General features: G+C 43.9%; 2 protein-coding genes across 4 annotated transcripts; one reads left to right on the top strand and one right to left on the bottom strand.

Annotated features, from left to right (window-relative positions):
* Positions 1–23837: 23837 nt before the first annotated feature.
* Positions 23838–35159, bottom strand: LOC140207530 (uncharacterized). 3 transcript variants are annotated; one of them, XM_072276068.1, is made up of 3 exons: positions 35109–35132; positions 34840–34971; positions 23838–26030 (listed from the first exon to the last, which is right to left on the bottom strand). In XM_072276068.1, the coding sequence occupies exon 3, from the start codon at positions 25621–25623 to the stop codon at positions 24487–24489; it is 1137 nt and encodes a 378-aa protein (XP_072132169.1). In that variant the 5' UTR covers positions 25624–26030; positions 34840–34971; positions 35109–35132; the 3' UTR covers positions 23838–24486. The 3 variants fall into 3 exon arrangements, with proteins under 3 accessions (XP_072132169.1, XP_072132170.1, XP_072132171.1); XM_072276069.1 differs by lacking the exon at positions 34840–34971 and having other exon boundaries at positions 35109–35159; XM_072276070.1 differs by lacking the exons at positions 34840–34971; positions 35109–35132 and adding an exon at positions 33184–33243.
* A 5808-nt stretch (positions 35160–40967) lies between these two features.
* LOC140207893 (uncharacterized) lies at positions 40968–50453 on the top strand. Its single transcript, XM_072276437.1, has 4 exons — positions 40968–41434; positions 41540–41803; positions 44807–44969; positions 49302–50453. The coding sequence occupies exon 4, from the start codon at positions 49710–49712 to the stop codon at positions 50451–50453; it is 744 nt and encodes a 247-aa protein (XP_072132538.1). The 5' UTR covers positions 40968–41434; positions 41540–41803; positions 44807–44969; positions 49302–49709.
* Positions 50454–72089: the final 21636 nt, after the last annotated feature.

Below are 72089 nucleotides of genomic sequence, written 5' to 3'. Positions count from 1 at the left end.
TAAAGCAACATTTAGCAAGCAAACCACATGGACAATGTTCAAAATCTCTGGTAAGAAATTCCTTCATCACCAGTAACAGGCCTGCTAACATAGGTTGTGTGAGAGTGCAGGTGAACTTGATCGAACCCAGAGGATATCAAAGTTCTTATCGACAGAGAATTGCGAGCTGTTAAAATGAATAACTCTCTATATAAAATTCACTGTGCACGTGTTGTCACTGGGTAAAAAAAATGCACAGTTCGAGATTTATGTGCACACTGGTCATTACAAATTGGAGAGGACATTGGTGGGAAGGTGGGGCGACCTTCAGTGTCCCTGATGCCCTCACCAACAAGATGTGCATCCAGCTGCAGCTTGTAACCCTGCACTTTAAGGAGTTGGAACTTGAAATGGATGAATTCCAGATCATCTGGCAGTCAGAGGGGGTTATAGATATGACATGAAAAGAGGTGAGTTACACCCAAGGTGCAGGACACAGGAAACTGGGTGAGAGTCAGGAAGGGGAATGAGTTTAAATAGCCATCGCAGAGTACTCTTGTTGCTATCCCGCACAACAGCAGGTGGACCACTTTAGAAACTGTTGGGGGGATTACCTGGCAGAGGAAAGTCAGAGGCATGATAGGGGATTCGTTAGTTAGGGGAACAGAACAAGAGGGGACTAATATCCCAGTGGTAAGGCTTGCTAGTGCTCGCGTGGGGGGAGGGGGTGATGTGGTTAAAATAAGTTGTAGGAGGAATGGGAGCCAGAATGACAGAACAGATAGTGGAGAGGGTGAATTGAATTGAATTGACTTTATTCCATACATCCTTCATATACATGAGGTGCAGAAATCTTAACGTTACGTCTCCCTCTAAATGTGCAATGTGTAATTTATAATAACTTATAATAAATAGTTTGTACATAGGACAGTCAATTGTATCAGCATGAATTAATCAGTCTGATGGCCTGGTAGAAGATGATGTCCCGGAGCCTGTTGGTCCTTTTGCTGTGGTACCGTTTCCTGGATGGTAGCAGCAGGAACAGTTTTTGGTTGTGGTGAATTGTGTCCCCAATACCCTTTGGGGCCTTTTTACATACTTGTCTCTGTAAATGTCCTGAATAGTGGAAAGTTCACATCTACAGATGTGCTGGGCTGTCTGCACCACTCTCTGCAGGTTCCTCCGATTAAGGGAAATACAGTTCCCATACCAGGCAGTGATGCAGCCGGTCAGGATGTTCTCAATTGTGTCCCTGCAGGAAGTTCAGGATTTGGGGCCCCATCCCAAACTTCTTCAACCGTCTGAGGGGAAAGAGGTGCTTTTTTCACAACACAGCCGGTACGTACAGACAATGTGAGATCCTCGGTGATGTTTATGCCAAGGAACTTAAAGCTGTTCACCCTCTCAACCCCAGATCCCTTGATGTCAATAGGGGTTAGCCTGTCTCCATTTCTCCTGTTGTCCACAATCAGCTCCTTTGTTCTTGTGACAATGAAGGAGAGTTTGTTTTCTTGACACCAGTCAGATGTTGTTCAGACCTCAGATAGAGTCAGCAATCAAACGGTTGAGCATGGTGCGATGAATGTGTTGAGATTCTAAATTGGAGAAAGGTCAATTTTGATGGTATCAAAGGATCTGACAAGTGTGGTTTGGGACAGGCTGTTTTTTGGCAAAAGAATACTTGGTATTTGGGAGGACTTCAGAAGTGAAAGTTTGAGGGTGTAGAGTTTGTATGGGCCTGCCAAATTAAAAATTGAAAGGTAACTGGCGCAGGGAACCTTGGTTTTCAAGAGATATTGATGCCCTGGATATTTTGTTCCTCTAAATGCCTCAGACTGTTAGTCAATGCTGAAAAACATTTAAGCTGTCTAATGCAACTACCTGCACCGGGACCATCGCCCTCCATACCCCTACCATCTAGGCTCCCATCCAAACGTATCTTAAATGGTGAAACTGAGCTTATATTCACCACTTGTGCTGGCATCTCATTCCACACTCTCTTGACCATTTCAGTAAAGAGCTTTTCCAAACGTTCCCCTTAAATTTTCACCTTCCCCACTTACCAATGAACTTGGTTGTCATCTCACCCAACCTCAGTGGAAAGAGCTGCTTGCATTAACCCTATCTATACCCTCATAATTTTGTATACTGCTAACAAATTTTCAATGTATAATTTCCTTGTTTATGTTTAGAGCCTTTTTTAGGTGTATAAGATGATGAGGGGCATTGTTCGTGTGGATAGCCAGAGGTTTTATTCCCAGGGCTGAAATTGCTAATACGAGGGGCATTGTTTTAAGGTGCTTGGAAATAGATACTGAGGGGATGTCAGGGTAAGTTTTTTTTTACACAGAGAGTGGTGGGTGCGTGGACTGCACTGCCGGCTAATTTGCATTTGATTGTTTCAGTTACTGTGGGGCCAGGCACCCATGCAGCCAGCAGGAACATGGAATAATACCAATGGAGAGAGTCAAGCTGAGCCAGGACACAGGTTGGAGATGGCAGAAATGCCCCATTCTTATACAGACAGGAAGAGCATCAGAGAATTTGATGGTCGTTCCAGATACCAGTTCTGTGCCCACTCAGAAGATGATTTCTCTCTCCAACTTAGGTTGAACTTCACTGTAACAGTGTGATGTCAGATCACACCTTGACAACTCAAGTGATCTCATCTGAAATGTTGTCCAACACCCATTGATGGATTTTGTAAATCTTTTTACAGGTTAAAAGTGACAAGGAATTTGTCTACGGTAATCCAGAACACAACACACAAGTTTTGCTGTCTCTGTCCAGACATTTAAGAAGTGGACCAAGGGATTCACTCGATCATCTGACCTACTGACTTGCCCATAATTTTACACAGGGGAGAGGCTATTCATCTGTTCAGACATTGGGAATGGATTCACTCGGTCATCTCAACTGAAGGTACATCAGCAGTTCACACAGGGCAAGGCCATTAATCTGTTCTGTGGGTGAGAAGGGATTCAGTCGGTCTTCCCACCTGTGGACACACCAGTCAGTTCATACTGGGCAGAGGTTGGTTATCTGCTGAATTTGTGGTGAAAGATTCACTCGGTCATCTGGCCTCATGGCTCACCAGCGAGATCACACTGCAGAGAGGCCGTTCACCTGCTCATACTGTGGGAAGGGATTCACTCAGTCATTTAATCTGCAGGTACATCAGAGAGTTCACACTGGAGAGAAGCCATTCACCTGCTCGGACTGTGGGAAGGGATTCTCTTGCTCATCCCAACTGAAGGTGCATCAGTCAGTTCACACTGGGGAGAGGCCGTTCACCTGCTCAGACTGTGGGAAGGGATTCACTTTGTCATCTCGATTACTGAGACACCAGTCAGTTCACACCGGAGAGTGGCCATTCACCTGCTCAGTCTGTGGGAAGGAATTCACTGAATCATCTCAACATAAGGTACATCAGAGAGCTCACACAGGGGAGAGGCCATTTACCTGCTCAGTCTGTGGGAAGGAATTCATTAGGTCATCTATTCTGAAGGTACATCAGCGAGTTCACACTGGAGAGAGGCCATTCACCTGCTCAGACTGTGGAAAGGAATTCACTTTGTCATCAGAACTGAAGGCACATCAGTGAGTTCACACAGGGGAGAGGCCATTCACTTGCTCAGACTGTGGGAAGGGATTCACACGGTTCGCTATCTTACAAGCACACCAGTCAGTTCACACTGGGGAGAGGCCGTTCACCTGCTCAGACTGTGGGAAGGGATTCACTCCGTCATCTAAACTGAAGGTACATCAGCGAGTTCACACTGCAGAAAAGCCTTTCACCTGCTCAGTCTGTGGGAAGGGATTCACTCAGTCATCTCAACTACAGAGACACCAGAGAGTTCACACTAGGTAGAGGCCAATCTCCTGTTTAGACTCTGGGAAGAGATGCTCTCAGCCAAACCAACCAAATGTGCATCATTGTTCACACTGAGGGGAGGCTGTACACCTGCTGTGAATGTGGGAAAGGATTCATTCAGTTATCTAACCTTCAGCTGGCAGCTTAATATAGGGGGAAATAGCCGCCCAGCCCGGCCAAGCTTAAGAAATCTTGTTTGGGTGGATGCTGCATGATGTGTCCCCTGTTACAAATCAGTACTCTGAAATAACAAATGGTACACAATATGTGATTAAACGATTCAGCTTTATAATTCTTTCTTTGACTACAGGGTTAGTGAAGTAAACAAAAAAATCAAGGGCCCACTCTCTCCATTCGTGTCTTCTCATCTCTCCCTGGCAAAATACCATGAAAATCTCTCTTCCAGACTCACAAGAAAGAACAACATTTCTGTCATTGGATAGTGCCGCATTCCAAAACCCTGTTATCTCTAGTCGTAACCTAAACATTGCTGCTACAGAAAAAACATTACCTCAGAAGTGAAACATTACAGAGAGGCCATTACATTAGCAGTGAAACCTTGCAGCGTATTACACTTATGACACACTACTGGGTTCACACCGGGGAGAAAGTTTCAATAAGCTGCATGCTGGATATTTGTCCATCACAGTTGCTGAAAACAATTTTGAGAGTGACTGTCGGTGCTGAACTCTGCAATTATTGCTGCTGCTCACCACACCCAGTTCTGCACCCTGGTCACTGGGCATGGGAGGAGTTTCTTCTGCTGCATATTCACCTTTAATAGGACTGGAGTTTAATATTCTGGATCTGAGACAAATAAATCAGTTCTATTTTGAACTCTGTCTCCAGTATTTAGTGAATTTATAACACACCTAGTGTACAGTAGAGAGTCAACTCAGGCCAGCTGGACCCTACCAGTAATTCTGTTCCATGACAGTCCTTTGAAATCCTCCCCTGTTGTTCATCTCTTGCTCCCCCTGTGCTGATGGGTTCCAAACAGTCACCACTCTGTGGGTGAAGAGGTTTCCTTTGAATTCTCTGCAAATTGACGAAGTCGAGCTGACTGCAGTTCTGTCTGAGATGTTCTTCGCCTCTGAAATCTCTGGGCTGAGGAAGAATGACATTGGGAGTTAACCTCCTTATTCAGGGCTCATTTCCACATTATGGGTCATTTTCCCTGCTTCTAAAGGATTGCTTGCAAACACAACTCCTGACCTCCAAAGACTGAAATCAGAATGGGAAACCATCAGTTGGATGTTTAATGAAGCAGGGGCCGAAACCAGAGGCGGGTCTGCACAGGGCAGAGTTTGGGGCTTTGGATCAATGTCAGGGTAAGAATGTATGATGAGGAGAAGGGAATCAGCAGCCAGGCGTGGCAACGAATGACAGAGTAGCAACATTTAGAAGCTAATTGGCAAAGAAAATAATTTGTATGATGACACAAACAATGCCTGTTGTGAGGTGCTGCAGTGGTCGAGGAACATGTATGTGTTGGGATGATTTTATCTATTGAGGGGGTTGTTCCAGTAATAATATATCTGGACGGTTATTTTAGATTATCCTATCTGTAATAATGTATTGATTATCATGTAAATTGTGAGATACTGTCCCTATCTGGATCAGGCCTGAATTTATTGTGCCTTAATGAAGTTACGGTTGTCATTCATAAGTTTGTGTGTTAAAGCAAGATTTTGGTGAAATATATTTGCCACTTGATTGTACCTGCATAAGTAATCAGATTGAGTTAAACTGCTGCAGGATCCTGGAATGCGTTGGATAGTGTCTGGTTTCTCTCGGCATTTTCTGTATTTATTGCCTTGTTTGTTTGTATTTCATGTATTTTCGATTTTTTTTCATATTGTTGACCACCTTGTCCTATATTTCTGCAAGGAACCCCTCTGTTTCTGGGAAGAGGTCTCCAACTCTCAGTCAGGTGCTCGATGCTTCCTTGTCAACATCTTGTCTGCTCAGGTCATTGGGATGTCTCCCATGGAGGGTCGTACTCATTCCACTGGTTAATGTTTTCTTCCATAGTGATGATTCATTTCTGAGTTAGCCTCTCATTTAAGTTTTCTGGTCTGTATTTCTTACCACGATGGCATATACACACATGGAGCAATGAATACTGTTCATTTTTGATGAAAATATATACTTTGAAGTTTTATCTGGACTTGTGTGATTTTTTTTTTCATGTGTGTTATTCCCCTTCCTCCTCCTGTCCGAGGTAGTGTTAATCTAACTGAGTCTGAGTGTAAATAGTCTTTTCTAAAGCTGTCATTTCAGTTCTGGATCTTTGTTAATTTTACTGATTGAAATGGGACAAAGATATTTTTATATATAAAAAAGTCAATGTCGGTATTGATGAAAGTGTTTATTGCCTTTGTTGTATTTGTTAACTATTGAGCTCTGTTTGGCAGGTTTTTTTAAGCCTTGAACTAAATTTTGACAAAGGTTCTCCCTATTTCGCACTACTTTCTATTTTCTTTGCTTGTTGATATTCCAGATACGTGGGTGTCAAGAGTCCCGATGAAGGGTCTTGGCTGGAAATGTTGATTCCCATCCATAGATGCTGCCTGACGTGCTGAGATCCTTCAGCACTTTGTGTGTAGTTCTCTAGATTTCTAGCATCTGCAGGTCCACTTGTTTCCCAGATACTTACATGCTTCTTGAAAGAACAAGCTGGTGGTGGGATGTGTGGCTGTGTTGGTAAAATAGTAAATAGAATCAGTAGAAAGAGTTGGCATAAGGTTGGAATGTGTGGAATCTGTGGATAGAATTAAGGAACAGCACATGTAAAAAAAAAAAAAAAAAAATCCCTGATGGGAATTGTACAGAGACCTCCAAACAGTAGTAAGTATGTGGTCCACAAGTTACAATGGAAGTTAGAAAATGTGTGCCAAAAGGGCAATGTTACAATAGTCATGGGGGATTGTCATGCAGGTGATTAGGAAAATTAGGATGGTGTTGGTCTCAAGAGGAGGAATTCCTCGAATGCCTACAAGATGCTTTTTTAGAGCAGTTCATGGTTGAGACCACTTGGGGATCAGCTATTCAGGACTGCGTGTTGTAATGAACCGGAATTAATTAGGTCACTTAAGTTCAAAGAAACCTTAGGGGCAAGTGATCTTAATACGATCAAATTCACCCTGACATTAGAGAAGGAGAAGCTAAAGTCAGATGTGAAATAAAGAGAATTAGAGAGGCATGAAAGAAAAATTGGTCAAAATTGATTTGAAAAGAACATGGGCAAGGATGAAAACAGAACAGCAATGGCAGTAATTTCTGGCAGCAATTCGGAAGGCACAGGATATATACAGTGGCGTGCAAAAGTTTGGGCACCCCTGGTCAAAATTTCTGTTACTGTGAATAGTTAAGCGAGTAAAAGATGACCTGATTTCCAAAAGGCATGACGTTAAATATGACACATTTCTTTAATATCTTATGCAAGATTACTTTTTTATTTCCATCTTTTACAGTTTGAAAATAACAAAAAAGGAAAAGGGCCCGAAGCAAATGTTTGGGCACCCTGCATGGTCAGTACTTAGTAACACACCCTTTAGCAAATATCACAGCTTGTAAACGCTTTCTGTAGCCAGCTAAGAGTCTTTCAATTCTTGTTTGTGTAAATTTCTGGGTTCAGCCATTGGCAGCAAAGCAGTGACTGTGGAAATTACAAATCAGAATATTATTAGAGTCACAGAGCCCAGCTGCACTGAAACAGGCCCTTTGGCCCTTCTAGTCAATGCCGACACTGAACTTATCTCTAATGTGGGGCTGAGAGGGCGGACGGGGCAGAGATGGAGGCAATAAGGGGAGGGGGTGGTCGAGTGCGGAGAGGAAAACAGAGCAGAGAGTTTATACTTAATATCTTTCAGAAAAGGTACTTGTTTGAATTTACTTGCTGCAAACCTACTATCCATACCCTGTAGTTCTCAACCAAATTATTGATTTAGATGACAAGTAGCAATGTTCAAAGTTCAAAACGAATTTTATTATCAGAGTACATATGTCACCACATACAACCCTGAGGTCATTTATCCAACAGGAACACTTAGCAAATCTATAGAATAGTAACAGGATCAGTGAAAGATCAAGTAGAGCATAGAATTCAACAAACTGTGTAAATGCAAATAAAATTAAATATCAATGAATAATGATAGCAATGGGTGTAACCCTGGGGAACATCACTAGGCACGGGCCTTGAGTCCAATAAACAGCCTCCCACCATCACTCTCTGCTTCCTACCATCAAGACAACTGTGCATCCAGTTAGCCAGCTCTCCCTGGATCCCATGTGATCTAACTTTCCACAGCAACTTATAGCCATTATTGGGACTTGGTTGCACCCAACAGTCTGAGGGATTTAGAGGAACAAATTTGTAGGGAGATTGCAGACCATGCCAAGAATCAAAGGTTGATTCAGCAACTAATTTTAACATTCCATATATTGACTGGGACTCCCATATTGTAAAAGGAGTAGATGGGGTAGAGTTTGTCAAATGTGCCCTTAATCAGTACGTAGAATTCCCGATGTAGAAGTGTGCAATAAGCTGTTAGGAAATGATCCAGGGCTGGTGACAGATATTAGTGATCATAATGCCATGAAATTCGACGTAAAAATGGAAAAGAGAGCTCTGGACCACGGGTTGAGATTCTAAATTGGAGAAAGGTCAATTTTGATGGTATCAGAAAGGATCTGACAAGTGTGGTTTGGGACAGGCTGTTTTCTGGCAAAGGAGTACTTAGTAAGTGGGAGGCCTTCAGAAGTGAAATTTTGAGTGTGTGGAGTTTGTATGTGCCTGCGAAAATAAAAGTTGAAAGGTAACTGGTGCAGGGAACCTTGGTTTTCAAGCGATCTTGAGACCCAAGGTATTTTGTTCCTCTAAATGCCTCAGACTGTTGGGTGCTACCAAGACTCATTAATGACTACAATATCATAATTTCACCCCCTGAGCTCATCTGACGTTTTTTTTAGTCGTCTGCTATTGGTTTCTGAAAGCTTCTCAAGGGTTTTTGCTCTATTTTTTGCCCTCTCTTTAGTTTTTATGTTGGCTTTGGCTTCTCATTTCAGCCACAGTTGTGTCCTCTTGCCTTTCTAATGCTTTCACTTCTTTGGGATGTATCGATCACTCAGTTCCCGAATTGCTCCCAGAAACTCCAGCCACTGCTGCTCCATTGTCACTCCTACCTTTTCCCTTCCAAACAAGTTTGGCCAGCTTCTCTGTCACAGAAACATGGAGAAGTTCAGTATGGAAACAGGCTATTTGGCCCATCTAGTCAATGCCAAAAAAACATTTAAGTTGTCTAATGCAATTACCTGCACTGGGACCATCACCCTCCGTCCCCCTACCAACCAGTCTTCCATCCAAACTTCTCTTAATTGTGAAATCTGGCTCATGTTCACCACTTGTGCTGACATCTCATTCCACACTCTCACGACTATTTCAGTAAAGAGCTTTTCCAAATGTTTCTGTTTAATTTTCACCTTCCCCACTTACCCATGACATCTGGTTGTCATCCCACCCAACCCCAGTGGAAAAAGCTGTTTGCATTTACCCTATCTATACCCTCATAATTTTGTATACTTCTAACAAATCCTCAAAGCAATGTATAATTTCCTTGTTTATGTTCAGAGCCTTTTTTCAATGTATAAGATGATGAGGGACATCGATCGTTTGGATAGCCAGAGGTTTCTATCCCAGGGCTGAAATGGCTAACATGAGGGGGCATAACTTTAAGGTGCTTGGAAATAGATGTCAGGGGTAAGTTTTTTTACACAGAGAGTGGTGGGTGCGTGGAATGCACTGCTGGCTATTTTGCATTTGAGTGTTTCAGTTACTGTGGGGCCAGAAACCCATGCAGCTCATTGGGAACAGGGAATAATACCAATGGAGAGAGCCAAACTGAGCCAGGTCACAGATTGAAGATGGCAGAAATGCCCCATTCTTATGGAGACAGGAAGAGCATCAGAGAGTTTGATTGTCATTCCAGATACCAGCACTGTGCCCAGTTAGAAGATGATTTCTCTCTCCAACTTGGGTTGACCCTCACTGTAACAGTTTGATGTCAGATCACACCTTGACAACTCAAGTGATCTCATCTGAAATGTTGCCCTTCACCCACTCATGTATTTTGTAAATCTTTTTTACAGGTTAAACACAACAAGGAATTTGTCTACAGCAATCTCGAGCACAACACGCCAGTTTTGCTGTCTCTGTCCAGATATTTAAGAAGTGGAGCAAAGGATTCACTCGATCATCTGACTGACTGGCATGCTCGTCATTTTACACATTGCTCAGACAGAGGGAATGGATTCAGTTGGTCATTTCAACTGAAGGTACGTCAGCGAGTTCACACTGGAGAGACGCCATTCACCTGCTCAGACTGCGGGAAGGGATTCACTCAGTCATCCACCCTAATGGCACACAAGTCAGTTCACCCTGGGGAGAGGCCATTCACCTGCTCAGACTGTGGGAAAGGATTCACTCAGTCATCTAAACTGAAGTTACATCAGCGAGTTCACACTGGGGAGAGGCCATTCACCTGCTCAGACTGTGGGAAGGCATTCACTCAGTCATCTAAACTGAAGGTACATCAGAGAGTTCACACTGGGGAGAGGCCATTCACCTGTTCAGAGTGCGGGAAGGGATTCACTGAGTCATCTCAGCTACTGAGACACCAGTCAGACCACACTGGGAAATGGCCGTTCACCTGCTCAGTCTGTGGGAAGGGATTCACTTTCTCGTCTCATCTGAAGGTACATCAGCGAGTTCACACTGGGGAGAGGCCGTTCACCTGCTCAGAGTGTGGGAAAGGATTCTATCAGTCATCCCACCTTCAAGAACACCGGTTACTTCACACTGGGGGCCGGTCATTCATCTGCTCAGTATGTGGGAAGGGATTCCCTCGATTTTGTCAACTACTGAGCCACCAGCGAGTTCACACAAGGGAGAGGCCATTCACCTGCTCCGTGTGTGGGAAGGCATTCACTTGGTCATCCCAACTACAGAGACACCAGCGAGTTCACACTGGGTAGAGGCTGATCACCTGCTCAATCTTTGGGGAGGGATTCTGTCAGCCAAATCAATCAAATGTACATCATTGAGTTCACACTGGGGAGAGGCTGTTCACCTGCTGTGAATGTGGGAAGCGATTCACTCAGTAATCTAACTTTATGTAACTCTGGCTTCGGCTAGCAGCTTAATATAGGGGGTGATAGCCTCCCAGCCCAGACAAGTTAAGAAATCTCATTTGGATGAATGCTGCGTGATGTGTCCCCTGTTACAAATCAGTACCCCAAAATAACAAACAGTACACAATATGTGATTAAAGGAATGAGATTTAAAATTCTTACTTTGACTGTAGGGTTAGTAAAGAAAACAAAAAAAAAAAGAAAATGGGCCCACTCTCTCCATTCACGTCTTCTCATCTCTCCCCAGCAAAAGACCATGAAATCTTTCTTCCAGACTCACAAGGAAGAACATTTCTCTTATTGGATAGCCCCGCACAACAAAACCCTGTTATCTCTAGTTGTGAACTAAACATTGCTGCTACAGAGAAACCATTACCTCAGCAGTGAAACACTGCACAGAGGCCGTTACATGAGCAGTGAAACCTTACAGCGTATTACACTTGTGACACACTACCGGGTTCACACTGGGGAGAAAGTTTCAATAAGCTGCTTGCTGGATATTTGTCCATCACCATTGCTGAATGCAATTTCGAGAGTGACTGTCGGTGCTGAACTCTGCAATTATTGCTGCTGCTCACCACACCCAGTTCTGCACCCTGGTCACTGGGCATGGGAGGAGTTTCTTCTGCTGCATATTCACCTTTAATGGGGCTGGAGTTTAATATTCTGGATCTGAGATAAATAAATCAGTTTATGTTAAACTCTGTCTCCGGTACCTAGTGAATTTATAACACCATGTGTACAGTAGAGAATCGACTCAGGCCGGCTGGACCCTGCCAGTGATTCAGTTCCACGACAGTCCTTTGAAATCCTGCCCCGTTGTTCATCTCTCGCTCTCCCTGTGCTTATGGGTTCCAAACAGTCACCACTCTGTGGGTGAAGAGGTTTCCCTTGAATTTTCTGCAGACTGAAGAAGTCAAGCTGACTGCAATTCTGTCTGAGATGTTCTGCCCCCTGAAATCTCTGGGCTGAGGAAGAATGACATTGGTCATTAACCTCCGTAATGACGACTCATTTTCACATTATGGGTCATTTTCCCTGCTTGTATAGGGTTGTTAGAAAACACCACTGTCCTCTAAAGACTGAAAGCAGAATGGGAAACCATTAGTTCAACGAAGCAGGGTCAGAAACCAGAGGCAGGTCTGCACAGGGCAGAGTTTGGGGATCTGGACGATGGGCAGGTTAAGAATGTATGATGAGGAGAAGGGAATCAGCAGCGGGGAGTGGCAACGAATGACAGAATAACAACATTTGGAAGCTGATTGAGAGAGAAAATCTTTCGGTTGTCTGTCTGATGACACAAACAATGCCTGTGGTGAGGTGCTCCACTGGTCGAGGAACGTGTGTGTGGAGAATGGTTTTATCTATTGAGAGAGCTGTTTCTGCTTGTTTATCCTGTAATATTATATCCGGATGGTTATTATGGATTGTCCTATCTGAAATAATGTATTGATTATCATATAATTTGTAATATTTTGGCTCTGAACTGGATCAGGCTTGAAATCTGATGGCTTTATGAAGTGATGGAGGGCCTTCGTGAGTCTGTATTTTAAATCAAGATTTTGGTGAATGATACTTGCCACTTGATTGTACCTTTGTAAGTAATCAGATTGAGTTAAACTGCAGCAGGATCCTGGAATGTGTTGGATTGTGTCTGGTTTCTCTTGGCATTTTCCGCACTTACTGCCTTGTTTTTATATGATTATGAAGACACGTAGTCCTCTTTTATTGTCATTTAGTAATGCATGCCTTAAGAAATGATACATTATTTCCTCCGGTGTGATATCACAAAACACAGGACAAACCAAGACTGAAAAAACTGACAAAACCACATAATTATAACATACAGTTACAAACAGTGTAAGAATACCATAACTTGATGAAGAAGTCCGTGAGCATAGTAAAGTTCAAAGTTTCTCAAATGTCCCACATCTCACGCAGACGGGAGAAGGAAGAAAAACTCTCCCTGCCATGCCAACCACAATCTGACTTTGAGTCATGCGAAAACTTCGAGCTCTGATCAGCTCTCTGACACCGAGTACTGAGCGCCATCTCTGTCCGAACGATTCGACCTCCTTCTCGGTCGCCAAAAGCAGGCAAGGCCGGGGATTTTGAGGCCTACCCTCCGAAAGATTCCCGACCACACAGTAATGACAGCAGCAAATGGGCATTTCATAAATTTCTCCAGATGTTCCTCTGTGCTTTCACGTTCCTCTCCATCAAATCAGAGTTGTCCACGGCCCCTATTTAACAGATACAACATCATTTTTCACCGGAGGGCTGCGCACGCGCGGCATGCCGCCATCTTCTCCTCCCGCCGTGTTCGTGCGTATTTCATGTACTTTCAATTTTTTTTCCTTTTGTTAACCACCTTGTCCTGTATTTCTGCAAGGAACCCCTCCGTTTCTGGGAAGAGGTCTCCAACTCTCAGTCAGGTGCTCGATGCTTCCCTGTCAACATCTCATCTGCTCAGATCATTGGGATGTCTCCCATGGAGGGTCATACTCATTCCACTGGTTAATGTTTTCTTCCATAGTGATGATTCATTTTCCTGAGTTGGTCTCTCATTGAACTTTTCTGGTTTGTATTACTTATCACGATTGCATAGACACACCTGGAGTGCTAAATCCTGTTCATTTTTGATGAAAATATATACACAGAAGTTTTATCTGACCTTTGTGTGATATTTTTTTCATGTGTGTTATTTCTCTTCTTCCTCCTGTCCAAGGTAGTGTTAATCTAAGTGGGTTTGAGCGTAAATAGTCGTTTCTAAGGTTATCATTTCAGTTCTTATTTATCTTTAAATTTTACTGATTGAAATGGGACCAAGATATTTTTATTTTAAAAAATCAGTGGTGGTATTGATGAAAGTGTTTATTGTCTTTGTTGTATTTGTTAACTATTGAGCTGTTTGGCAGGTTTTTTTTAAGCCTTGAACGAAATTTTGTCAACGGTTCTCGTTATTTCGCACGACTTTCTATTTTCTTTGCTTGTGGATATTCCAGATACATGGGTATCAGGAGTCCTGATGAAGGGTCTTAGATTCCCACCCATAGATGCTGCCTGACATGCTGAGCTCCTCCAGCACTTTGTGTGTAGTTCCCTAGATTTCTAACATCTGCAGGTCCTCTTGTTTCCCAGATACTTGTATGTTTCTTGAAAGAACAAGCCAAGAACAAGCTGGTGGTGGGGTTGTGTGGATCTGTTGGTAAAATATTAAATAAAATCTTTAGAAAGAGATGGCATAGGGTTGGAAGGTGTAGAATCTGTGGGTGGAATTAAGGAACAGCAAATATCAAAAAAAAAAAAAATCCCTAATGGGACTTGTATAGAGACCTCCAAACAGTAGTAAGTATGTGGGCAACAATTTACAATGGGAGATAGAAAGTGCGTGCTAAAAGGGCAATGTTACAATAGTCATGGGGGATTGTCATGCAGGTGATTAGGAAAATTAGGATGGTGTTGGCCTCAAGAGGAGGAATTCCTAGAATGCCTACAAGATGCTTTTTTAGAGCAGCTCGTGGTTGAGACCACTTGGGGATCAGCTATTCTGGATTGGGTGTTGTAATGATCCAGAATTAATTAGGTCACTGAAGTTCAAAGAACCCTTAAGGGAAAGTGATATTTATATGATCAAATTCACCCTGACATTGGAGAAGGAGAAGCTAAAGTCAGATGTGGAATAAAGAGAATTAGAGAGGCATGAGAGGAAAATTGGTCAAAATTGATTTCAAAAGAACACAGGCAGGGATGAAAACAGAGCAGCAATGGCAGGAATTTCTGGAAGCAATTCAGAAGGCACAGGATATATACAGTGGCATGCAAATGTTTGGGCACCCCGGTTAAAATTTCTGTTACTGTGAATAACTAAGCAAGTAAAAGATGACCTGATTTCCAAAAGGCATATAGATAAAGATAACAGATTTCTTTAATATTTTAAGCAAGATTACATTTTTATTTCCATCTTTCACAGTTTTAAAATAGCAAAAAAGGAAAAGGGCCCAAAGTAAAAGTTTGGGCACCCTGCATGGTCAGTACTCAGTAACACCCCCTTTGGCAAGTATCAACACTTGTAAATGCTTTTTGTAGCCAGCTAAGAGTTCCAATTCTTGTTTGGTAAATTTCTGGGTTCAGTGTTTAGTAGCAAAGCACTGACTGTGGAAATTACAAATCAGAATATCATTACAGTCACAGAGCCCAGCAGCACTGAAACAGGCCCTTCGGCCCTTCTAGTCAATGCTGACCTGCTTTTGTTTTTACTGCCTATTTCCAACTACCTGCACCATAGCCTCCATTAAATGGCACCACATATAACTGTGAGATTCTTTTTTTCTACAGGAACACTTAGCAAATCTATAGAATAGCAACGGAATCAATGAAAGATCAAGTAGAGCATATAATTCAACAAACTGTGCAAATGCAAATATAATTAAATATCAATAGATAACAAGAGCAATGGTTGTAACCCTGGGGAACCCAACTGGGCCGGGCCTTGAGTCCAATAAACAGCCTCCCACCATCACTCTCTGCTTCCTACCATCAAGACAACTGTGCATCCAGTTAGCCAGCTCTCCCTGGATCCCATGTGATCTGACTTTCCACAGCAACTTACCATGTTGAACCTTGTCAAAGGCCTCACTGATGCCCATGTCGGCCACGATCCTGGGACAGAGGTGTCACAGATCAGAGGGCACAGATTTAAACAGGATGAAGAGGTTTAGAGGGATCTGAGGAGATTTTTCACTCGGAGGGGAACTGAAATCTGGAACACACTGCCCGAGGTGGTGTGGAGACAGGTCCCTTCACAACATTACAAAGTGGATGAGCATTGAAACTGCCGAGATACAGTCGGCTATGAACCGAGTGCTGATAAATGGGACCAGTGTGGACAGTGAGTGGATGGTCAGAACAGGTATGGCCGGCCAAAGGCCTGTTTCCGTGCTGTGTGATCCACCACTCCGGACATGCTTGATTGACGATGGTGGCACCGCAAGGCATTGATTTCACAACGCCTCACCCCTCTCCAACCTGAAATAAACCAGACTGAACCCCTTTGTCACCACTGTGAATATCTGTTTCTGTCAAGGTAACATACAAATTGGTCACTTCTGCTGAACAACTGGCAATTGATGAAGTCCCTGTGTCGTCTTCCATTAATGTTGCTTCATTACAGCAAAACTAACCCTCTCGCAGTGTCAGAATCTGTGATTAAATCCGGCCCCAAACACTGTGCTTTCATCCCTGCACATTGTAACTTGAACCATCTCACCGAGGGTCTGATGGAGACACAACCCCTGCCCTCTGCACATGTGATCACATCTCCCCTGCTTCTGACATTTCAAATACCCTCAGAATGGATTTCTGATTCAGTCTGAAGGTTATGGTACATTCAGCTCATCGTCAGACCTGACAAACCATGTCTTCCCACAGCTGGTTCCACCTGTTGGTGTGTCCTCTTTCCTCCACCTCCAGGGAAGCTGCATCTCCACACAAACTCCTCACTTGAGACGACTGTCTGTACCCGTGACACAGAAAATCACATCACTGTCACTCTCCTGATACCATCCGGGAAGCGGTACCGCAACATAAAAGCCAGGACCAACAGGCTCCGGGACAGCTTCTTCCACCAGGCCGTCAGACTGATGAACTCACGCTGACTTGAGTGTACATTGTCTGTTTTATTTATTGTAAACTATTATAAATTACTATGATTGCACATTGCATAATTAGATGGAGACGTAATGTAAAGATTTTTACACCTGATGAATGTAAGAAATAAATTCAATTCAATTCCTGATTCCGTGTCTGAGCTGCTCCCCTCCGGGTATCCTCCGTCAAGCTTCTTCCTCAGTCACCATCTGTGAGGTTATAAAAAACAATTAAAATGATCTATCAGACAGCTCCTGTACCCCTCCACCCCTGTTAAAACTCTCTGCTCAGCCCCTTCCCTATTCCCTTTCCCTTTCAGACTCCCGATGTGCCAGCAGATCCGAATTCACCATGTGGACATTTCTACCTCACAGGAGGCTGTACAAACCCGTGTCCTTCTCTAATGCACAGCTCAGTGACCCCAATCCCTGTCGGCACTCGCAGCCCATGACGGTGACAGCTGTCCTAGACTCTGTAACTCACAATCTTGTAACACATAATCTTGTTCACAGCAAGTTTAGACAGTCATTAATATGAAGAGAGAATTGTTGTTTCCTGAAAGGACAGGTGAGCGAAGCTGTCTGATCCAATTCACCAGATGGTCCGGTGTTTACAAGTTAATTTGTCCCGGGACCAACACCCACACCCACTCATAACCCCAAAGTAAATGTCCGCTTTCTGATTTATTTCCATTTCCAAAGTGATAACCCTTTCATTCAGAGAATCGAGGACTGAGAGGTGAACACATTGAAATGTACAACGTCATTACCGGTTGACCCAGGGATCCCAGTCTCTGAAAAAGGGGGTGGACTGTCCGGGACTGAGATGAGGAGAAGTGTCTCCACTCTGAGGGTGGTGAATGTCTGTAAATCCCCACCACAGAGGGCGGTGAAGACTCAGTGATCGTCCTCACATAAAACAGAGGCCTGCAGATGAGTGGAGACCGAAGGGATCGAGGAAATGAGGATCGGACAGAAACATGTGGCTGAGATGGGACAGCAGCCGCCATCTTGTTGATGGTTCGAGGGGCTGAATGGCCACCTCCTGCTGTTTCTCAGTGTTGCTGTCCAGTGAGGCCAGAGGAATGTGAATAGAAATGAGTGGTTATAAACATGGACTGATTTAAATGAAACCTGCACATTTCCTGTTTGGGTCTGAATTGTGTGTTGGATCAGGATGGGAATCGAGCCCGTGACTCTGTGACCTGGAGGTGGAGGGAAAGGGACAGAGAAGATATGGAGAGAAAAGGTAACTATGTATTTGTTGTAAATATGGAATAATGTGGGAAATGCAGCGGATGGGTCAGACAGCATGTGAGGAGCAAGGAGCAGAGTCACTGGTTCAGGTGGGAGACCATCCACCCATCACCTGATCCCGTTTCCTGTTCACGTTTTCCCACAGATCTGCAGCATCTGCCGGTCACTGCTCTACGTGTCTGTGTAGCTTCATCTTTCACCCGTTCAGACAAGGCAGTGAGATCCGGATCTGTCACGTCCTCTCATTGTGGGTGGACAATATGTTTTTATCTGCAAAATTTTCATGTTTCATTGCACTGTTTTTACCTTAAGTGCAGCCAATGTTTCTGGGTGTATGATCAATTTATGTGAGAATTTAGCCTTTTCTATTTATCTGAGCTTCTCATAAATGTGTACAGTTTAGTTAAGCTTCACTCCAGAATTTGCAATGCAACAACCCAGTCAGTCAAATAGCTCCACACATTTAAAATAGTTTATTACATTTTTTTATGTTGTACTACTTACATAATTTAACTATTTAATATATATATTCTTATTTTAAATCACAATTGTTAAAATCTATTATTATGAATTAGGTTCTACTGCTGCCGCAGAGACAACGAATTTCACGACATATGCTGGTGCTATTAAACCTGATTCTGATAATTGGTATGGGAGACCCACCACCGGTCACCTGATCCCAGTTACCACAGATCGTAATGTGAGATTGAAGCCTCTACCATTTGTTTGCATTCTTCAGAAATGACAACAATTAAATTTCCTTCTGTGGCTCCAAAGCAGCTCAGTCTGTCTGATATTTCCACACAATTAAAATGGGGAATTTGTTTGTTATCATCACGTACTGAGTTACAGTGTAAATCTTGCCTGACGTACCATCCACACAGATCGATACATTACGACAGTACATTCAGCTGATATACGACAAAACAATAACTGTAACAAAGCATTATGGCTGCAGAGAAAGTGCAGTGCAGATAGACATATGGTGCAGGGTCACATCCAGTTACATTGTGAGGTCGAGTCCATTTTATCGGACTGGAGACCATTCATTTGGCTTTTTACCGCAGACAGGAAGCCGTCCTTGAGCCTGGTGGTACGCGCTTTAAGGCATTTGTATCTCTTCCCCGATAGGGGAGCGGGTTTGCAGCAAGAATGTACGGGTTGTGAGGATCTTTGAGGACACGGCCTGCTTTTCCGACGCAGGGGAAGTGTAGGAAGAGTCCATGGAGGGGAGGCTTGTTTCTCTGATGTTCTCTGCTCTCCAAAGTTCTCTGCAGTTCCTTGCAGTCATGGGCAGAGCAGTAGCCATACGAAGGCGTGAAGTATCGACAAGAAGCTCAGAGACCTCGGCCTTCGCCCTGCCTTGTGTAGCTGGATCCTGGACTTCCTGTCAGATTGCCGGCAGGTGGTAAGAGTGGGCTCCCTCACCTCTGTCTCTCTGACCCTCAGGACTCATATCCCGCAGGGTTGTCTCCTTGGCCCCCTCCTTTACTCTTTTTATACCCATGACTTGTGTCACCACCCACAGCTCCAATCTGCTAATTAAATTTGCTGACGACACTACACTGATTGGCCTAATGTCAAATAATAACTTTCAATCGATCAAATGCCTCCTGACAAGGCTCGGTCCAAACAAACTTTTCACCCTTCTTCAGGAGATTAGTCAGAGGAAGAACGATATCTGCAAAGTTCTTACAGAACTTATGATAGTATCCAATCATTCCCAGAAATCTTCCAAGAGGCTTCTTACCACTTGGAATAGAAACTTCAGAAATCGCCTGAACAGGAGCCAACTTGCCTTGACCTACTACATAGCCAAGATAGGTCACAGTGGCATGGCCAAATTCACTATTAACTGTAAGGTTGGCCTGGGAAAGCCTGTCAAACAGCTTTTCTACTGCAGAGATATGCTCTTCACAAGTGTCACTCCCTGTGACTAAGTCACCAATATAGGCACCTGTGTGTTCTAACCCTCGAATTACAGAATCAATCATTCTCTGGAATGTTCCTGGAGCATTTTTCATTCCAAATGGCAAAACATTGTATTCATACCACCCAGAAGGTGTCACAAACGCAGAAATTTCTCTATCTCTGTTCGTCCATGGAATATACCAATACCCTTTCAACAGATCAATCTTTAAGAAATTTACCTCTTCCAACCTTATCCATGCAATCATCCACCCTAGGGATAGAATAGGCATCTGTTTATGTTACTGCATTTACCTTCCTATAATCAGTGGAAAATCTAACACTACCATCAGGTTTGGGCACAATAACGCAGGGTGAGCTCCAATCTGATGTTGAAGACCTAATAATACCATTTTCAGCATATATTCAATTTCTTGCTCAGCCAATTTACACTTTTCTACATTCATGCGATACGGCTGTTGTTTAATTGGTTTGGCTTGACCAATATCTGTGTCATGTACTGTAACCATGGTTTGCATGTCAAAATAAGGCTTTATCATATTTGTGTGTACCACCTGTGTTAGTTTACGTCGGTCAGGTGTTTTAATAACATAATTCACATCATTACTTGGAGAGACTATTTCATACGGTCCATTGAATTTCGCCTGAAGTGGATTCGTCAACATTGGAAATAAGGCAAGCACCTTATCCCCCACCTGGTATTTTCTTTTGCAAGCCTGCTTACCAAACCAACACTTCATTTTATTTTGAGAAATCTTTAAGTTTTGTCTCGCTGGACTACAGGTTTGGTGTAGTTTATTTTTGAACTTCAAAACATAGTCTAACAGGTTAACATGTACATCCCCATCAGTCCATTGTTCCTTTAACAAGGTCAAAGTTCCCCTCACTCTATGACCAAATATAAGTTCAAATGGACTAAAGCCCAGTCTTTCCTGTACCGAGACACTTACTGCGAACAAAAGCAAAAAAGACAGTTTGCCCTCATCCAAGTCTTTTCCATTTTCTACACAGTATGTCTTAATCTTTGTTTTGAGGGTAGAATGAAATCTTTCTAAAGCCCTTTGTAATTCTGGATGGTATGCAGACGATGTAATTTTTTTAGTTCCCAGTTCATAAACTACCTGCTGGAACAATCCAGATGTAAAATTACTTCGTTGATCAGACTGGATTTCTCTAAGCAAACCAAATAAAGTAAAACAAAAACTGATAGGAGCCCTCCCCACAGTTTTAGCTTTAATATTTCTGAGAGGTATTGCTTCTGGGAATCTGGATGCAGTGCACATAACAGTTAGCAAATACTGATGGCCAGCTTTAGTCTTTGGCAATGGGCCAACACAATCTACTACAGCTTTGGAAAAGGGTTCACTGAAAGCAGGTATAGGCCGGAGTGGGGCCACTGGGGTGAACTGATTGGGTTTACCCACAGCTTGACAAGTGTGACAGGTTCTGCAATAGGTCACAACATCTTTCCTCAAATTAGGCCAGTAAAATTCTTTCATAATCCTGTTTACAGTTTTATTCACTCCAAAATATACAAGATATTAACAGGAGTAGATAGAGTGGACAGCCAGCGCCTCTTCCGCAGGGCACCACTGCTCAATACAAGAGGACATGGCTTTAAGGTAAGGGGTGGGAAGTTCAAGGGGGATATTAGAGGAAGGTTTTTTACTCAGAGAGTGGTTGGTGCGAGGAATGCACTGCCTGAGTCAGTGGTGGAGGCAGATACACTAGTGATGTTTAAGAGACTACTAGACAGGTATATGGAGGAATTTAAGGTGGGGGGTTATATGGGAGGCAGGGTTTAAGAGTCGGCACAACATTGTGTGCCATAGGGCCTGAACTGTTCTAGGTTCTCAATGGCCACCTAAGGGCATACTGTGGGGGAAAGTTAAAATTTCAGTCCTATAAACTTTAGGGACTACAACTTGGTGAACAATTGCCCATTCCTCACTCGCAGGTATAGCAGGTGGCCTCCACTTCCTCATTAACACTCCATCCTTGAGATAATACCCTACTGGCACTTTCTTAATCTCATCATCTGAGAAAGCCCTTTCTTTTAAAGCTTCAATCTCAGGGTCTCAATTCTGTTCTGCTATAAACTCCTTCCTAGACAGGGATAAATATTTCTCATCAGACTTAGTACCCGAATCCTGTTGAAAGAATGAAGGCAGAAAAGACCCTTACAAGTCATCATAACCTGATCCCGATTTTGGCTGTCATAGGTACCAGAATCATGCTGCACAGAACCGTCTCCATTGGCAGACTTTTTAGCCATACTTTGAGTTACTGCGCAGGAAGGATAAATATTAAAATCCATCCGTGGGTCGTCAGTGGTTGGCTTAGTTGTCAACTGCACTGCAGGAACAACCTTACCATCTGCCCGGTCATTCCCTAACAGCAAAGTAACAACTTCCACCTGTAAACCGGAGCATAATCTGAACTTAACAGGTCCTGAAACCAACCCTGACTGTAAAGTTACCCTGTGCAATGGCACAGAAACCATGCCACTCCCAATGCCTTTAATAAGATTTACCTCACCAATGTTAGTCTCATCACCAAACTTTAGAACGCTGTCTAACGTAACTTACTGAGAAGCCCAGTATCTCGAAGAATTTTCACTGGTACTGGGGTTGACCCTTCCTTTACTAATATAAACCCATCTGACATAAAATGATCGAATCCCTTCTTAACTTGGTCAGACCTCTCAGTCCTTAACTAAGCCTCAACAGAATGTTCAGAACCCTGTGGGTTTATATGTGCTTCAACATACAGATCACAGGCATTTCGGACGGCCTCCTTTTCCTTTTTCTTCTTCAGGATGGAATAATTAGCCATCATATGACCAGCTTTCTTACAATAGTAACAAGAAAGATCAGAATATTTCTCCTTCAACTGCTTCCCTTCATCCTTACTCTTGTTACTAATCCCAGCTTTAACTTCTGGTTTACCCTGGTTATTCCTGCTACTCTTTTGGAAGCTCTTATTCCGGGTAAACTGAACCTTATGAGTTAAAGCAAACTCATCTGCTAATCTAGCAGACTCCTGCAAAGTGGCAGCATCCTTTTCATCTAAATATGTCTTCATGTCATCAGGGATGCACCTTTTGAATTCTTCAATTAAAACCAACTCTTTCAAGCTGTTAAAATCATCATTTACATTTTCATATGTGCGCCGGCGTTCAAAACACACAAACTTCTCATAAGCAAATTCCATACAACAATTTTCTTAAATTTCTAAACCTTTGCCTGTATGCTTCTGGGACCAACTCGTAAGCTTTCAGCACAGCCTGTTTCACAATGTCATAATCAGCTGCTTCATCAACTGTCAAGGCAGAATAGGCTCGCTGAGCCTTCTCCTTAATTACACTTTGTCAGAGAATTGGCCAACCCACTTTTGGTCACTTTAAACTCTGAGCAAACTTCTCAAAATGCTGGAAGTATTTATCAACCTCTGCCTCATCAAATGGAGGTACCAATTTAACTTCCTGACTGGACTCAAACTTATCACCAGAGTGTAACACTAGACCCCTTTGCAGCAATCTATCTTTTCCAGCTCAAACAGCCTCTGTCGTTTTGCTTCCTCCCTCTGTTTTTTAATTTCACCTTTCCAAGTTTTAACCTTTTAGCAATACTCAACAACTCAATCCTTCTGGCATCCTCTAATGCTTCAGAGGTTGGCGCTTGCAGAAATCTATCAACATCCATTGCCGCTGATTTTTCACACACAAATAAATCAAAAGGGATTTACCAATGAAATTGATAATTAATCAATCAATATGCCCCCAAATTTGTTCATATTCCAGGCGCAGGCCCCAATTTTCTTACGAACTGTAACGCTTTAGAAACGAACCAGCAGCAATAGACTACACCAGGCGTCTGGTTTTGATGTTAAAATCACTATCTTTATTAGTATCTACTTATAAGATAGTAACTTAAACAAGATAAACAAAATTGAACAGTGTTACGTGTGTGTGTGTGTATATATATATATATTTAAAGATAACTCCCAAACTATTGAGCTTAGAGGCTTGAGATGGTAAAGTATGAAAGTTCAGTTCATCCATGGAATAGTTGATGAGAGAGAGATATTTGTAATCCAAGGTAAATGTCGAGACAAGGCAATTATGTCAAATTCCACAGGTTCCACGGTGGTAAAACAAGAGAAAAGTCGCTGTAGATTTTATCCTTGTCGTTCTAAATCCACGTACGAATTATCACCGAAAGGGACTTGTCACAAGGGGTATCATCTTCAAGTGAATTACCAGACCATACCCAGACACATAAGACATAAGTGGTCTTCACAAATCCGATCCACTCCAATGGATCAAATGAGGTGATAACCACACATTCGATGTTCACTGAATCAATAATTAACCCACCCTTGTGGGCATGGGAAAGTTCTAAACAGTGACCCTTGGCCACTAGTTCCCTTCTTTCGATCCTTCCATTTTTTCTCCTTTGTCTCCATCTGACTCTGAGTGTCTGTGTCCTTGGTTAAATCTAAACAAGCTGTGAGCGATGTAAACAAGCTGAAAGTCAGACTGATTCGCCTTCTTAATCTCTCCCTCTCCCTTAAAATGACAGTCCACAGGAAATGAAACCTCGAGATTCATATCAATGCCCGCTCCCCAATGTGAACTGACTGGTGTGCCAGTAGTTGGGATGACTGAGTGAATCCTTTCCCACAGTCTGAGCAGGTGAACGGCCCCTCCCCAGTGTGAACTCGCTGATGACTCTGTAGGGTGGATGATCGAGTGAATCTCTTCCCACAAACTGAGCAGATGAACGGCTTCTCCCCAGTGTGAACTCGCAGGTGACGCTGTAGGGTGGATGAATGAGTGAATCCCTTCCCACATTCTGAGCAGGTAAATGGCTTCTCTCCAGTGTGAACTCGCTGATGACTCTGTAAGTCAGATGATCGACTGAATCTCTTCGCACATTCTGAACAGGTGAACGGCTTCTCTCCAGTGTGAACTCGTTGGTGACTCAGTAGGTCGGATGATCGAGTGAATCTCTTCCCACATTCTGAGCAGGTGAATGGCCTCTCCCCAGTGTGAAGTCGCTGGTGACTCAGTAGGGTGGATGACTGATTGAATCCCTTCCCACATTCTGAGCAAGTGAACGGCCTCTCTCCAGTGTGAACTCGCTGGTGGGTCAGTACGTGAAATGAATGAGAGAATCTCTTCCCACAGTCTGAGCAGGTAAAGGGCTTCTCCCCAGTGTGAACTCGGTGATGACTCTGTAGGTTGGATGACTGAGTGAATCCCTTTCCACATTCTGAGCAGGTGAACGGCTTCTCCCCAGTGTGAACTCGCTGATGACTCTGTAGGTCAGATGACCGAGTGAATCTCTTCCCACAGGCTGAACAGGTGAACGGCGTCTCCCGTGTGTGAACTGACTGGTGTGCCAGTAGGGTGGATAACTGAGTGAATCCCTTCCCACAGTCTGAACAGGTGAACGGCCTCTCTCCGGTGTGAACTCGCTGGTGCACCAGTAGGTCGGGTGACCAAGTGAAACCCTTTCCACAGTCTGAACAGTTGAATGGCCACTCCCCGGTGTGAACTGACTGGTGTCTCAGTAGCTGAGATGACAAAGTGAATCCCTTCCCACAGACTGAGCAGGTGAATGGCCTGTCCCCTGTGTGAACTCGCTGGTGACTCTGTAGGGTGGATGAACGAGTGAATCCCTTCCCACATTCTGAGCAGGTGAATGGCCTCTCTCCAGTGTGAACTCGCTGGTGAGCCATGAGGTCAGATGACCGAGAGAATCCTTCCCACAAATTCAGCAGATGACTAGCCTCTGCCCAGTGTGAACTGTCTGGTGTGTCCACAGGTGGGAAGACTGACTGAATCCCTTCTCACCCACAGAACAGGTGAATGGTCTTGACCAGTGTGAACTTACTGATGTACCTTCAGCTGAGATGACTGAGGGAATCCATTCCAACAGTCTGAGCAAGTGAATGGCCTCTCCCCATGTGTAAAATGATGGGCGTGCCAGTCAGTCAGATGATCGAGTAAATCCCTCCCCACAGTCTGAGGAGGAAGGATGATCGAGTGGTTCCCTTGCTCCACTTCTTAAATATCTGGACAGAGACAGCAAAACTGGTGTGTTGTGTTCAAGATTCCCATAGACAAATTCCTTGTAGTTTTTAACCTGTAAAAAGATTTACAAAATCCATCAATGGGTGAAGGACAACATTTCAGATGAGATCACTTTAGTCACTAAGGCGCGATCTGACATCACACTGTTACAGTGACAGTCAACCCAAGTTGGAAGGAGAAATCATCTTCTAACTGTGCAGAGTGCTGGTATATGGAATTAAATGGTATCTGGTACCTGGAATTAAACTGTCTGATGCTCTTCCTGTCTATATACGAATGGTGCATTTCTGCCGTCTCAAATCTGTGACTTGGATCAGTTTGACTCTCTCCACTGGTATTATTCCCTGTTCCCACTGAGCTACATAGGTCTCTGGCTCCACAGTAACTGAAACACTCTCACACAAATAGCCTTTGTTGACCTGCAGCTGGGATTTTCTTTTATGCACTGTTAATTTAAAGTGCCACAGTTTAAACACCGTATAAAAATTTGCTGCTGAGATGAATGGTTGGTCTGTTAAAAGGAATTAAAGTGAATATTAGTATTATTTAAGGTTCTTGTCACAGTCATAGAAAAGTACAACACAGAAACAGACCCTTTGGCCTATCTAGTTTGTGCTGAACTAAACTTTCTACTCCCATATCTCTACCATCCAGGTACCTACTCATACCTCTTAAGTGTCGAGATTGAGCTCACATTCACCATTTGCGCTAACTGCTCATTTCACACCTGAATGACCATCTGTGTGAAGAAGTTTCCCCTCATTTTCCCCTTAACGTTTCACCTTTCACTCTTAACCCATGGCCTCTGGTTGTATTCCCACCCAATCTCAGTGGTAAAAGCCAGCTTGCATTTACCCTATCTATACCCCTCATAATTTTGGTACTCCTCCATCAAATCTCCCCTCAATCTTCTACGTTCCAACAAATAAAGGCCTGATCTGTTCAATCTTTCCTTATAATCAAATTCTCCAGACGTGGCAACATCCTTGCAAATTTTCTCTGAACTCTTTCAACCTCTTTAACATCTTTCCTGTAGGTAGGTGACCAAAACTGCACACAACAGTGCAAATTAGGTTTCACCAATTTCTTATACAATGTCAACATAACATCTATCTCCTGTACTCAGTACTTTGGTTTATGAAGGCCAATGTGCCACAATCTTTCTTTCCGTCCCTACCTAACTGGGGCACCACTTTTAGTGAACTATGGACCTGCGTTCCCAGATCCCTTCCTTCTACATCACTCCTCAGAGCCCTACCAGTCACTGTGTAAGACCTTGTTCCTACCAACGTGCAACACTTCACACCTGTCTGCATTAAATTCCATTTTCTGTTTCTCAACGCATTTTTTCCAGTGTGTCCAGATTGCTCTGCAAGCCATGATAGTCTTCCTCACTGTCCACTACACCCCCAGCCTTGGTGTCAGCCACAAATTTGCTGATACATCTAACCATGTTATCATCCAGATATCTGACATAGATGACAAACAGCAACAGATCCAGCACTGATCCCTGTGGCACACCACTAGTCTCAGGCCTCCAGTCAGAGAGGCAACCATCTGCTACCACAGTCTGGCTTCTCCCAAAGACAGTGTCTCATCCAATTTACTATCTCATCTTGAATGCTGAGTGACTGAACCTTCTTGACCAACCCCCCATATGAGACTCTGTCAAGTGCCTTGCTAAAGTTCATGTAGACAACATCCACTGCCTTGCCTTCATCCACTTTCCTGATAACTTCCTCGAGAGACTCTATAAGATTGGTTAGACATGACCTACCGTGCACAAAGCAATGCTGTCTATCCTTAATCAGTCCACATCTATCCAAATAATTATATATCCAGTTCCTGCACATATGTTCCAATAACTTTTCCACTACTGATGTCAAGCTCACCAACGTATAATTTCCTAGTTTATATTTGGAGCCTTTCTTGAACAGCGGAATAACATTGGCTCCAAACCTCCAGTACCTCACCTGTGATTTAAATACCTGTGCTTGGGCCCCACCAATTTCTGCACTTGTCTTCCACAGGGTCATAGGGAACAACTTGTCAGGCCCTGGTGATTTTTCCATGGTAATCTGCCTTAAGACAGCAAACACCTCCACCTCTGTAATCTGTACAGGGTCCATGAAGTTGATGCTGCTTTGCCTCACTTCTATAGACCCTGTGACCATCTCCTGAGTAAATACAGATGGCAAAAAAATCTCCCCCATCTATTTTGTCTCCTCATATGGATTACCATTCTGATCTTTCAGAGGATTAATTTTCTCCCTTGCAATCTTTTCACTCTGAACATATCTGCAGAGTCCCTGAACATTCTCCTTCACCTTGTCTGCTGGGCAACCTCATGCCTTCTTTTATTTCTTTCGTAAGTGTTCACTTGAATATCCTGTACTTCATAAGTACCCCATTTGTTCCTATTTACTTGTAACTGGTATGTACCTCCTTTTTATTGATCTGGGAGATGAAAGCCAAAGGGGTGATAGAGCTGCATGGTGGAAGGTGGGTTTGTGTGTGTGTGTGTGTGTGTGTGTGTGTGTGTGTGTGTGTGTGTGTGTGTGTGTGTGTGTGTGTGTGTGTGTGGGATTAAACTAAAGTTGCTGAAACTTTTCATTCCTGACTTTATCTGAAGTCTGAACAACATCTGTCTCCACAACTCTGCACTATATGTTCTGTTATTCAGGCTCCTCATGTTAGCCATTTCAGCCCTGGGAAAAGCCTCTGACTATCCACATGATCAATGCCCCTCATCATCTTAGACCCCTAAAAAAGGCTTTAAACATAAACAAGGAAATTATACATGATTTGAGGATTTGTTAGAAGTATACAAAATTATGAGGGTATGGATAGGGTTAATGCAATCAGGCTTTTACCACTGAGTTTGGGTGGAACGACAACCAGAGGTCATGGGTAAGTGGGGAAGGTGAAAATTTAAGGGGAACATGTGGAAAACCTCTCAGTGAAATGGTTGAGAGTGTGGAATGAGATGCCAGCACAAGTGATGCATGTGAGCTCGATTCCACCATTTGATGAGAAGTTTGAATGGGTATCTGTCTCCTGAGTAAATACCGATGCAAGAATGCTATGTAAAATCTACCCTATCTATTTTGCCTCCTCGTATAGTCATAGTCATGCTTTATTGATCCTGGGGGAAATTGGTTTTTGTTACAGTTGCACCATAAATAATTACTAGTAATAGAACTATAAATAGTTAAATAGTAATATGTAAATTATGCCAGTAAATTATGAAATAAGTCCAGGACCAGCCTATTGGCTCAGAGTGTCTGACCCTCCAAGGGAGGAGTTGTAAAGTTTGATGGCCACAGGCAGGAATGACTTCCTATGACGCTCAGTGCTGCATCTCGGTGGAATGAGTCTCTGGCTGAATGTACTCCTGTGCCCACCCAGTACATTATGTAGAGGATGGGAGACATTGACCAAGATGGCATGCAACTTAGGCAGCATCCTGTTTTCAGACACCACCGTGAGAGAGTCCAGTTCCATCCCCACAACATCACTGGCCTTACGAATGAGTTGTTGATTCTGTTGGTGTCTGCTACCCTCAGCCTGCTGCCCCAGCACACAACAGCAAACATGATAGCACTGGCCACCACATGTCCACACTGACCCCCTGGATGGACACAGGGGTCACTAGTACCTTAGCTCTCCTCAGGTCTACCACCAGCTCCTTAGTCTTTTTCACATTATAGATACCATTCACAGTATAGATTACCATTCAGTGATCGTCCAGAGTGGGCACGTTTCTGCACTGACCTTCTCCATGTTTCTATGACAGAGAAGCTGGCCAAACTTGATTGGAAGGGGAAACTGGTAGAAACTGACAACAGAGCAGCAATGGCTGGAGTTTCTGGGAGCAATTCGGGAGGTGAGTGATAGATACATCCCAAAGAACTGGAAGCATCGTAAAGTCTGGAGGGCAGAACCATGGCTGAAATGAGAAGCCAAAGCCAATGTAAAAAACAAAGAGAGGGCAAACAAAAGAGCAAAAACTATTGGGAAGCTTTTAGAAACCAACAGAAGATGACTTCAAAAAAAGTCAGCTGAGCTCAGGGCGTGGAATTATAATATTGTAGTCACTAATGAGTCTTGGTAGCACCCAACAGCCTGAGGCATTTAGAGAAACAAAATATCCGGGGCCTCAATATCTCTGGAAACCAAGGTTCCCTGCACCAGTTACCAAACTTTTATTTTGACAGGCACATACAACCCTCGAAACTTCACTTCTGAAGAACTCCCACTTACCAAGTGCTCCTTTGCCAGAAACATCCTGTCCCAATTCACACTTGTCAGATCCTTTCTGATACCACCAAAATTGACCTTTCCCAAGTTAGAATCTCAACCTGTGGTCTAGACCTCTCTCTTTCCATATTTACTTGGAATCTCATGGTATTATGATCACTAGGTACAAAGTCTTCCCATACACTAATTTCTGTCACTAGCCCTGGATCATTTCCTAATAGCTTATTGCACACTTCTACTTTGAGAATTCTACTGGTTGAGAGCACATTTGACAAACTCTGCCCCATCTAGTCCTTTTACAGTATGGGACCCCCCAGTCAATATATGGAAAGTTAAAATCACTTACTGTATCAGTCTTTGTTTCTGGCATAGTCTGTGATCTCTCTGTAAATTTGTTCCTCTCAATCCCTCAGACTTTTGGTTTCAACCAAGTCCCAGTAATGGTAACAATATCAGAATTCAATGCACTGAGCTCATCTGGCTTTCCCATGATGTTTCTTGCATTTGATTTACACAGCTCAGTACATTCGAAGCACCATGCTCAACCTTTTGATTGTTGACTTTGTCTGAAGTTTGAACAACATCTGACTGGTGTCAAGAAAACAACCACTTCCTCGATGTCACAGAAACAAAGGCGCTGGTTGTGGATTACAGAAGGAATGGAGACAGGCTAACCCCTATTGACATCAATGGATCTGGAGTTGAGAGGGTAAACAGATTTAAGTTCCTCGGCACAAACATCGTCGAGGATCTCACGTGGTCTGTACATCCCGGCTGTGTGGTGAAAAAGGCACAAGCATGCCAGTTTCACCTCAGAAGGCTGAAGAAGTTTGGAACGTGCCCCCAAATGTAAAGAACTTTCTACAGGGGCAGAATAGAGAGCATCCTGACTGGCTGCATTACTGCCTGGTATGGGATCTGTACCTCCCTCAATCGCAGGACTCTGCAGAGACTGGTGCGGACAGCCCAGTGCATCTGTAGATGTGAACTTTCCACTATTCATGACACTTACACTGACAGATGTGTAAAAAAGGGCCTGATGGATCACTGGAGACCTGATTCACCCCCAACCACAAACTATTCCAGCTGCTACCATCCGGGAAATGGTACCACAGCATGAAAGCCAGAACCAACAGGGTCTGGGACAGCTCCTTCCACCAGGTCATCAGACTCATATATTTATGCTGATACAATTGTATTTCTATATTATATTGACCATTCTGATGTACATACTGTTTATTACAAATTACTACAAATTGCACATTTAGATGGAGACGGAACATAAAGATTTCTACTCCACATGTATATGAAGGATGTAAGTAATAAAGTCAATTCACTTCAATGACTCCACTATCTGTTCTGGCATTCAGGCTCCCATCCGCCCTGCAACTTCAGTTTAACATCCACTAGCACTAGCAAGCCTTACCACTAGGATATTAGTCCCCCTTCTAGTTCTGTTCCCCTAACTAATGAATCCCCTTTGACTTTCCTGTGCCAGCTAATTCCCTGCCAACAGTTTCTAACGTGGTCTACCTGTTGTCCTGGGGGATGGCCACAAGAGTACTCTGTGATGGCTATTTAACCTCATTCTCCTTCCTGACTCGCATCCAGTTTCCTGTGTCCTGCACCTTGGGTGTAACTCACCTCTCTTCGTGTCATCCCCTCTGATTTCTGAATGATCCGGAATTCATCCATTTCCAGCTCCAACTCCCTAACGTGCAGGGTCATAGGGAGTCAGGAATGTGAGGGTATCAGGGACACTGGAAGTCTCCCCACATTCCCACCAATGTCCCCTCTAATTTGTAATGACCAGTGTGTGCAAAAATCTTGTGCTGCACAATTCTTGCCCAGTGACAACATGTGAAAACTGAACTTTATATAGAGAGGTATTCATTTCAACAGCGAGCAAATCACTGGTGATAAGAACTTTGATCTCCTCTGGGTTCGATTGAGTTCATCTGGACTCTCACACAACCTATGTAGCAGGCCTATAGCAGGTAATGAAGGATTTTCTAACCAGTGCTTTTGCACACGGCCTATATGTGATTTTCGTGCTAAATGATGCTTTAAAAAGTCAGATTTCCAAATATCACTCCACTTCTTCCCATTTGCAAATTCTCCAGCAACTTTTGCATTGCCACAATACACACAGATAACACCAGTTTCTATACTGGACATAAACATTTCTCCTGAACCCTCCCCCAGGTGACTGATGGTGGTGAACTTAGTGATGGCAATACCAATGAGTATTATCTCGCAAGACAATCCAGGTATTACCTAACCGGAAACCTTGGTTGCAGTATGAGGTCGTCCCTTTTAAAGGCTACTGCTGTGGCTTTTAGGTCCGGGGATACCAGTTGCTACACGGAATCCAGGTGTGAACTCCGGAAAGCCATTAAGGGTGCCAAGAGGCAATATCAAGCCAAGTTGGAAGTCCAGGCTAACCAGAGGGATGCGGCAGGGTCTAAATGAGATCACTGAGAGCAAAGAAAAGGCTGGGAATATCAATAACTGTGACGCTTCTCTTCCTGATGAACTAAATGTATTCTACGCCAGATTCGAACAGAAAAGGAGCATCCCGCTTCCTCCGGATGAACTGGACCTGGTGGCATTGAGGAGGGCGTTAGACTGGCCTTCCTGAGATAAATCCAAGGAAGGCCTCCGGCCCAGGTGGCGTCCCAGGACGGGTTCTCTGGGCCTGTGCAAGCGAGCTAGCTGGAGTGTTTGCTGACATCTTCAACTGCTCCTTGCTTCAGTCTAAGATCCCCTCGTGTTTTAAGAAGGCATCGATAATCCCAGTGCCGAAGAAGAGCAAGGTGGCATGCCTGAATGACTATCGACCTGTGGCTCTGACATCAATTGCTATGAAGTGTTTTGAGAGATTGGTTATGGCACACATCAACCACAGCCTACCGGTCAACCTCTACACTTTGCAATTCGCCTACCGGAGCAACAGGTCTACGTCAGATGCCATCTCTCTGGCCCTACATTCCTCCTTAGGACACCTGAAGAATAAAGACGCATACGTAAGGCTCCTTTTCATTGACTACAGCTCTGCCTTTAATACCATCATTCCAAATAAACTGATTCCTACGCTCCGGAACCTGGGCCTTAGCGCTCAGATCTGCAGTCGGATCTTCAACTTCCTCACAGACAGGACCCAGGCTGTAAAAATAGGGGACAAGCTGTCCACTACAATCACTCTGAGCTCCAGTGCCCCACAAGGCTGTGTACTCAGCCCCCTGCTGTACTCACTGTACACCCATGACTGTGTAGCCAAGTTTCCATCAAACTCAATATATAAGTTTGCTGATGACACAACAATTGTAGGCCGTATCTCGGGTAATGATGAGTTTGAGTACAGAGAGGAAATTAAGAACCTGGTGGCATGGTGCAAAGACAATAACCTATCTCTCAATGTCAGCAAGACGAAGGAATTGGTTGTTGACTTCAGAAGGAGTAGCGGACCGCACGACCCAATTTACATCAGTGGAACAGGTCAAAAGCTTTAAGTTCCTCGGGGTCAATATCACAAATGACCTGACTTGGTCCAACCAAGTAGAGTTCACTGCCAAGAAGGCCCACCAGCACCTTTACTTCCTGAGAAAACTAAAGAAATGTTGCCTGTCCCCTAAAACCCTCACTATTTTTATAGATGCACTGTAGAAAGCGCTCTTCTTGGGTGCATCACAACCTGGTATGGAAGTTGTCCTGTCCAAGATCGAAAGAAGCTGCAGAAGATTGTGAACATGGCGCAGAACATCACACAAACCAATCTTCCGTCCTTGGACTCACTTTACACTGCACGCTGTCGGAGCAGCGCTGCCAGGATAATCAAGGACACGGCCCACCCAGCCAACATGCTTTTTGTCCCTCTTCCCTCCGGGAGAAGGCTTAGGAGCTTCAAGACTCGTACGGCCAGATTTGGGAACAGCTTCTTTCCAACTGTGATAAGACTGCTGAATGGATCCTGACCCGGATCTGGGCCATGCCCTCCAAATATCCGGACCTATTTCTCGGTTTTTTTGCACTACCTTACTTTCCATTTTTCTATTTTCTATTTATGATTTATAATTTAAGTTTTTAATATTTACTAATTTTTAATATCTTTAATATTTAATATTTGTACTCCAGGGAGCGGAAAGCGCAGAATCAAATATTGCTGTGATGATTGTACGTTCTAGTATCAATTGTTTGGCGACAATAAAGTATAAAGAGAAGGGCAGTAGTCTGTCTCACTGGAGTCTGGAACATTTGTGATGTGAAAGCTACTTCTTGTTCAGGGCAAAGGTGCTTGGTATCATTATGTACCCAGAGTGAATGGGTCAAAACATGTCCTCACGGGTAGAAAGGTCCAGAACAAGAGGAGGTAGAACAAGCAACACACACAAAATGCTGGAGGAACTCAGCAGGCCAGGCAGCATCTATGGAAAAGAGTACTAATGCTGAGTTCCTTCAGCATTTTGTGTGTGTTACTCGTTCTACCTCCTCTTGTTCTGGACCTTTCTCGCCGTGAGGATATGTTTCGACCCATTCACTCTGGGCATCTGCAGACTTTCTCTTGTTTGTGATCGGAGGCAGAACAAAGGTGATTTTCTCACCTGGTGATGTAAAAGATTTTGTTCCCTTTCTCCGAGTTCCCAATCCTTGCATTTAGATAGCTGGAGCTCAGCTCTGTCTGAGAGATCCTCATCAGCTGGAAGCTTCCCGGGGCCCGTGTTCGGAGCCTGGGGCTGAAAGAGAGGGAAGGGAGCAGGACTGTCCCGGGATTCCAGGTCACGATGTCCGGAGTTCACAGCAAATGTCCCCGAAGTCGGTGTTGAAAAACCCGCGCCCAGAGATTCATTCTTACCGGCAGCTTATATCTTACCTGAGCCGATTTCCTGAAGCCTATGGATACCCGAGACCATTTGCATACTGCGCGCATGCGTGATATTCGGGTCCATCGGCAACCCTGACGCCTGCGCATTCGATCGATGCTTCAGCGACAGCGAAAATTGCAACGCAGAGGTTTCTGGGTAATTACGGTGCCATTAAAGGTTTCTGCAAGCAAAGGTTTCACGTCCGTACCTCAGTTTTTTTTTAAAATGTGGATAACTGAGCAGCTCTTTTAACGCACAAAGCAGCTCCCATAAACAATACACTTAATATCAGCAAACTTTCCGCGTTTCTGATGCCAAAGTAGAACCTTCTTACAAATGCAGATATAAAACACGGGGGACCACCAAGCTGTCTGAAGCGCGGTCCTTTGAAAAGAGTGAAAATGACACAAAACGTTGAAAAGAGCAGGGAAGAAGGAGTTTAACCAACTTTAGCAAGAGCCCTGAAGAACGTCATAACCCCAGTGCGCTCAGTCTCTTATTCAGCCTGGAGAGAAGCATGCAGGAAATTGATGCAGGTATGTAGTATGAGAGACATTGGTCATGTGGATAGCCGGAGGCTTCTTCCCAGGGCTGAAACAGCTAACAGGAGGGGTCATGGGTTTAAGGTGCTTGGAAGTAGGTACAGAGGAGATTTCAGAGCTACGTTTTCTAAACAAAGAGTGGTGTGTGTGTGGAATGCATCGCCAGCAACGGTGGTAGAGGCGGACACAATAGGGTCTTTTAAGAGACTCTTAGATAGGTACATGGAGACTAGGAAAATAAAGGGCTATGCAGAAGGGAAATTCTAGGCAGATTCTAGAGTAAGTTACGTGGTCGGCACAACACTGTGGGCCGAAGGGCCTGTAACGTGATGTAGATTTCTATGATTCCGTGAAATTCAAGGGAAATCTATCCCACGGATTGGTGACTAGTTGCAACCTGTCATCACAGGGAGAGTGAGAGGGAAACGGCAGGGATAGATTTTGATATACTGATATGGAACAGAAACATGGGCAGGAACCAGATGGGCCGAGTGGACTCTACAGTATACATTGTGAGTGTGGTAGAGATAGTAAGTACCTGAGACACGGGATTTGATACAGAACTGCTTTATCTTTCACAGATCCACAATATTAAACATCAGTCCAGTTTAAGGCTAACATCAGCAGATCAGATTGCTCCAATGCTCAGTGACTAGGGTTCAGTACTGGGTGCGATGAGCAGCCGCAAGAACTGCAAATTTTGACGGTAGCAGTCCCCTCATGAACCTGCAGCTGCCTTCAGTCATCGTGATGGTTAATCATTTAGCATAGAACTGATTTGAATTTCCTCCCTCATGTGAAGTTGCTGATGTTACAGCAGCTGGGATGATTAAGTAAAACTCTTTACTCACTCTGGACTGAAATGTGGCCTCTATTTATTGTGAACTCACCGGAGCATCACAAGGTGGGTTAACTGAATGAGTCTCTTCGCACACACGGAGCAGGTGAACGGCCGCTTCCCAGTGCGAAGCTGTTGGTGTATCTGCGATGGCCGACTGAATCCCTTCCAAAATGAGAGCCAGTGAATGACATCACACTGCTATCAACGTCATGGCAATGTATCCAATCAGATCACGGGCATGGACACGTGATCGGGCTCTCCTTGTAGCGAGTGGGGCGCTGTCTTCTCCAGCATCTCCGCCTCCACATTCAAGGGTCGGCGGCATTCAAGCGCTGGTGAACTGACAGATACAGCGGAACTAACGTGCTGTTGTGTTTGTGATTCCCATGCACAAGTGCTTTGACTTTTCTACACTGTTAAAAGTTTGCAAAGCATATCAGTGGGTGAAGGACAGTATTTCAATTCAGAAAATTTTAGTCTCCATGGTGCCTTCTGATAAAAACACTGTCACAGCTCAAAACAATTTGGAGGAAAAAGACTTCATCTTCTAACTGGCTACAGTTCCGGCATCAGGCACAATATCAAACTCTCTGCTTCTCTCTCTGTATCAAAATCGATCATTCCTCCCCTTCATCAGTCTGTGACTTGGCTCAGTTTGTCTGTCTCCTTCGCATTCTGAGCATGCGCCACACACCCACTGAGATCACGTTTTATATACACGGCTGCGACTAGAGACTTTCTGATTATTATGTCCCTTCTGGCATTTGACGGTGGTAAACTCAGAGTCAGTAATGTTATTGAATCTCAGGAGCAGGTGATTAAGCTTTCCCGTTGGAGATCGATAAACTGCCGGTAGTGCGTGGCTGGATGAGTGGGTCGTTTTCAGACTGGAAGGGGGTAGCGTTTGGAGTTCCCCAGAGATCAGTCCCTGACCACAGGTGTTCACAGTTTAATGGCCTGGCGGAGGCAGAGAGATGTGAGATGTCCCAGTCTGCTGGTGACGCAGCAAGAGTGGAGTTGGGGGGAGGGGAGTCTATTCACATTCAACTTCGTAGCTTTAAAATCTGTACATAGTGCACTGTGGGGCTGCAGTGGCGGGTTGCATTGCTGGGATCAGTGCACGGTCACTGTGGGCTATGAGGATTTTGTGAATAAAGCGTCATTCTCCAATTGAGAATCTCAAGCCGGGGAACAAGCTTATCGTTTGTATATTTAAGTTGTATTTATGGCATTGTGATAACCAGATACTGTAGCCCTCCACGACTTCTCTATCCAGGCATTTCAATATTCGACTTCATTCAGGAAGCTTAATAGTCTGAGTGTGGATAAATCTCCCGGACCTGATGGAATGCACCCTCAGGTTCGGAAGGAAGTAACTGGAGAGATTGCAGAGCCTGCAGAGAGACTTAGATAGCTTAGGGGAATGGGCAAGGAAGTGGCAAATGAAATATAGTGTTGGAAGGTGTATGGTCATGCACTCTGGTGGACGAAATAAATAGGCAGACTATTATTTAGATGGGGAGAGAATTCAAAATGCAGAGATGCAAATGGACTTGGGAGTCCTTGTGCAGGATACCCTAAAGGTTAACTTCCAGGTTGAGTCGGTGGTGAAGAAGGCAAATGCAACGTTGGCATTCATTTCTAGAGGTATAGAATATAAGAGCAGGGATGCGATGGTGAGTCTCTATAAGGCACTCCTGGGATCACACAGACTATTGTGTGCAGTTTTCGGATCCTTATTTTACAAATGATATACTGACATTGGAGAGGGTTCAGAGAAGATTCACGAGAATGTTTCCAGGAATGAAAGGTCTACCGTATCAGGAAGGTCTGGCAGCTCTTGGGCGGTATTCCCTGGAGTTCAGGAGAATGAGGGGGGATCTCATAGAAACATTTTGATTGTTAAATGACCTGAACAGATTAGATATGGCAAAGTTGATTTCCCACGGTAGGGGATTCTAGGACAAGAGACTTCCATATTGAAGGACGGCCATTTAGAACAGAGATGCGGAGAAATTTCTTAAGAGTGTCGGTGGTAAATAGGAGGAATTTGTTGCCATGATCTGCTGTGGAGGCCAAGTCACTGGGTGTATTTAAGGCAGAGGTAGATAGGTTCTTGATTAGCCAGAGCATCAAAGGGTAAGGGGTGAAGGCAGGGTAATTGGGATGACTGGAAGAATTGGATCAACCCATGATTGAATGGCGGTGCAGACTCGATGACCCAAATGGCCTACTTCTGCTCCAATATTTTATTGTCTAATGGTCTATTCCACTGTTTCGGCCCGCCAAAGTGCAGCCAATATTTCTGGGTATATGACCCATTCATATGAGAGTTTAGCCTTCTCTATTTTTCTGAACTTCTCATAAATGTGTACGGTTTAGTTAAGCTTTGCTCCAGAATTTCCACACAATTAAAATAGTTTATTAGATTTTTTTGCACTACTTATATAATTGAACTATTTAATGTGTATATTATTGTAATTCACAATTGTTAAAATCTATTGTTATGAATTAGGTTCTACTGCTGCCGCAGAGACAACAAATTTCATGGCATTTGCTGGTGCTATTAAACCTGATTCTGATAATTGGTATGGGAGACCCACCACCGGTCACCTGATCCCAGTTACCGCAGATCGTAATGCGAGATTGAAGCCTTTTCTATTTATTTGCATTCCTCAGAAATGACAACAGTTCAGTGAAGTTTCCTTCTGAGGTTCCAAAGCAGAAGCTCAATTTGTCTAATATTTTCACACAATTAAAATGGGAGATCTGTTTATTATCATCACGTACTGAGCTATAGTGAAAATCTTGCCTGACGTACCATCCACACAGTTCTACACGTTACAACAGTACATTGAGTTGATATACGACAGAACAATAACTGTAACAAAGCATTATGGCTGCAGAGAAAGTGCAGTGCAGATAGACATATGGTGCAGGGTCACGTCGAGTTACATTGTGAGGTCGAGTCCATTTTATCGGACTGGAGACCATTCATTTGGCTTACAACCGCAGACAGGAAGCCGTCCTTAAGCCTGGTGGTACGCGCTTTAAGGCTTTTGTATCTCTTCCCCGATGGGGGAGCGGGTTTGCAGCAAGAATGTCCAGGTTGTGAGGATCTTTGAGTACATGTCCTGCTTTTCCAACGCAGGGGAAATATAGGAAGAATCCATGGAGGGGAGGCTTATTTCTCTGATGTTCTCTGCTCTCCAAAGTTCTCTGCAGATCTTTGCAGTCATGGGCAGAGCAGTAGCCATATGAAGGCGTGAAGTATCGACAAGAAGCTCAGAGACCTCGGCCTTCACACTGCCTTGTGTAGCTGGATCCTGGACTTCCTGTCAGATCGCCGGCAGGTGGTAAGAGTGGGCTCCCTCACCTCTGTCTCTCTGACCCTCAGCACTCATACCCAACAGGGTTGTCTCCTTGGCCCCTCCTTCACTCTCTGTATTCCCATGACTGTGTCGCCACCCACAGATCCAATTTGCTAATTAAATTCCCTGACGACACTGCACTGATTGCTCTCATCTCAAATAATAACGAGGCAGCCTGCGGAGAAGAAGTCATCACCCCGAGACAGTGGTGTCAAGAAAACAACCTCTCCCTCATGGTGACAAAAACAAAGGAGCAGGTTGTGGACTACAGGAGGGATGAAGACAGGGACCAAATTCAACATTTCCAAGTCTGTTATTGACACAAAATGCACACTTTAATATTGATCAGGACACAACATATTTATAGATTGTTACTGACAGAGAATCGTATAATTTGTGTTCCGTGTGTTATCTGAATGTATTTGCCTGTGATGCTGCCACAAGTCAGTGTTTCTCTGTACCTGTACCTTCCTGTACTTGCGCACTTGGCAATAACTTCAACAGGACCTGAGAAATCTCAGTGAGATTTGATTAGTGATGATCATCTTGGCAGCTCGGTCGGTCGAATGTAGAGAGACAGTGCACTGTGCAATGTAAAGAGACAGTATACTGTTAAATGCAAGACCCTGGACAGTGTCGATGAGCAGAGGGATATTGGATCCAAGTTCACAGCTCCCTGAAAGAGACTGCACAGATTGATCGGGTGGTTAAGACAGCTATAACGAGAGGTTACACAAACTTGTGTTGTTCTCTCCAGAGCGGCACAGGCTGGGGTGAGACTGGATGGACGTTTATAAGATTACGAGAGGAATAGATAGAGCGGAGAGACGATGTATTTTTTCCTGGGGGTTGAAATGTCTAATACACTTAAGGTGAGAGGAGATGTGAGCGGCAAGTGTTACGAGTTCACAGGTTTCATTTTGCTGTGGGTGTTACTTTAAGAGAGCCTGCAGGAGGCGGGAGTATGACGTCACTACACTGACTGCTGGAGCAGAGGGAGAGAGAGAGAGAGAGAGAGAGAGAGAGAGAGAGAGAGACAGAGACAGACAGTCAGTTGGAGGACCAGCGGACTGCAAGCTGCAGTTTGCTGAAGTAATGGGTAAAAGTTTGATACTCTTCCTGTGCCAAAAAGGACTGGGTGAAGGAGCGGCACGCAGTGCATATTGAATGTGTGACTGTCGCCGTTTTGATCCAGAAGTGGACTGTTGGAGTTTTCCTGTGGCGATCACTTTCGTTAACACTTGCATGGATTCGGGTGTTGTGTAGCAACCACTTGTTCTAAAGAATATTCCTGTGACTGTCATCTTGTACAATCTCTTCGTGGATTCTGGAATACGACTCGGTGACTGAAAATCTCCTGCGACTGTTACTTCGTTCTCCCAGCGTGGAACCAGTGAAATTCTTCGTGATTACTTCCTCGTTGTATTTTAATGTGGATTTACAAATTTCCCCAGTCCGTGGATAACTGAAACCGTGGATAACTGAAATTTACCATCTTGAAACTTTAAGTACTTGTTCCTAAACTTGACAGTGTGGGAGGCACAAACGCATAACACTGTTAACTTCTGTTTCAGTGAGAAGTTAGTTTAATTTTCTATATACTAATAAAGACAGTAGTTGACATTAAAACTGAGTTTGTGGTCTATTACTGATGGTACATAACACAAGTTTGTTTCTTTCCACAGAGTGGCGGGTAGCTGGAGTCTCTGCCCCCACAGGTGACGTGATCCCGTTCGCCCCTCCCGTTTAACCGCAGACAGGCAGCAGTTCCCGAGGCCCCGCCCTCCGGATGACGCAACAATCACTCCGCGCCTGCTCACAGTCTCCAGATGGACGGTGTTCGCCTTTCCGCTCAGTGCTGAAGTGAGTCGTCTGCGGGATCGGCAAAGGATTCTCACCGCCTGGATCGAGATCACTGTCTGCGGGCGGAAGATATCACTTTCCCATCGGTGAGTATTGAGACCGATTCCGAGCGGGGAGATCTGATGTTGGCCGTGAGGCCAGAACTCATTTATTTTCCAATTATCTGGGCTCGTCAGAAATGTGTCGACTTCACTTAATCTGCATTGAACGATCCAAACCAGGAGACCAGGCTGTCTATTTCCGCAGAATTGAAATGGAACTCCCGCCAACTGCTCACGTGAGGCTTTTTACTGCAGATCTGCCCCGCCTTCCGCTTTGTGACGCAAGATCACTTGGCGTCCTAATCCCCGGATGGATGGTGATGTTTCCTCCTTGTTGTGTTGGGGAGATCTGATGTTGGCCCCTGAGTCCCGTTGACTTCCCCCAAGTCGCCTCTCTTCCTGAGGCTCCTCACATTTGTCCTTTGAGCTTTATGGCTGTTGTGTCTTCTCCCGGACTGGGGAGGGTGAGGAAGGAGAACGACCCAGGTTATGGGGATCTTTGATTTCACTGTCTGCTTTACAGAAGGATTGGGAAGTCTAGGGGGGAGAATGGTTTCTGTAATGTGCTGATCTGTATCCCAAGGTCCCCGCAGTCCCTCACAGTCATCGGCAGAGTAGTTACCACGCAAAGACGTGAAGTGTCCGGATTGGAAATTTTCTATGGTGTATTGATAAAAAATTGGTGAGGATCAAAGGATATATGGCAAAGTTCTTGTTCTTTGTTCTAACTTTGTCATTTTATACAGTAGTATTTACTATTGTAATTCCACCAAGATGCAACACAGAGCGTCATAGGAAGTCATTCCTGCCTGTGGCCATCAAACTTTACAACTCCTCCCTTGGAGGGTCAGACACCCTGAGACAATAGGCTGGTCCTGGACTTATTTCATAATTTACTGGCATAATTTACATATTACTATTTAACTTTTTATGGTTCTATTACTATTTATTATTTATGGTGCAACTGTAGCGAAAACCAATTTCTCCCGGGATCAATAAAGTATGACTATGACTATGCTACTATTAATTCAGTATCTGTGTATTGCTGGAGGACCATCAGTGATTGTCCTTGATCCCTTCTCCCACCTGGTTCCATCTGCTCATCCCCTGCCCATCTTGTTCAACCTCTGTCCAGTCTCCTAATCCCCAACCCCCCCCCACCCCCCAGCTTCAGTGATGTACATAAACCATCTAGATCAACCTTGGTCCACCCTGTATCTCACCACCTCAATATTATATATCAGCAATCTTTCTTCTAACCCTTGTTTTTATTGTGAAGTGTTCATTTACAACTTTGGCCTCGCTGTGTTATTTCCAGAATCAGTTTTTATTAGCTAGAATGCCAGAGGGTCATCAGGTACCGGTTCTGTTGTGCATTGGTGCGGAGGTGCTAGTTTTTGAACTGTGACTGGCTGACACACTGCAGCATTTTACTGGCAGCAAAGCGTACTGGGAGAGTTGGTGCTTGGGCTATAATCCTGTGATCTACATTCCAGGCATAAGGATCTCTCGGTGTTTTTGCTTTGACACTGGTTAGTGCTTCTACTGATGGGGCTGGATGGTCATCCTTCTGCAGTGAAGCAGAAATTTCGAGCAGCTGGACATTGGTTGTGGGGAAATCCCGGATTGCACCACCCAGTGTGAAACGTGGGGATGATGTGTGAGACTCTCAGTGTTGGTGAGTGGCAGATTCAGCTGTGTGACTCTGAGTTTGGGTCCTGGGATATCACACTTTTTGATCCAGGTAAAATGGACCCGGGGATCGAGCTGCTTGGGCTTATGAGGTTTTGAGTGAGTATTTCTGGTCTGGGATCAGATGTTTGTTTCTGGAGTTCCTTTGGAAGCAATGACTGCTAATCTGAGGAGAGGATGAGTTCCCATTCCATCCTCACAGGGAGAGGCTATGAGTAAATGGGCTGGTCCGTGTGTACAACAGTGGAAATAGACCCGTGAGTCTGGTGTTCAAACTGTGTTTGGAAATATCCCCCCTCACTGTCACCTGTCTGTCACTTGGTGGAAATCTGAGAGAATCTCGAGTTGCTGGAGATCTGCACTAAAAACAGAAAATGTTTGACGTCATTCTGACAAAATATTATTAACCTGAATTGTAATGTTTGTTCCTCTCCCCGCAGCTGTTCCTTACCTGCTGAGCATTTCTGGTAATTCCAGTTTCTTTTTGTTACATTCACTCTGGACTGGTTTATATTTCCTGAAATGGACCTGTTTTAATCTGGGAATGGAAATGCCTTGTTCTGTGACAGTAGAACAGTAAAGAAAGCACAGCTTTTCCCTGTAAATTATACAGGTACCAATCTGTCTGTTATTCCTGGAAATGTGTTTTGTGCAGTTGTTGCTAATGAGGTTTACAAGAATAATCTAAGGAATGATCAGTTTTATGTATGAGGAGCATTTTATGGTTCAGAACCTGTGCTCAATGGGGTTCAGAGGGACAGTGGGGGTGGTGGAGAGATGTATGGTTAAGTAAACCTACTGAATGCTGAAAAGCCTGGATACAATGGATATGGAGAGGATGTCCCCATTAGACAGAGAGTCTGATGTGACAGCACAGTCTCAGAATAGATATGCGTCCCTTTAAAACTGAGATGAGGAAAATATTTTGGCCTAAAGTCGTCTGATCTGTGGAAGTTGTTGCCGCAGAGGTCAGTTGAGGCTGCCATTTGGGTATATTTATGACAAAGATTAATATATTCATGATCGCTTAGTAGCTTTAGGGTTACAGGAGGAAGGCAGGAATATGGTGTTGGAATAAAAATCAGTTATGGTTGAGTGGTGGAGCAGACTCAATGGATCGAATCACCTAATTCTGTTCCTACATCTCATGTCTTACCATGACTGAACGATGACTCCTTCTTATCCCATATCGTTTTGTGACGTGTGAGGAACAATAAAAGATTGTTCACTGAGATCATTATATTTGACTTCAGTGTTTAAATTTCAGTGAGTTTTGTTCTTAGTAATATTAAGCAGAAATGTTTGGTTCTCCATTTTATTGTTAATGTGCTTCATTATCTTTCATGTTAAAGTTAGACCTGCGGTGAGAGATTTATTGGAAGAAGAACCCCAACTGGAAGCAAACCACAACTCACACGAGGGAACAGCAACAAGTGAACCAGCCTGAGGATCGAGAGCATTAACTGAAGAGAACCCATCTGACTTTGAGAATCCAGTGTTTCAGTCAGGAGAAAGTTTGGTGAGTCTCATTTACTCAAACACTGGTCCTTTAGACATTGCATACCTGTACAAAGGAAGGTAGGAAATAGTTGGAGTGAGACTGAATGTGCCCAGAAGAAGCAGTTATGCCTCTGTCAGACCCAGTTGCAATCACTCCAGGTCTGGTAATGTGCTTCCAGCAGCCCAGCCCTTTAAAACCACTCCCATTCTGTGGAAGTCGAATCCGGATAAAGTCACTCAGAGACCGTATAAGAACAGACTCGTTTTTCCAAGCACCTGGGGCTTACTCCGTTATTCGCTCAAACAGGAACAGTATATGACTGTTCCCACCCAATCCACTAACTGACTAACAATTCCCCTTACACCACAGATATATCTGTCCAGATACCCCCCACACAAGACAGGCTGGAGCCAAAGTTATTTACTACATGACAGCCCCTAAAGACAAATTACAAAGTAGTCATAATGGCTTTCACACACAGAGCAGACTGAAGCTGTCCTATCTCTACACCTGAGTACACAAGGAGATAAGCATCCTGAAACCCTAGCTAGCTACACTCAAGAAGAAATATGGCTCAGCATGGCTCAGCACATCTGTTTATCATCAGCAGTTTCTTTCAGAAAAGCAGGCTGCTATTGTTTAACGAAGTGTTAACCCTTTTACATACTTTATCATTCCCACTTTACATGATCAACAAAGCAGTAATTTTTTACAGAGAAAGCAAACGAGTACGGCATTGATTTATCAGTGGGTAAAAACAGCAGACATCAGTAATTATAACAATGATATGTACAACTATTAGGGCATAATGCAATATCTCGCCCCACATATTACCGAACAGACCTTCGAAGACCACCATTTCGACCCTTCGGTGAACCCGTGTAAATCCTGCCCTACTTTCTTGATGCTGTCAATCTCCTTGACAGTGTGCTCGGAGAGGGATGTAATGTTAGTAGAGTCATCAGGGATATAGGTGCAGCATTCTGTGTCAATAATAGCACAGGTTCCCCCTTTCTCAGCCAGAATAAAATCTAAAGCCTTACGATTCTGTGGGACTGTTTGCCGGATTGCAATCATTTCAGTGGATATTTCTGTTACTTGGGCTTGTGTTTGTGTCAGGGCCCCTGCAGTATTGTGGCCAGCTCCTCAAGTGCTGTAGCCAAACTGATTATCTGAATTCCTGGCTACTCCATAGGAGAGAAAAGCGATCATCCAAAATCGCTCAGTCTCAGTTATTCCTCTCCGCTGCTGGGCACCTGCAAGTATGGCCAGGATGCATGTTTCCCAGTATAGGAAGTTCTGTTTGAGAGATACCATCCCTCAGAACACTGACAGCCACAGTTATCTCTGACTGGACCACAGTTCCTCACCTCACTTCCCCATGTGTTATTTGAGAAAGCCCAGGCTGAGAGTTCCTCAGTCTGGTTGAGTGGGATTACTGACATTGGAATCATAGTTTTACCATGCTGGGGAATTTCGGCACAAACCCAGCAGGCCCCTACTTCTACCTGTTTGGCATAGGTGTGACAGAAAGGTGTTAACATGGGGGCCCCCGGATGCTGGGGTGAGCCCTCTCAAAGACATAAACACGAACACCACTATCAACCAATACATTTTCCTTTAGTCCAAGAGAGTCCTTCTACTCAGTTCCTTCAGTAACACGTTTGTTGTCTGTTCGATGTATCCACCGAGATTGCCCCTTCAGTTTCACAGCCGTGGGAGTGGTCAGTAACTCCTGATATGGTCCTCTCCAGCGAGGTCTGAGTTTCCCTCGATTCCAGTTCTTGATCAGGACAAAATTAGCAGGTTCTATGGTGGGATAGTCACTCCTGTCTGCAGAGTGGTTCTCTTCCTTGTAAGCCTGTTGTATCTGTGAATGTAATGCTTGGAAAATTTTGGTTAGTTGGCATATATATTTCCCCATCTCTTCCCCCAGGGTATGCATATCCAATTTTGCTGGTAGACTTTCTGGGAGCAATGGTACACAAGGTCTTGGTCCCCAGTGTGTCCTCATGGGCCGTCCATAAATGATTTCAGCTGGTGACAACACTGTTTTCCCCTGTGGGGTAACCCTCATGTGGAATAGGGGTGACGGTGGGACCTTCAACCAACTGAGTCCAGTCTCCGCCGTTAGTTCAGCCAATTTACTCTCCAGAGTGCCATTGGCTGTTTCCACTATGCCAGCGGCCCGCGGGCGGTGTACACAGTGGAATTGTTGCTTCATAGCTAGTTCATTACATAGCCCTTCATTTACTTTCACCACAAAGTGTGGGCCATTGTCAGAGCTCAGCATACCTGAGAGTTATTCCCTGTAATAATACCTTCACAACAGTCACAGTAGTATTATTGGTAGTTGGAATAGCTTCAATCCATCTACTAAACACATCTATAATAACTAAGCAATATCTATAGCAATGTACTGCAGGCAATTCAATAAAATCAACTTGTAGACATGAATAATGTTCACCTGTCAAGGGAGTTGTACCCAGTGTGCAGGGTACAGGTTACCAACCATTCCCTCCTTTCCCACGTGTGTACAATTATGTATTTAATTGACCAATATTGATAAAAACTCTGCAGGAAAATAAATCTGCCCCACTGGGGTGATCCAGAAACCTAGGTCAGGGTCTTTCTGGCACCCATCTGGGAACACAGTTTGCGCTCCTCCTCAGAGGCGTCCCCCTGAAAAGTACGTACCTCCCGCATGTCTGGCAAACTCGTTCTGCTTAAGTCACAGAACGTTGCTTGACAGGAACCCGAGGGCACCACAACTACCGAGGATTGTGCCGCACTTTTCACTGTCTCATCTGCTAAAGCATTGCCTTTAGTGACCTGGTTGGACATGCGTGTGTGGGCTGCACATTTAACAATAGCCAAAACTCAAGGTAGCTGTAGAACTGTGAGTAAAGTTGTTTACAAAGGTGGCATTACTAATGGGGTGGCCAGAGGGAGTCTGGAATCCCCATGTTCCCAGAGAGCCCCGTAGTCATGTACCACTCCAAATGCGTAACAGGAGTCTCTGTAAACGTTCGCACTTTTGTCTGTTGCTAGGATACAGGCACGAGTCAGAGCAAACAGCTCAGCCTTCTGGGCGGAGACAGCTGCTTCAAAAGAGGCCTGCTCAACTATTTCAGTGTCCGTCACTATCGCATAGCCAGAATATCATTTTCCTGCTGGATTGACAAAAGAGCTTCCATCCTCATAAGACGTTGCCTCGGGCTTCAGGGGGTATTGCGGAATGGATGGGAGAGTCTGTCCTTCTTTCATGGTGATCCAGACAGGGGGGAAGTTGGTGTGGTCGAATTCTTGGCCTGAAGTTGCCCAGAGATGGGGTACAATGTCTTGAGTTCGGTCAATATTAAAAGAATGTCTTACCAGATGTCCCGTCTTCACCTCAGACTCCTTCCAGTATCTGAATTGGCCCATGGCCAAGTCTTGCCAGTCTTCCTGGGTGCTGGAGGCTTGATTCATTGAGGTGTAGGCAAGGAACCCAGGTTCTTTGGCTTGAACCCAGGGCAAACCCTAACGGTGGTCTGGGGAACCACCAGTCCTGTCTGTTGCCAAAGGAAATCCGGAACTTCGGCCAATAATGCACTGCCCTCTCTTCCTTTAACCTCTCCAATCACCATAACTGGGAACTTCTGTCCCTCGAGGGGTGCATAATATTGGCTTTCCTCAGTTGAGTACGCCATAGGGTCATAGCACAGAGTCACAGCGGGTGGACCGCTGGCATTGGGGTTTCGAATGGAGTGGAGTCCTGATTAAGTAACCACCATTGGGGGGGTCGGTAACTGGGGAAGCTGTCAGTTGTTCACTGGTCCCAGGGTTCCAGTAATATGTCAAAGCTCGTCGCATTCAATTTCAATCATAGTCAGGCCAATCCATATTATTTGTTTTAATTATGTGGGCGAACCAAACATTCATCTCAGCAGTAATTTTTTACATGGCATTAAAACTGTGATACTTTAAGTTAATAATACATAAAAGAAAATCCCAGCTGCAATCAAGAAAGCCTATTTGCGTGAGTGTGTTTCAGTTACTGTGGGAGCAGGAACCCATGCAGTTCAGTGGGAACAGGGAATAATACCAATGGAGAGAGTCAGACTGAGCCAGGTCACAGATTGGAGATGGTAGAAATGCCCATTCTTATTGAGACAGGAAGAGCATCAGAGAATTAGATGGTCATTCCAGATACCAGCACTGTGCCCAGATAGAAGATGATTTCTCTCTCCAGCTTGGGTTGAACCTCACTTTAACAGTGAGATGTCAGATCACACCTTGGCAAATCAAATGATCTCATCTGAAATGTTGTCCTGCACACACTGATGGATTTTGTAAATCTTTTTACAGGTTAAAAATGAGAAGGAATTTGTCTCCAGGAATCTCAAGCATGGCACGCCAGTGTTGCTGTCTCTGTCTAGATATTTAAGAAGTGGAGCAAGGGATTCAATCAACCATCCTTCCTGCTCAGACTGTGGGGAGGGATTCACTTGGTTATCTGATCGAATGGCACACCCGTCATCTTACATAGGGGAGAGGCCATTCATCTGCTCAGACAGTGGGAATGGATTCACTCAGTCATCTCAATTGAAGGTATATCAGCAAGTTCACACTGGGACAAGGCCATTCATCTGTTCTGGGTGTGAGAAAGGATTCAGTCAGTCTTCCCACCTGTGGACACACCAGTCAGTTCACACTGGGCAAAGGCTGGTCATCTGCTAAATTTGTGGGGAAGGATTCACTCAGTCATCTGACCTAATGGCTCACAAGCGAGTTCACACCGGGGAGCTGCCGTTCAGCTGCTCAGACTGTGGGAAGGGATTCACTTGCTCATCTAAACTGAAGGTACATCAGCAAGTTCACACTGGAGAGAGGCCATTCACCTGCTCAGTCTGTGAGAAGAGATTCACTCACTCTTCCACCCTACAGAGACACCATCGACTTCACACCGGGGAGAAGCTATTCACCTGCTCAGTCTGTGGGAAAAGATTCACTGATTCATCCACCCTACAGGGTCACCAGCGAGTTCACACTGGGGAGAAGCCGTTCACCTGTTCAGTCTGTAGAAAGGGATTCAGTCATTCATCCCACCTACAGAGTCATCAGCGAGTTCACACTGGAGAGAAGCCATTCACCTGCTTAGAATGTGGGAAGGGATACACTCAGTCATCTGAATTATTGGCACACCAGTCAGTTCACAGTGGGGAGTGGCCATTCACCTGCTCAGAATGTGGGAAAGGATTTACTCAGTCAACCCAGCTATTGGCACACCAGTCAGTTCACACTGGGGAGTGGCCATTCACCTGCTCAGAATGTGGGAAGGGATTCACTCGGTCATCACAACTACTGGCACACCAGTCAGTTCACACCGGGGAGAAGCCATTCACCTGCTCAGTCTGTGAGAAGAGATTCACTCAGTCATCCCACCTACAGAGTCATCAGCGAGTTCACACCGGGGAGAGGCCGTTCATCTGCTCAGAATGTGGGAAGAGATTCACTTAGTCATCCACCCTACAGAATCATCAGCGAGTTCACACTGGGGAGAAGCCATTCACCTGCTCAGAATGTGGGAAGGGATTCACTCAGTCATCCAACCTACAGAGACACCAGCGAGTTCACACTGGGGAGAAGCCATTCACCTGCTCAGTCTGTTGGAAGAGATCCACTCACTCATCCACCCTACAGAGTCATCAGCGAGTTCACACTGGGGAGTGGCCATTAACCTGCTCAGAATGTGGCAAAGGATTTACTCAGTCAACCCAGCTATTGGCACACCAGTCAGTTCACACCGGGGAGAAGCCATTCACCTGCTCAGTCTGTGAGAAGAGATTCACTCAGTCATCCCACCTGCAGAGTCACCAGCGAGTTCACACTGGAGAGAGGCCATTCATCTGCTCAGAATGTGGGAAGAGATTCACTTACTCTTACACCCTACAGAGACACCAGCGAGTTCACACTGGGGAGAAGCTGTTCACCTGCTCAGAATGTGGGAAGAGATTCACTCAGTCATCCAACCTACAGAGTCACCAGCGAGTTCACACTAGGGAGAGGCTGTTCACCTGTTCAGTCTGTGAGAATAGATTCACTCACTTATCCAGCCTACAGAGACACCAGCAAGTTCACACTGGGGAGAAACCATTCACCTGCTCAGAATGTGGGAAAGGATTCACTCGGTCATCCCACCTGCAGAGTCATCAGCGAGTTCACACTGGGGAGAGGCCGTTCATCTGCTCAGAATGTGGGAAGAGATTCACTTACTCTTACACCCTACAGAGACACCAGCGAGTTCACACTGGGGAGAAGCTGTTCACCTGCTCAGAATGTGGGAAGAGATTCACTCAGTCATCCAACCTACAGAGTCACCAGCGAGTTCACACTGGGGAGAGGCCGTTCACCTGTTCAGTCTGTGAGAATAGATTCCCTCACTTATCCAGCCTACAGAGACACCAGCAAGTTCACACTGGGGAGAAACCATTCACCTGCTCAGAATGTGGGAAAGGATTCACTCGGTCATCCAACCTACAGAGTCATCAGCGAGTTCACACTCGGGAGAAGCCGTTTACCTGCTCAGAATGTGGGAAAGGATTCACTCAGTCATCCCAACTACTGGCACACCAGTCAGTTCACAATGGGGAGTGGCCGTTGTTATGAATCTCTAGGTTTCGTTTGCTGTGGACTGTCATTTAAAGAGAGAGAGAGAGAGAGAGATTAAGAAGGCGAATCAGTCTGACTTGCCGCTTCTTTACATCGCTCGCAGCTTGTTTAGTTTAAACCGAGGACACGGACACTCAGAGTCAGACGGAGACGAAGGAGGAAAAATGGAAGGATCGAAACCAGGGAACTAGTGGCCAAGGGTCACTGTTTAGAACTTCCCTATCCCACAAGGGTGGGTTAATTATCGATTCAGCGTACATCGAATGTGTGGTTGTCACCTCGTTTGATCCATAGGAGTGGATCTGATTTGAGGTATCCTGTGAAGACCACTTATGTGTTAACCCTTGCCTGGGTGTGGTGTGGTTATTCACTTGAAGACGATACCCCTTGTGACAAATCACTTTCGGTGATAATTCGTATGTGGATTTGGAATGATGACAGATAAAATCTACAGTGACTGTTCTCTCGTTTTACCACCATGGGACCTGTGGAATTCGACATAATTGCCTTCTCTGGAAATTCACCCTGCATTACAAATATCTCTCTCATCACCTATTCCATGGATGAACTGAACTTTCATATTTTTACCATCTCAAGACTCTAAGCCTTGTTTCCCCCGAGCTCAATAGTTTGGGAGTTATATTTACCCACACATATATACACACATAACTCTGTTAACTTTTGTTTATCTTGCTTAAGTTACTATATTATGAGTCGATACTAATAAAGATAGTTGTTTTAGCATCAAAGCCAGACTTCAGGTGTAGTCTACTGCTGCTAGTTCATTTCTAAAGCGTTATGGTTTGTAACAAAATTGGGGCCTGCGTCCAGGATATGAACAAATTCGGGGGCGTATTGATTGATTAATTATCAATTTCATTGGGGAAATCCCTTTTGATTTATTTGTGGGTGAAAAATCAGCAGCAATGGATGTTGATAGATTTCTGCAAGCGCCAACCTCTGAGGCATTAGAGGATGCCAGAAGGATTGAGCTGTTGAGTACTGCTAAAAGGTTAAAACTTGGAAAGGTGAAATTGACAATGAGGAGGTCACAGAGGCAGAGGATAATAACTGAACATTGTGTATCCAAGGGTGTGTTTAAAGTGGAGGAGTTGGAGGTGTTTCCTGAAAGTAAACTGAGTGAGCTTGAGCTCCCGTACAAGTTAAAAAAAATAAAGATGGAGGCTGCAGAAAGGCAGAGGCAGTTTGAAGCTAGAGAGGCAGAAAAACAGGAGGAGGAAGCAGAAAGACAGAGGCTGTTTGAGCTGGAAAGATAGAGAGATTGCAGCAAAGGGGTCTAGCGTTAGACTCTGGTGATAAGTTTGAGGCCAGTCGGGAAGTTAAATTGGTACCTCCATTTGATGAGGCAGAGGTTGATAAATACTTTCAGCATTTTGCTCAGAGTTTAAAGTGGCCAAAAGAGGGTTGGCCTATTCTCTTACAAAGTGTAATTAAGGGGAAGGCTCAGCAAGCCTATTCTGCTTCGACAGTTGATGAAACAGCTGATTATGACATTGTGAAACAGGCTGTGCTCAAAGCTTATGAGTTGGTCCCAGAAGCATACAGGCAAAAGTTTAGAAATTTGAGGAGATCTCTGAACCAGACTTGTATGGAATTTGCTTATGAGAAGTTTGTGTGTTTTGACCGCTGGCGCACATATAAAATGTAAATGATGACCTTAACAGCTTGAAAGAGTTAGTTTTAGTTGAAGAATTCAAAAGGTGCGTCCCTAATGACTTAAAGACATATTTAGATGAAAAGGATGCTGCCACTTTGCAGGAGTCTGCTAGATTAGCAGATCAGTTTGCTTTAACTCATAAGGTTAAATTTTCCTTGAATAAAAGCTACCAAAAGAGTAGCAGGAATAACTAGGGTAAACCAGAAATTAATGCTGGGACTATTAACAAGAGTAAGGATGAAGGGAAGAAGTTGAAGGAGAAATATTCTGGTCTTACTTGTTACTATTGTAAGAAAGCTGGTCATATGATGGCTAATTGTTCCATCCTGAAGAAGAAAAAGGAAAAGGAGGCAGTCCCAGATGCCTGTGATCAGTCTGTTGAAGCACCTACAAACCCACATTTTGTTGAGGCTCAGTTAAGGACTGAGAGGTCTGACCGAGTGAAGAAGGGATTTGATCATTTTATGTCAGATGGGTTTGTATTAGTAAAGGAAGGGTCAACCCTGATGCCAGTGAAAATTCTTCGAGATACTGGGGCTTCTCAGTCACTTACATTAGACAGCATTCTAAAGTTTGGTGATGAGTCTGACATTGGTGAGGTAAATCTTATTAAAGGCATTGGGGGTGGCATGGTTTCTGTGCCATTGCACAGGGTAACTTTACAGTCAGGGTTGGTTTCGGGACCTGTTAAGTTCAGATGATGCTCGAGTTTACCGGTGGAAGATGTTACTTTGCTGTTAGGGAATGACCGGGCAGATGGTAAAGTTGTTCCTGCGGTGCAGTTGACAACTAAGCCAACCACTGATGACCCACAGATGGATTTTAACATTTATCCTTCCTGCGCAGTAACTCGAAGTATGGCTAAATGTCTGCCAACGCAGACGGTTCTGTGCGGCATGATTCTGATACCCATGACAGCCAAATTCGGGATTCAGGTTATGACGACTTAAAACAGAGATCATCTTCCTCTTTCCCTCCTGCTCCATGGAACCAGACTCAGTGCCAGAGACCGGATCACCGTGGTCGTCCTCTGTCAGGTCATCCCTCTCAACAGCATCCAAAATGAGATAACGATTACTGAGGGGGATGGCCACAGGGGTGCTCTCTACTATCTGAGCTCTTCCCATCACTTCCCTGACAGTCACCCACTTATCTAACTCCTGCAGCCTCAGTGACTAACTCCTTGTAGCTCCTATCTAACTCCTGCTCACGTTCCATTACAAGCTGCAGGTCATCAAGCCGCAGCTCCAGATCCCGAACGCGGTCTCTCAGAAGCTGCACCTTGGTGCACCTGGCACAGATACGGCCATATGGGAGACTGGAAGATTCCCGGGGTTCCCACATATTACTCCCAGAGCGAAGTCCTAACCCTGCAGACATGCTCTGGTACATGTTTATATGCTCAGTAAACATGTTCACTGCTTAATCACCTGGAGGAGGAAACGAGATGGGAAATAGTCATAGTCATACTTTGTTGATCCCAGGGGGAAATTGGTTAAATTGGTTATCTAACTATGCTGAGAACACAGAAGCAAAGGAAGGAAATCTAATGATGACATTCTGTTTCTGCATCAAGTAGTTCAAAAGGCAGATTGTATTTTGGCCTTCACCACACAGGGAGTGGAGTTAATGTAATGGGCCAGTGTAGCTACCATTGTACAGGGTGTCAGTGAAGCCACATCTGGAATTCTATGCACGACTTTAACCCCCAAGCAGAAAGAAATCTTAAGAGTAGCTATGGAGTCAGCCAGAGCAGTTTTACCAGTGTAATAAATGGGATGATTTACCAGCAGAGGTGAGATGATTTGGCCCTGAATTTAGGACATATTCGCAAATGATAGGTTACTTGTGAAGCATCTTGAAGTATCTCTCCTCGTCAGTCAGAGAGCCACAGAGAGGGGTCGATGAGAGATGCTCATTTCAAATGGAGATGTGTGAAAATTCCTGGAAATTTATATTTTCTATTTAATTTCGCTTTGTGATCAATGAGCTATCAATCTATTTGAGTGTACATGCTCTGGGATTCACTGCCCTGAGGGTGTGAAGGCTGGTTGGCTGGGTATTTTTGAGGTGAACATATATAATTAATTAAGGGGAGCAAGGGGAATGGACACAGGAGCTTAGATCATACACAGTTGTGTTGAATAATCATGAGATCATAAGACACAGCGGGAGAATTTTTCCTCTTCTCTGTTCTAAATGGAGGTCCCACTATTCTGAGGGTGTGTTCCCCTGGTCCCCGACTGCAGGAAAAATCCTCTCCACATGCACTCTTTCTCTGCTTTTCGGCATTCGACAGCCTCCCTCATTTTTTTCTAAATGCTATAGGATACAGGCCCAGAGACATCAAATGCTCCTCATGCGTTAAACCTGTCAGCCTCGGAATCATTTTCATGAACCTCCTCTGGACTCTGTCCAATTTTTCCCGAGATGAGTCCCTACACTATTCATAATAGTCTGCGTGGTTTAACCATTGCCTGATAATGTTTCAACATAGTATCCTTATGAATAGTCCTCTCGTAATGAATGGTAGCATCATATTTACCTAACTTTACTGGTGAATGCCCAGAGTGAAGAATAGAAGGAAAGGCGATGGGCAGTGATTTTTTTTTTCAACTGGAAGGAGAAATCGATACTCATGCCTTCAGGTTTGAGCTACACAGGTGGAGTATGATGTGTTTTTCTTCAACCCTGAGGCTGTCAAGTTGAGCAACTCCAGCCATTAGTGTTCTGCCATCATCCCTGCTAGTGTCCCCTTCCAATCAACTTTGGTGAGCTCTTCTCCCGTGCCTCCGTAGTTCCCCTCACTCCACTAATAATGATGCATCTTGTTGTACCTTTCTCCACTCAAAGTGCAGGGTGAATTCTAACATGTTATGATTACTGCGCCCACACGCTTCCTTTACCATAAGCTCCCTAATCAAATTTGGTTTGTTACACAACACCCAATCCAGAATTAACTTTTCCCTAGTGGGCACAATTACAAGCTGTTCTGAAAGTCATCTCATTGGTATTTTCCAAATTCTTTCTCTTGAGATCAAGCACAAACCTGATTCTCATAATCTCCCTCCACCCATCTGGCTCACGGACTGTTTGCCCCACTCCCATCGGGGGGTAGACTACGCAGCATCCTCACCAGGACTACCAGCCTCTGGGACGGCTACTTTTCCCAAGCAGGAAGGCTGTTAAATATCTCTACCCACTAACCCACCCTTCCACACCATCAGACCCCTCCACTTGTCTGTCATCTTATGTGCAGACATCCTATGCCAAGCGTCACTTTAAGGACATACAATCAATCCGTACACAATATATAAGCTGTGGATGTATGTTTTCACTATTGTGTTTTTGTGCTGCATTGGAGCCGGAGTAAGAATTACTTCGACCTTATTTGCACTTGTCTGCTGGAAATGGAATTAAACAACCTTGAATCTTGAATAAACATTTCAGCAGGTTGCAGCGTCACGTTTCTGTCTCAACATTATTGTGGCAGAGCGCCACCTGGTGACAATAGTGTCCACAAATCAGGGGGTCCTGTTATGGCAATTCACCACCAAGTGGCAGTGTTGTCCACAAAAGGGAGAGGTTTGCAGCGATAACGAGAGGTGCAGGGGGCTGGAAGCCAACTGCAAGTGGAAGAATTGCCAGACCTGCTCCAAACTGCTCTCCTCACCACTAGTCAAGGTCCCAAACAGTCCTTCCGTATGAGGCAACTCTTCAACATCGTGACTGTTGGGGTCATCTACTATTTCCACTTTTCCCGGTATGGCCTCCTTGACATTAGTGAGACCCGATGTAGTGTCTGCATTCTGCACGCTGTCCCGATGAGATTCTGCAGATGTTGCAGATGCAAAGTAACATACACAAAATGCTGGAGGAAGTCAGGAGACCAGGTAGCTTCTATAGAGGGGGATAAAGCAAAACAGAGATTTCCTGCCGAGACCCGTCATCGGGACTGGAAGTGGGGAGAAGCCAGAACAAGATGGTGCGGGGAGTGGAAAGAGTCCAAGCTGGTCTGGTCCAAGGTGAAGCCAGATAAGAGTGAAGGTGAGTGGGTGGGGGAGGTGGGAGATGAAGTGAGACGGTGTGAGGTGGGAGGTGGAAAATGCAAAGGGCTGAAAAGAAGGAATCTGATAGGATAGGAGAGCGGAAAATGGGAAAAAGAAGGAAGTAAAAGAGGAACCAGAGGGAGACAATCTGCAGTGGAGAAGTGGGGAGACAGAATGGAGGAGACGGGCATGTGGGCTGATGAAAAGAAAAGGTGGAGGTTCAAGTTGAATACATCGATGTTCATATCATCAGTAGTAAACTGCCGGAATGTAATACAAGATGTTGCTCCTCCAGCCTGAGAGTGCACTCATCGTGTTAGTTAAACAATGAACCGGAAATGAGTGGATTAATAATTTTCCCCTGGGATCCCTATTACATCAATCCTCTCTCACCTCAAACTGGTGCCCTCTGGTTGTTGATTCCACAAAAGCGGGGAAAGAGACTGCTCTGTACACTCATGGTTTGGAAATCCTGCACAAGGTCAGCCTCAATCTCCTGCACTTCAAGGCATGAAGTCCCAACCTGCCCAACCTCTCTCCAGACCTCAGTCCCTCGAGTACCGGCACCATTCTCATAAATCTTCTCTGCACTCATTGTAGCTTCACGTCATCTCTCCTATAGCAGAACGACCAAAACTGAATACAATAATCCAGGCACAGATACCCGAGCAATACCCTAACCCTACTGCAACCTCACTAGCCTCTTCTTCAGGCCATGAGCCATGAGGTATGAGACAGGGGCTGCTCAGCCAATCAAGTCTGCTCCACCATTCCTTCGTGTCCAATTGATTTTCTCTCTCAACCCCATTCTCCTGCCTTCTCTCCATAATCTTTGAACATCCATTTAAAATACACTCACTGACTTGGTGTCTACTCTGTCCATGGCAATGAATTCCAAAGATTTACCAATCCCTGCTAAAGAAATTCCTCCTCATCTCTGCTTTCAATCGATGCCCTATATTATTGAGGCCCTGGCCTCTGGTCCCAAACTCACACAGTGTAAGGTGCATCTTCCTTATAGGCAGTCTATTGAGGTCTTTCAATATTTAATAAGTTTCAATGAGATCCCCTCTCTTTCTTATGGACCAGCGAGTACAGGTCAAAGCCGTCTAATGCTCCTCATACATTAACCCTTTCATTCCTGGAATCATTCTCATGAACCTTCTCCGGACCCGTTCCAATACGATCACATCTTTTCTCAGATAGGAGGTCGGAAACTGCTCACAATACAAGAAGAGCGAACAGAAGGAAATCTGCAGATGCTGGAATTTCAAGCAACACACGTAAAAGTTGCTGGTGAACGCAGCAGGCCAGGCAGCATCTCTAGGAAGAGGTACAGTCGACGTTTTTGGCCAGACCCTTCGTCAGGTCTCCTGATGAAGGGTCTCGGCCTGAAGCGTCGACTATACTTTTTCCTAGAGATGCTGCCTGGCCTGCTGCGTTCACCAGCAACTTTTATGTGTGTTACACCAAGAGCGATCTGACAAATGTGTTATGAAGCTACAGTATCACATCCTTGCTCTGAAAAGCTAACATTACAGTTGTTATCCTTTATCAACTCAATCTGCAATCAAACCTTTTGGGACTCCAGCACAAGGACTCCCAAGTACCTATGCACCTCTGATTTTTGAATTTTCTCCCATTTATTTTTTTTTCTTCGCCCTTATTCCTTCTACCAATTGTACGTGACCGTACACTTACATACACTGTATTTCATCTCATACTTCGTTGCCTGTTCACCAAACCTATCGAGCTCCTTCCTGATCTTGCAGCGGCTATCTCAGATGCAGGCCACTATTCCTGAACGAAGATTCAATAAGGTCGATCCTTTATAAAACCGCCAAACGACACCAACTTTACTCAATCCTTCGTGATCCTGTACTTCAGTAAGGTCTTCACTCTCCTATACTAGACTGTAAAGGTAGATCAAAGGTGCAACACACAAAACTGGCAGCGATTGGTGAAACTGCTGGCACAACGATATCACCTTACAATAGAATGTATAACTCCACTTTAAAACGAAACCTCGGCATGAGACGAATACGCAGCAGGTCGGACTAACTGACGAATTAAACAACGAATCAACTGCAACACAATAGGGGTTTCCCTTTTATATACCTGTAGGGAACATGTCATCACGTGACGTCACACTAGCAGGAAATCTACATCACCCCACCATCACAAGACCAATACATCATGCTCACAAGATACTCAATTACATCATCGTCATAAGGCAGTCAGAAAATACCCACGAGGTATGTAACAATGGATACAGTCTTACGATGCTGGGTAAATTCACTTTTAGCTAAGTTAATAGTTAAGTTAGTTTTTCAAAGCCTTTCAAATAGTTTCTTCACCTCAGTAATATGGGCTTCCGAAGTATCATTTCCTGTAACTAAATCATAAGTATAGGCATCTGTATCTTTTAACCCATGACTCACAGAATTAATCATCCGCTGGAAAGTACGTGGTGCATACTTCATCCCAAAGGGAAGAACATTATATTCATATTCAATTCTAGAGAGCAGGCTATTCTGGACTGGGTTTTGAGCAATGAGGAAGGGTTAATTAGCAATCTTGTCGTGAGAGGCCCCTTGGGTAAGAGTGACCATAATATGGTGGAATTCTTCATTAAGATGGAGAGCGACATAGTTAATTCAGAAACAAAGGTTCTGAACTTAAAGAGGGGTAACTTTGAAGGTATGAGACGTGAATTAGCTAAGATAGACTGGCAAATGACACTTAAAGGATTGACGGTGGATATGCAATGGCAAGCATTTAAAGATTGCATGGATTAACTACAACAATTGTTCATCTCAGTTTGGCAAAAGAATAAATCAAGGAAGGTAGTGCACCCGTGGCTGACAAGAGAAATTAGGGATAGTATCAATACCAAAGAAGAAGCATACAAATTAGCCAGAGAAAGTGGCTCACCTGAGGACTGGGAGAAATTCAGAGTTCAGCAGAGGAGGACAAAGGGCTTAATTAGGAAGGGGAAAAAAAGATTATGAGAGAAAACTGGCAGGGAACATAAAAACGGACTGTAAAAGCTTTTATAGATATGTAAAAAGGAAAAGACTGGTAAAGACAAATGTAGGTCCCCTGCAGACAGAAACAGGTGAATTGATTATGGGGAGCAAGGACATGGCAGACCAATTGAATAATTACTTTGGTTCTGTCTTCACTAAGGAGGACATAAATAATCTTCCAGAAATAGTAGGGGACAGAGGGTCCAGTGAGATGGAGGAACTGAGCGAAATCCATGTTAGTAGGCAAGTGGTGTTATGTAAATTGAAGGGATTGAAGGCAGATAAATCCCCAGGGCCAGGTGGTCTGCATCCCAGAGTGCTTAAGGAAGTAGCCCAAGAAATAGTGGATGCATTAGTGACAATTTTTCAAAACTCGTTAGATTCTGGACTAGTTCCTGAGGATTGGAGGGTGGCTAATGTAACTCCACTTTTTAAAAAAGGAGGGAGAGAGAAACCGGGGAATTATAGACCAGTTAGCCTAACGTCAGTGGTGGAGAAACTGCTGGAGTCAGTTATCAAGGATGTGATAACAGCACATTTGGAAAGCGGTGAAATGATCGGACAAAGTCAGCATGGATTTGTGAAAGGAAAATCATGTCTGACGAATCTCATAGAATTTTTGGAGGATGTAACTAGTAGAGTGGATAGGGGAGAACCAGTGGATGTGGTATATTTGGATTTTCAGAAGGCTTTTGACAAGGTCCCACACAGGAGATTAGTGTGCAAACTTAAAGCACACTGTATTGGGGGTAAGGTATTGGTGTGGGTGAAGAGTTGGTTAGCAGACAGGAAGCAAAGAGTGGGAATAAACGGGACATTTTCAGAATGGCAGGTGGTGACTAGTGGGGTACCGCAAGGCTTAGTGCTGGGACCCCAGTTGTTTACAATATATATTAATGACTTGGATGAGGGAATTAAATGCAGCATCTCCAAGTTTGCGAATGACACGAAGCTGGGTGGCAGTGTTAGCTGTGAGGAGGATGCTAAGAGGATGCAGGGACTTGGATAGGTTGGGTGAGTGGGCAAATTCATGGCAGATGCAATTTAATGTGGATAAATGTGAAGTTATCCACTTTGGTGGCAAAAATAGGAAAACAGATTATTATCTGAATGGTGGCCGATTAGGAAAAGGGGAGGTGCAACGAGACCTGGGTCGCATTATACACCAGTCATTGAAAGTGGGCATGCAGGTGCGGCAGGCGGTGAAAAAGGCGAATGGTATGCTGGCATTTATAGCGAGAGGATTCGAGTACAGGAGCAGGGAGGTACTACTGCAGTTGTACAAGGCCTTGGTGAGACCACACCTGGAGTATTGTGTGCAGTTTTGGTCCCCTAATCTGAGGAAAGACATCCTTGCCATAGAGGGAGTACAAAGAAGGTTCACCAGATTGATTCCTGGGATGGCAGGACTTTCATATGAAGAAAGACTGGATGAACTGGGCTTGTACTCGTTGGAATTTAGAAGATTGATGGGGGATCTGATTGAAACGTATAAGATCCTAAAGGGATTGGACAGGCTAGGTGCAGGAAGATTGTTCCCGATGTTGTGGAAGTCCAGAACGAGGGGTCACAGTTTGAGGATAGAGGGGAAGCCTTTTAGGACCGAGATTAGGAAAAACTTCTTCACACAGAGAGTGGTGAATCTGTGGAATTCTCTGCCACAGGAAACAATTGAGGCCAGTTCATTGGCTTTATTTAAGAGGGAGTTAGATATGGCCCTTGTGGCTACGGGGGTCAGGGGGTATGGAGGGAAGGCTGGGGCAGGATTCTGAGTTGGATGATCAGCCACGATCATAATAAATGGCAGTGCAGGCTCGAAGGGCCGAATGGCCTACTCCTGCACCTATTTTCTATGTTTCTATGTTTCTATGTTTCTATAACCCAGATGGGGTTACAAATGCAGAAATCTCTCTACCTGTATCCGTCAATGGAACACACCAATAACCTTTTACCAAATCAATCTTTGTAAGGAATTTCACTTTTCCAACTTTGCCCACACAATTATCCACTCTAGGGATAATACGCATCAGTTTTTGTCACAGCATTCACCTTCCTGGAATCCGTACAAAACCGAATACTACTGTCTGGTTTAGGCACCATAACACAAGATGAACTCCAATTCGAATTAGAAGGTCTAATAATATTATTCTCCAACATATATTTAATTTCATGTTCAGCAAGTTCACATTTTTACATCTTTATCTGATATGGATGTTGCTTTACGGGTTTGGTATCTCCAACATCTACATCATGTGAAGCTACTGTGGTTCTTTTAGGAACGTCTGGAAATAAATCCCTATATTTAAGAATTAACTGCTTCATCTGCTGCCTCTGCTCTGGCTGTAAATGAACGAATTTCTCATCAATATTTTCCAGAATTGTTGAGTTTGGTTATCTGGCATAAATAATGTTGGGTTTAAAATGAGTTTCAGATGAATCAACAATTAAGTTCTTCATGGGATCAGACTCATTATCATTGACCACAACAGTCATACTAGCGGACTGTTTCTCATAATATGGTTTTATCACATTTATATGACAAAGCTGTGTTGGCCTTCTTCGATCTGGTGTTTTTAAATCACATAATCCACATCATTAACTTTAGATATACCTGATAAGGACCATGAAATTTAGCTTGTAAAGGGGTTGTTTGCACCGGGAAAAGAACCAACACCTTATCTCCAGGCTTAAATGACCTCATTCTAGCTTCCTTATCATACCAAGGTTTCATTTTTCCCTGAGCCGATTTTAAATTTTCCCTTGTTAAGCTAAAAGCTTTATGTCATCTTTCTTTAAATTTTAAAACATAATGCAGCAAATTAGTAACACCATTCACGGGTAAACTGGGTTGTGGTCCTACTTTAACAGGTCCTTTAACTAAGCCTGACCTTAAATTTACTTTATGCAAATGTACAGGCATAAGGGCACTGGGCACTCCCAACACCTCGTATATAGTTCACCTCACCAATGTCAGACTCATCACTAAACGTAGAACACCGTCTAACATAAGTGACTGAGAAGCTTCAGTATCCCTAAGGATTTTTATTAGCATTGGAGTGGATTCCTCTGTCAAGGATACAAATCCTTCAGTTATAAAATGATCATATCCCCTCTTAACTTGGTCAGACTCTAACAAAGCTTCATTTGAATTGTTTGAACCCTGTGGATTTACAGGTGTTTCAATATGTTGCACACAAACATCTGGGACCGCCTCCTTCTCCTCCTTCTTCAATCGGAAACAGTTAGCTATTACGTGACCGGGTTTCTTACAATAATTACAAATAGGACCAAGATGTCTTTCCTTCACATGTTTCCATTCATCCTTACCTTTCTCACCAACCTCTGATTTAATTTCTGGTTTACCTTGACTCTCTGTGCTATTTTTCCTTTTGAAAGTTCTACCCAGACGAAATTTACACTTGTGGATTAGAACATACTCATCTGCTAATTTAGCAGACTCCTGCAATGTAGCAGTGTCCCTCTCATTTAAGTATGTCCTTACTTCAACGGGGATGCTCCTTTTAAATTCCTCCATTAAAATAAACTCTTTTAAGTCATTATACTCTTCATTCACATTTTTAGAGGAAACCCATTACTCGAAACGCACAGATTTATCGTAGGCAAATTCCACGTAAGTTTTTTTTTGTTCTACAGGTTTCTTCAAATTTCTGCATCTTTCTCTGTAAGCTCCTGGAACCAGTTCATGCACCTTCAGTATATGATGCTTCACAATATCATAATCAAGTGTTTGCTCAGCAGTTAAAGCTGTATAAACTTTTTGAGCTTTAACTTTAATTACACTTTGTAACATCACAGGCCATTTATCTTTCGGCCACCCTGAAATCAGAGCTTCAGTTTCAAAGTGTTGGAAATATTTATCCACTTCTGTTTCATTAAATGGAGGAACTAATATAACTTCCCGACTAGCAACAAACGGGTTTCCTAGGACCAGAGGATTGATTCTCCATCTTTAATTTCTCCATGGCTAGCTCAAATTCCCCCCGTTTATCTGTTTCTCTGTCTCCAAATTCGCTTTTCCTATAAGCTTCTCTTTCGGGCACCTCCGCTTTAAATAGTTCCAATTTTATCTGTTCAATATGTAATTGCATCTCTAGATTACTCATTGGAGACGTATCTAACACTTCTTTATCAAAATCACCCGAATTTATACAATATTCCGTTATTTCCCTTTGAATTACTGGCTTTGTTGTAACCTTCGAAATACCTTTAAGGTCCAGACTTCTAGAAATCTCGGATACATCATCCCTTTTGGCCTTCGCTAATAGCTCCGGGTTTGGGGATGCCATAAACTCATCAATATTCATTGCTGCCGAATACCACCCACAGACCAATCAAACAAAAGAATCGGGTATTTCCCTTTTCACATCAGGTTGATAATTAAAGAAACACTTAGCCTCAAAATCGGAACATATCACAGACGAGCCCCAATTCTGTCACCTGTCCAGCAACACTGAATATAGAATTTAGTCAGGTTTTACAAAGAAACACAAACATAAACATTTATTAAACTCTGCTGAACAATAGCAAAAAGTATTCAAACGACTAACTTAACCGGAAGTTAACCGTTGTACGGCAACTCTGGAACAGTTCTTAAAGTGGTAAATTCAAAAGTTCAAGTGATTTATACAGTCGGTACGGAGAGACTTCTCTGGAAACGGAATTCATCCAGGCGTGACGTTACTGCTGATCCCGTCCAAAGGATTCACAACGAAGGAAATAAAATGGCTTAAAGGAACTGATCTTTTGAATGCTGCATAAACCTTCCTGATCCTTCAGGGGCTCTCTCAGATGCAGGCCACTATTCCTGAACGAAGATTCAATAAGGTCGATCCTTTATAAAACCGCTGAACGACACCAACTTTACTCAATCCTTCGTGTTCCCGTACTTCAGTAAGGTCTTCACTCTCCTATACTAGACTGTAAAGGTAAATCAGGGGTGCAACACAAAAAACTGGCAGCGATTGGTGAAACTGCCGGCACAACGATATCACCTTACAACAGAATGTATAACTCCACTTTAAAATGAAACCTCGGCATGAGACGAATACGCAGCAGGTCGGACTAACTGACGAATTAAACAACGAATCAACTGCAACACAACAGGGGTTTCCACTTTTATATACCTGTAGGGAACATGTCATCACGTGACGTCACACTAGCAGGAAATTTACATCATCCCACCATCACAAGACCATTACATCATGCTCACAAGATACTCAATTACATCATCGTCATAAGGCAGTCAGAAAATACCCACGAGGTATGTATCAATGGATACAGTCTTACGATGATGGGTAAATGAAATCAGTTCAGTTCGTGTGATTGAATTGAGCAGTGATGGAGAGAGAGAGGTGTGGTGGTTATATGAGTAAGCCGATGCCTTCGACCCTCCGTTGTCCTCCGAAATGACCTTTAAGTCACCGAATGTGACCACATAAAGGAGACCAACTTCTGTAGTTATTAACCCAGGCAAGGATTGGATACACTGATATCTTCCCACCGGTCAGCCCTTTTCCACACTGCGAGAACCACTGATCAATCCTCCAAAAACCCACCTTTCTGTGGGGACTACAAAGCTCATCCAGTGTGCTAAACCATGTGTGTATGTCTAACAACCAGCTGACCTTGTGTTTATCTCAGCATGCTGAACACCAGCTGTCCATCACATAACACCGCCCTCAGTCACCATGACGACTCACGAGCTGCTCGTTGCTCTCTCTCTCTAAATCAGCTGTACCCTCTCTCTCTATTTAAAGGTACAGTCCATAAGGGATCATTCAGGATATCGTTACACCTACTTACCTTTTGGAAAAATTGTGATCAAAGAGCAAAATTTTTAACTGTGCATTACAAAATATAAAGCAATGCAGATGTGATTATCATATAGCACATGACAGAATCGTATACAAATACTAGTTTCTATTTCACTTTTAAAATTAACATTCAGATAGTCAATCTACCATGATATCGTCTTTCTCTTTCACATGCTTTGTTACAAAAAAAGTCAAATTCCTGCAGAACCAGATCCTGGTATATTCAAACTGGCGTTTCATCATCCATTGTCCCTTTTCCACTTCACCAGAACAATTAACCATCACGTGATCAGCTCGCATAACTGCCTGAACTTCATGCTGCACAGGTAACACCTTATCACCAGTGTTTCCCAAACTAAGCCCATTTGGTGAACTTCCAAACAAGTTGTTAATTCCAAACAAGTAATTACTTTTATCTCCAACATATTTAGTTCCACAGGTTTCCATAGTAACACACACAGATGGTCCCTCCTGGTCAAAACAACACTTCAAGTTTTGTCTCTCCACACCACAAACTTCAGTTTGTTTATTTCTAAAGTCCAAAACAAACGGTAACAGACTAGCAGGCACCTTGTTACCAAACCACCATCCCTTCAGCAAGGTCAACGGTCCTGAAACCAATCCAGACTTTAAATTTACCTTATTCAAAGGTTCAGAAACAACACTTTTTTCTTTATCTTCAATAACATTTATCTCACCAATTTTCATCTCATCTCCAACTTTTAGAACACTGTCTAATACAAGTGACCGAGAATCCTCAATTTCCACTGGTACCAAGGTTAACCCCTTATTCACGGAACCAAGTCCATCTTACACTAAAGGACTGCATTCCTTTTCAACCGAGTCAGACACCTCAGACCTTAACTGAGTTTCAACACAAGGTTCAGTACCTGTGAATCCACAGGTACTTCAACAACCTGAATGCAGGCAATCGGGACGGCTGCCTCTTCTAGGCCTTCATCACTGGTCCCAGTTTCACATTGCAGGTTACCCTGATCCTCCCAGCTACTCTCTGGGAAACTCTCATCCGGAGTAAACTCAACCTCTTGGGTTAAAACAACCTCGCCGCTGACTTAGCAGACTCTGAAAGGGTCTCAGCCTCTTTCTCATCCTCCCTCTTTAATATTTCTAACCGAAGCTGATCCTCAGCCTCAGTAGGTTTACTTTCAACAAACATTTCCCACATATCCTCTTCAAAGGTTCCCTTGGATATATAATGCTGTGCTATTAACGCCTGTATTAACACCTTCCTCATTCTAGTGGTCACAATAAGGTTTAACATGTCAGCAATTCCCAACAGCAGAGCCCTCTTAGCATCATCCAAGTCTTCAGGGGTTTGTTCTGCCATAAATCTTTCAATACTAGCCTCCATTTCTGCTGTTTTGTTTTCCTGTTTTCCCACACAAACAAATCTTCCCCAATCACATCGAAATTTAAAGAACCAGTTGCTAAACTGGAGATCCCAGCGGTGCCTCCAATTTTGTTACGAACCCCATAAAGGGTTTAAAGAACCAGCAGTAATGGAACATACCTGGAGTCTGGTTTTTCTGTTAACTATTTCTATTTTTATGAGTAACTACGCAAAACAGTAACATAAAATCAGATAAATAAAACAGGTTAGCAAAGTTTATGCATATAATTGTGGAAATATATAAAAGCCAAGCTTCTTCAAGCTTAGGAAGTAAATGGATACAGTCTAACGATGATGGGTAAATGAAATCAGTTCAGTTTGTGTTACTGATTTGAGTAGTGATGGAGAGACAGAGGTGTGGTGGTTGTTCGAGTAAACTGATGCCGTCGATCCTCCATTGCCTTCCGAAATCCCTGAATGTGACCACGAAAAGGAGACCGTCTTCTGTGCTTAAGTTATCAACCGAGGCCAGGGTTGGACACATTGCTAACTTCCCACCGGTCACCCCTTTTCCACACTGATCGATGCTCCAAAGACCCACCTTTCTGTGGGCACAACAAAGCTCATCCAGTGTCCAGAACCATGTGTGTGTCTAACAACCAGCTGACCTTGTGTTTATCTCAGCATGCTGAACACCAGCTGTCCATCACATAACACCGCCCTCAGTCACCATGACGACTCACGAGCTGCTCGTTGCTCTCTCTCTCTAAATCAGCTGAACCCTCTCTCTCTTTTTAAAGGTACAGTCCATAAGGGATAATTCAGGATATTGTCACACAATACTGACCCCTATGGAATACCATTAGTTACCGTCAGCAAAACAGAATTCTCTACATTATTCTGACTCTTTCTCCCTTGTCAGTCAGCCAATCTTCGATCCATGCAAGTATCTTTCCTGTAATTCCATGAGCTATGATCTTGTTAAGCAGCCTCAGAAACAGAGAAACATAGAAAACCTGCAACAAAATACAGGCCCTTCGGCAAATTTACTAACCCATCCTTCCACTTCGTATCCAGGTCATTTATAAAATCACGAAGCGTAGGGGTCCCAGAACAGATCCCTGAGGCACCCCACTGCTCACAGACCTCCATGCAGAATATGACCCATCTACAACCACTCTTTGCCTTCTGTGGGCAAGCCAGTTCTGGATCCACAGAGCAATGTCCCCTTGAATCCCATGCCTCCTTACTTTCTCAATAAGCCTTGCATTGGATACCTTGTTAAAGATCATCTGAAATCCAAGCCAACAACATCCACTGCCTCTGCTTTATCTATCCCGCCAATTATTTACTCAAAGTATTCCAAGAGATTTGTCAGACACAATTTCCTCTAAAGGAGTCCTGCTGAGTATGGCCTACTTCATCATGCGTCCCCAATTACAGTACCCAGAAAACTCACCCATCATACACTCCATCATCTTCCTGACCACTGAGGTCAGACTAACTGTCCTATAACTTTCTTTCTTCTGCCTCCCTGTCTTAAAGAGTGGAGTGACATTTGTACTTTCCAGTCCACCAGAACCGTTCCAAAATCTAGTGATTGGTGATAGATCATTACTCATTACCTTAAGAGAAAACTAAGGGGGAAATTATCTGTTCAGAGGCGGGGAGAGTGTGCAACGAGCTGCCAGAGCAAGTGGCAGGGACGATTTTAACCTTTAAGAGAAGTTTGCTTTGGTGCATGGATGAGAAGGATATGGAGGGCTATGGTCCAGGTGGAAGTTGTTGGAACTCAGCAGATTAATGCTTTGGCACAGACTAGATTGGCCGAATGGCATTTTCCTGTGTTGTGGTGTTCTATGACTCTAATGCCTTCCCAATCTCTTCAGCTACCTCTTTCTGAATCCTGGGGTGTTCACCTTCTGGTCCAGGAGTCTTATCTACATTCAGGCCTTTTAGCTTCCAAAACACATTCTCTCCTTGGTAAAAGCATGTCTCCTCACTTCTGCCCCAGATACTCCCCAATGTTTGGCATTTATGTAATAAATTTAATGACACAATTGTAGTGTGTGACTTCAGTCTGCAGGAGAATTGGGAAAGTCAGACTTGTGTGAGATCGCAAGGAGGGTATGCATTGAATGCTTACAAAATGGCTTTTTAGAGCAGCTGATGTTTGAGCCTACTCGGGGAACTGCTATCTTAGATTGCATGTTGTGTAAGATGTGGTTAATGTAAAGGAATCATTAGAAGGCAGTGATCATAATATGATTGAATTCCTACTGCAATTTGTGAGGGAGGAGCATAGGTCACATGCATAGTATCGCAATGGAACAAAGGGAATTACAGAGGCATGAGAGAGGTGATTCTCCAGGTGGATTGCAGAAGGATACTGGTGGGGATGACGTCAGAGCAGAAATGGCTGACATTTCCGAGAATAGTTCATAATGTACAGGATAGATATGTCCCGACGAAGTAGCTCTCAAACAGCGGGGCTAGGCTACCGTGACTGACAAAGGAAGTTAAGGACTGTATAAAAGTGAAGGAAAGTGCATATAAGGTAGCAAAAGTGAGTAGGAAGTTAGATAATTGGGTAGCTTTTAAAATCCAAAACAGGCAATGAAAAAAAGCTATTTGAAGAGAGCAAACTAGACAATAATATAAACCATTATAATAGTGGTCTCAGCCTGAAATGTCGACTGCACCTCTTCCTAGAGATGCTGCCTGGTCTGCTGCATTCACTAGCAACTTTTATGTGTATTGCTTGAATTTCCAGCATCTGCAGAATTCCTGTTGTTAATAGTGAATTATTATCTGATTGGGGAGAAGGTTCAAACAACAGAAGTACAGAGGAAATATGAGTCCTTGGGGCAAGACTCCCAGAAGGTTAATTTACAGGTTGAGTCTGTGGTAAAGAAGGCAAATGCAATGCTGGCATTTAAAGTGAAGTAGAAAATATAAGCAAGGAGATAATGCTGATAATTTATAAGGCACAACTTAGGCTGCACTTAGAATATTTTGGACCCATATCTCAGAAAAGGTGTGTTGTTATTGGAGAGAGTCCAGAGGATACTGAAGAAGATGATTCCGGAAATGAAGGGGTTAAGATATGAGGAGCATTTGCCAGCCTTGGGCCTGTACTCCTGCACTGACACATGTTTAATAAATGCAGATGATGGGGGGTAAATCTCACTGAAACCCACCGAATGTGGAAAGGTCTGGATAGGGTGGATGAGGAAAGGACTTTTTGTATGGTGGGGGTAGCCATAACAGAGGGCACAGCCTCAAAACTGAGGAGTGACCTATTAGAGTAGTTAAGGAGGATTTTATTTAGTCAGAGAGCAGTGAATCTGTGGAATTCTCTGACACAGATGGCAGTGGGGGCCAAGTCTGTGGGTACATTTAAGGCAGAAGCTAATAGTTTGCTGATCAGTCAGGGCATTACAGGATATGCCGAGGAGGCAGGTGCATGGGGCTGAGTGAGAACCAGGATCAGCCGTGATAGAACAGCGGAGCAGACTTGATGGGGCTGAATGGCCTAATTCTGCTCCTATGTCTTATTGTCTTATACTGCTTGTGTTTTACACAGTGAAGACTGACACAAAATACTCATTACGCTCGGCCGCTATTTCTTTGCTCTATTACTGACTCTCCAGCATCATCTTCCAGTGGTACAATATCAACTCTTCCCTCTCTTTTACTCTTTATAGACCTGAACAAAAACCTGCCAAACAGAGCTCAATAGTTAACAAATACAACAAAGGCAATAAACACTTTCATCAATACCAACATTGACTTTTTTAATGAAAATATCTTGGTCCCATTTCAATCATTAAAATTTACAAAGATAAATAAGAACTTTAGAAAAGACTATTTATATTCAAACCCACTGAGATAAACACTACCTTGGACAGAAGGGAGAAGAGAAATAACACACATGAAAAAAAAAATCACACAACAGTATAAAACTTCTAAGTATATATTTTCATCAAAAATGAACAGGATTCAGAACTCCAGGTGTGTCTATGCAATCGTGATAAGAAATACAGACCGGAAAACTTCAATGAGAGGACAACTCAGAAAAATGCATCATCACTATGGAAGAAAACATTAACTAGTGGAACGAGTATGACCCTCCATGGGAGACATCCCAACGATCTGAGCAGATGAGATGGTGACAAGGAAGCATCGAGCACCTGACTGAGAGTTGGAGAACTCTTCCCAGAAACAGAGGGGTTCCTTGCAGAAATACAGGACAAGGTGGTTAATAAAAAGAAAGAAAAAAAAATCAAAAATACATGAAATACAAACAAACAAGGCAATAAGTGCAGAAAATGCCTAGAGAAAGCAGACACAATCCAACACATGCCAGGATCCTGCAGAAGTTTAACTCAATCTGATTACTTACAGAGGTACAATAAAGTGGCAAATATCATTCACTAAAATTTTGCTTTAAAATACAAACTCATGAATGTCCTCCATCACTTCATAAAGGTACCATAAATTCAAGCCTGATCCAGTTTTAGAGTCAAAATCTTACAAATCA

The sequence above is a fragment of the Mobula birostris genome, chromosome 13 (genome assembly GCF_030028105.1).
Source record: "Mobula birostris isolate sMobBir1 chromosome 13, sMobBir1.hap1, whole genome shotgun sequence".
Taxonomy (NCBI): domain Eukaryota; kingdom Metazoa; phylum Chordata; class Chondrichthyes; order Myliobatiformes; family Myliobatidae; genus Mobula; species Mobula birostris.
This window is presented reverse-complemented; position numbering and strand designations above follow the sequence as displayed.

What these genes read in the sequence shown, in the direction of transcription:
- LOC140207530 (XM_072276069.1), bottom strand. Translation starts at nt 25,623, where the DNA reads ATGGCTCACCAGCGAGTTCACACTGGAGAGAGGCCATTCACCTGCTCA.
- LOC140207893 (XM_072276437.1), top strand. Translation starts at nt 49,710, where the DNA reads ATGGCTCACAAGCGAGTTCACACCGGGGAGCTGCCGTTCAGCTGCTCA.